Below are 72,089 nucleotides of genomic sequence, written 5' to 3'. Positions count from 1 at the left end.
CTTTTTATGCACAAGCTATGTTTTTTTTTTTTTTTTTTTATGTACAAACATGTGAGTTATATATATATTATTGAGATTTACTAATATTTTAAAATTTTTATCTTTTTTTTAGGATACTCTTGTTATTGGTAATCTCTTATTATGTTAATATATTGTGAATATATAATTAACATAGTTAAGATTCAATGAATTTAATTCCTCTTATATAATGTCTGTAACTCTTTAGTATTAATCAATGATTGAAACATCAAATTCTTCACCAACATAATATAGAGTCAATGTCTCAGTTTAAATCCTCCCATACAATTGGATAAAGAAAAAAAAAAAAATTCAAGTTTGATGTGAGGAGGCATATTGGTCTAATATAGGTTGAGCCCTACCTACGAACTTAAACTTTTAAGTGAGTACGACTTAGCATGTATTATTGTTATTTTCATATTTTACTGAAAATGAAAAGGTTCTGTATGTATATCTTTTACTTTTTTGATATACTTTTCAACCATTGCATGTGCATTGTTCTGTTTTCTTATACTGTTTCATATTTTAACATGCAAATTTGAAACGTGATTTTACTTTTTGAATAATCTTTAATTTTAACACGTATTGTTCTTACTAAACGTGGGATTTCTACAAAGGAAAACAATTAGAGGCCTGGAAAAGTTTGTGTTATTGAGTTCAAAAAAGACAAATAACACAAAGGACAAGTGCACGTAGATGGTTGCTTGAAATGAAATATTTTCATAATATAATAAATTCAGAAAGCTGAAAAAAGTGCTTGAACTTTCTTGTTTTCCGGATAATGTTAAGTTATATGGCGTATATTTGCTTTAGGCACAAGCTCAATACCTCCACGATTCAAGTAGTTAATACAGTTAAGAGAAGGTTGGAATTTTCATTAGGATCTTATCTTCATCTGATTTTCTCTGAGCTTCGAAGGATCTAATTAATGACACTTATGCATTTTTTTTTATTTATGGTTTAGATTTATTTCCAACTATCTTTCATTTCTGTAACTACCAAATAAAATATTTTTATAAAAGCTCATATTTAATTCATACGAAGAAGAATCCTGATCCTCATAACTATATTTCTTTTATTGGTTCGTTCAATAAATTGAAACGTAAGCTTGTCAATATTTAATTTTAAAAGGTTAGGGCTGTGGACAACAGAAGAATTTTTTTTCTTGGTAGATGACAATTTAACACTAAAGGATGAGCTTGATGGGTTGAATTGAGTTCAGTAAGAGACAAAAAATAATGAATAAAAAACCTACTCTCCTAAAGAAGCTCCATTCTTTCTTTTGAAATTTATTCCAATAGGTTTGAAGAAGACAAATATAAATTGTAGAATATTATCCAGATTTGAATATTATATTTGGAAAGTTTAAACGTGTACCACTCTGGTTCTATCAAAAACTCCTTTGCTAGATATATGATTTTTTATTTATTTTTTTATTTTTTGAAGTGCTAGTTGAATTTCAAGATACTTGAAGTACTATTTCTTCTTAAAATAATTTTTATTTTATTTTAATAATATTACAGTTAAAAAGTTTTTATATAAAGTCTTTGTATCTGTATCTGATATACGACATTAGTCGTGTTTGGTTGGGCTTATCTACCGGCCAAAATAGCTTATTTAAAGCTAGCTATAACAATTTTAATATTTTTTAGATTGTTTGATTGTATTTCAAAAGTGTTTATAGATTCTAAATAAGTTATTTTACTCCTTTTGAGCTTATCTAAAATGTTGAAAACTCAAAAATAACCTTATTCTAAAGTATAAGTTTGACTTGATTATTCTTGTATATTAAGCCCTTTTTGATAAATTAATATTAGAAAGTTCTTTTACTATTCTAAAAATTTATCTGTAAAAGTTTTACTCTTACAACCTCTACTCTAACAATCATGTTAAAACACATTCGCAATTTTGAAAATATTAACCAAACAAAATGAAGTCTTAAAACGGTGTGGGTTTGGCAGGTTTCATGGATTTTGTTTTGTCTATATTCGTGAGTCTTGATTTGCAGGCAGACAAGCTGCGACCTTTCTCTCTAGGACATGGCTTGATGGAGATAATTTTTATAATTACAACGATGTGGGCTACTGCATCTAAGCTAGTATAAATATTTTTGACAAGTATTTTATAATTTTTCTGTCTTGGGTGAGGGTATTATCAATAAAGATACACTACAAACCATTCTTACAAACTTTCTTTACAAATATGATGTGCAGTTTAATTAATCAACGGAATCCCTTATTGGACACGCAAACCTATTAAATTGATCAATTTGAACTGTCACATTTACGTGGATATTATAATTTATAATACAAATTTTATAACATAAATCCTATCTACTTATCCAATGTAATCAATGACAAACAGAGAAGTTTAAAGTGATTATTTCGTGCAACTCAATAACTTTAACTACTCCGTGGCATTGATTCATCAATCTAAAACTCTATATTATGAAAATGTATGTTTAATAGCTTCATCCAATAGCGTTACACATACCAATTATGTATACAAATTCTTCAATTTATTCAAACTGATGTAACATTAGTATTATTTTTTCTTTTTACACATAAAAAAGTGAAAAAGACATTGACATGTAGCATTCTTCTTTTTCACGTTATTACTACTATTATTGAGTATTTTATTCATTCTGTATCACCTCTATTTAAATATAGAAATTTGTAAAATCTAGTATAATTTGTAAGTCCATGAATAAGGAACGACAGTTTTATTGCATGGAACATGGACTGGAGCAAAAGTGGGGTACGTATCGGCGGCGGTCCTTCATAATTTAATTAAAGATTTTTTGATCGAAAATGACATATTATACATCAACCTATCGTCAAAATATAATTTTCTTTCCCCTAACACACTTTTCTGTCTCTCTAGATATTGCAGTATTCCGGATCAGATTTCGGCTACCCTTATTTATTTTAACTACAATGATTGCTTGCTCGATTTTCCAAGGTGAGATTTGATGAAATATTGCAGCTCCCGGATTGTTGCTAGGCTCAATTTTCTATACATAAAATATTATTATTTCATTCTCTTGTAGAAAAACAAACATAGATATACATATACTTGTTTAGACATATAAATGTTCGCTTGGGTCAATGTCTCAACGTGGTTGGATTGTGAATTAATTGCTACGGTCGTAAATACAGGTTGCCTTGTTTTGGGGCGCCATGTTTCAGGCAATTTTTGTTATTTGGAAATGTAGCTCGATTTATGACCATCACTTTCATTAAATCAGCCATGGAGTTTGGTTCAATACGTACATATACAATAGTCAATAGTAATAATGTATGAGGGCATTCATATCATAAAAAACAATATAACAAATATACATTCTATCCTGCGGATAAAAACACAGACTCATTACTGTAGTTTATACAATATAACCTTTACTGTAACAGCGCAAAGCCAGGGGTCCTTGGCTCCCTCGAGCTCTAACCCTGGTCAATTTTTTGAGTAAACAAAATATTTTTTTTTTATATAAAAATTATAATTTATTATATATTTTAGTTATATTAAATATCTCAAGTCAAAATAATTTATAATTTGTACAATTGTTTTTTTGTAAAAATTAACATCCATTAGCTTTTCTCTTATTTTTTCACTATTTTTCTTCCATTTGAAAAAACTTTCTAGTTTTGTCGTGGGCTACAATAAATTTTTCGTCAGTTATGGGTAGAGGTGAGCAAGGGTAGCAGGTAGAACCAGAACCAGAACCAACCTAGACTCGACACTCTGCAGGTAGGTTTTGGTTGCCTTTTATTAGAACTGACATTGTGCGGTTCTAGTTTCGGTTCCTACAGGTTTCTGAACGGAAATTGGAATCGGAACACGGTACCCTACTTGAAACCTGTTTGTGTTTTGGTTTTGAATGAGAAATTTTATATGAATTGTGATAAATTGATTGAATTCAAGTGTTGCCTAGAGATATGAGATTTATGATCACATTGGATACAAATGAATGAGTATCAAAAGTTGAAAACTACTAAATATAGGTTTTCTTAATTTGTTAGGGGTGTATTTGTAAACTTTTAAGATATTTTTGTCATTTTTTAAACTAACAGGGTAATTTTTTTTAGCGTACCCGGGTAAGGAACCGGAATTTGTATTTCAGGTTAGGTTCCGATTCTTATCCTTTTTTTGGGAACCTGCATTGTGCGGTTCTAATTCTGGTTTCAATTTCCCGAAAAATGAAGGGTACCCAAAACCGCTCGCCCCAAATCATGGGCGCCCCAAGTTATAATGAGTGGGGGTTGGTGACCCACTGAAAGTTTATTTTCATTTATTTATTATTTTTAACTTTAATCACTCGATATTTGTATTAATGTTTTTAGATTTGATCCCATTATTTACTTTTTTGTTGTTTTATATCACATTATTTTCAATTTGCCCCTCCTATAATAAATTCATAGGGTTTGTCTCTGTCGTTAGTTAATCTAACATAAAAAACTAAAATTCAGATAAAATCTTCTGTATTCAAAATCGTGAAAACTTGAAAAATGCAGGCAATCCTCTGAACTATGACTTCGCTAGTTATAAATTGCTAATATTTTATATATTGAAAAGAAATATTTTATAAAATTACTTTATCGCCCATATCAGTTTTTTGAATAATTATCATAAAATTATTTCAATTTAGGTGAAAACTAAGATAAAGAGAGAATTATATTGATTTGTAATGAAAAACTTCTCTAAACTCGATCTTGAAATCTATACAAGAACTAATAACCTGGGTCATTGCTTTGCTTGGGATTACGCACGCCGAAGGACTTTAAAATTAATCTATGTCAATTGCTTGTTTGGAAAATGCAAATAATTTTATCACACTTTAATTAATTAATACAGTTAACCGTTTCCTGTTAGAGAGATCCTTCATTACTGCAAGAGCTACAACATGTGAGATATAAATATTATCTTTGCATTAACATTCACATTAATGGGGATACATTTATCAAATCTCATTAATACTAACATCATGGCTATTAATTTAACACTAGCTTGAGAAGCATCTCTCCAGAAATAGCTTCTAATTAATTAACTTGTCACTGCTTACAATAAAACTTATTACTTTTGACTAATTAAGTTAAAGCATCCAATCTTTATTATTTTTCTTTGCCAATTATTCGGGATTCTATTAACATTGACCATGGCCATTTTTATTTTTTAATTGAATCTCCTTTTAATTAATGGAATAACTAATCGTTGTAATAAGCATTGAGCCACTGTATATAAGTTAATATTAAAGATAATTTAAAATTTTTAATTTTTTTTTTTGGGTAACCGAGGTATCCAGACTACTTGCGTATACCTCCATTAATCTTCTAAGTTTATTGAACACCATACAAGCTTAAAGGACAGTAGGCTACAATATTATTATAGTAAATAACCCCAATATTATTATAGTAAGTAACGTCAATGTTTGAACCTAAATATTTAAGGAATGGAGCAAACATCTTAACTCCGAGGCTAACTCTAAGGTTATTTCAATCAAATTTTATTTTATAATGTATTGCAAAATTTGACGTCTAATATTAACCCACGACGAATGTAATTCTGAATTTAAAAGAAGACTGACATTCGCACCTCAAATTGTTCCATATATCCATTCAAGAGCCATAATTTTAAATAAATCATGATATTACACAATTGTAACAAACGCCACCCAATAAAAGGGTTTTACAAATGCTAATTGCGAGGCCAGGCTCCAATTAAGCCCAAGGGCGGGCAAAAGCCACAGGCTCAAGCAATGACCTAGACTAATAATCTAGTTTTACAAGCACATAATCAATCCAATTATGTAGCTTTTGACCGCTACAAGCAACTGGTGGGTTGAACTAAACCAGAAGCTGTTCCATCAGCATTGCTACACGATGCTGATGCGGTTGATTCTTGTATGTAAGCTTCACGTTCTCCATTCTTATCCTGGAGCATGGATACTTTGAACTGCAATCAAACTTCACGGCTACTGCTGTTGCCGATGTTCCATGAACGTCTTGTATGTCACATCGCTTATTTTAACACCTGAACCTGTCACGCACAGACAAAAAATTGAAGTTGATTTTATTGTAAAATACTGTTACACTTCGAGATAAAAACCAGTTGGTCTAATACTGAAATATTATAGATTCATTGATTTTTCATAAAAACCCTTTTGACATGGTACCTTGCCAGGGCAATTTATGTTGTCAGGGCAGTAATTTTGATCGACAATTATGGGTTTTGGACATTTGTCCACTCACTGCATGTTGAAAGAGAATGTTCCTGGCAAATCACTGCTTTGTCTCCCCCAAGATTTGATTTCTGAGTCCATTTTGAGTACCAGTAAATGTTGCTGTTTAACTGTTACGTTTTGTACTCCAGGCTCTTTCAAATCCTTCCCCAAACTCCCAATGCTGCACCACAGACCACCAAAATATTATCTATATCTGTTCGTATTTTAGTCCTAGGTTTTAACTTTAAACATCACAAAATTGGATACGTTTCTTACCTAATTCCATGTCCAGGCCGCATTGAACATTTTCGATCCACAAGTTGTGGTTCCGGGCCAACTGAGACACAGTCATCGCCTGTCGCGATCCTGGTATTGTAATCGAGACCCGGTCGATAACTGGATATGAATACCGTCAGTGTTGGGCTTTTCCGGAGGCTGAGATCCTCACGCCTTGCATTTTCACGTTGTTGCAACCGTTGAAAACAATGTGATAAAGTTGGCTTTTAGCGATGTTAATCCATTGATCACAATGTTGTTGGAATTCGAAAAGCTTATTGACTGCCCAAATCATAGAATAAAAACTCCCATTAGCACGACTTTCCATGAAAAGAGAACAATAATTAACCTTAAAGAAATGGTTTATACATAACGTAAAGGACATGTGGTCATTTCAGTTCACTTACCGTGGCACCACCAGGCAACTTTTCCCAGAGTTTTTGCAAGCCCACGCCAGTCCCTTGCCCATCAAGAATGCCACCATTAATGGTTTATCCGTTGACATGCTGAAAGAAGGCCAATTCCCAGATTTCCAATGACATTATAATCAGACGGAGCAACAAGCGTCCCATCGATTCTTATCGTAATTACTGCTCTTGCATTTCCTGAAAACACCGCACTGCGCAGCAAGAACCGTCCTTCGGCACATAAACGGTTGCAGCCGCGGCCGATCACAGGCTTAGCCCAGCAGCAAGAACGCCTTGGTTGAGTCACTTTTGCCATCGGCTTTCGCCCCGAATGAGACGACATTGAAACACTAGAACTTGCTGAACATGAAGGGAAGAGAATACAGATTAAGTGAAACAAGAAGAAGAAGGAGAAGATTGTACTTGTTTTGTTTGCCATTTTTTTCAGAAGTGTTTTTTTCAGGAGTAGGAAGAAGAGAGAGCGGTGCTGATGGAGTTGAAACGGTTGTGAGGGGTATTTATAGGATTTAAAAAATGATTTTAGTTTTGGATAGTGGATTTGCATGAATTGGAAGCAAGCTGCGCCGAACTTTGAGGGGGATTTTGCTTTTTTCATTTTTTTTTTGGATTTCTGGACTAAACTATCCTTTTGTGATCCTTTGATAGCTTGAATTTATGGTTAGTTTTGTGGATGCATTTGGGTTACATATAGTTTTATTTAATGAATAGGTTAATTTAAAATATTTTCATTCTAAATACCTATGATAATATTAATTTTCTTATTTTTTTTTACGGATCTATAGAATATCGTGTAACTAACACTTAATCTAAAAGCTTAAATTATGGTATAAACTTGATGTCAATAATAACTATTTGTTCATATTCTTTCTCGATAATTAAGATTCTTTACAACACCAACAAATTAAGATAAATAAGAAAACAGATGTCAAAATTTCTTCTATCTCTATCAAGAATAAATGGTCCATTTGTTTTATTATTTTGGATAAGATTTTAGGAATAATATTGGGTAGTTGAATAGGAGAGTATTACGAGGTAAAATTTAAAAATTTATTAAAAAAATCCCTAGGTTTGCTAATTAACTAAACACCCCAATATGTAAAATTTTGTAAAATAACAAAAACACCCCCACCACCAGTTAGTGCCAGATTCTGACCACTATTGTTGGAATCTGGCCTAAAAATTACGTATACACAATCGGTCGGATCTGGTGGGTAGGCGTCGATATGGCATTTTCTCAGCCTATCCACCACGAATTTGGCTGGAAAAAGCTAGATCTACAACCAGATCTGCCATTGTGCCGCAAAAGTCTCTTTGGCCTCAACGACTGCTAAAATGTGGCCGTCGTTATAGGCACGATGGTCATTTCCTTGGCCATCGCTGACGGCCAGATCCACAGAAAATGCTAGATCAGTGAATTACCGGCCAGTTCTGGTCGTGCTGTAGGTCGTTGTGACAGATTTCGACTACCACCGACGTTGGTTTCTGGAATCTGGCAAGTATGGGTTTAGGGAGTGTTTTTGTTATTTTTAAACTTTTTTCTGGTATTTATGAAATTAATAAACTTAAGGAGTCTAAAAATAATTAAAAATATACTAATATTCTCAAATAATGTGCCAAACAATATTTGGGGAATAGGATTGAAATATGGGTAAAAATATTTACCCAACCACCCATAATTTCTTTCCTCAAACACCTTCTCTGTCTCTCTAGATATTGCAGTATTCCGACCAATTTCGGCTACCTTATTATTTTTAACTACAATGATTGCTTGCTCATTTCCAAGGTGAGATTTGATGAAATTGCAGCTCCCGGAATGTGTTGCTGGGCTTACATCTTGACTCTCAACTTATCATGCATAGTGAATCTAAAGTTTTTTGGAAATTATGTATGTGAGTTGTTTTAATATATGCTTCATCAGTCTATAATACATTAATATACTAATTTTTTTTTTTAGTGATCTCACGTGTGCACAACTCTGCACATATTTTAGTAAAGAAAAAGAGAAATTCAACAGTTATTTTGTTTTTTCTTTTCTCTTAAAGAAGTCGTGCATGATAAACTTATTGCATGTACAAGATAATATAGGATAATTTAGTAAATCAATACGCAATCAAAGTAATACAAAGGACAAATAATGCACGTACATTTAGCTTGAGAATCGGAGGAATAAATTATATACAACAAGGTTCAAATTAATTAGCTTAATTAATCCAAACAAAGCAAATGGCTTGACTCTTACGTGACAAACAATATGAATGGCCACATTATCCCACTGAACATAACGCAAATATCAATCTTTAATGTTAATCGGTTAAAATTTTTGGCCCACACTCTTTGTTTATCCACAATTTCAACGCCTCTTCATGTCCTCTCAGTCTTTCCTTTTTCTCTAATTTCTTCTTATTTTCCTTCATTTTGGTCGGTTTTATTGTCACTATTTTTGTGATTCGTATGAATAATTTTGTGTGCAATACGCATTCAAAAAAAAGAGTTTTTTTTTTTTTTTTTTTTTTTTCTTTAAATCACTACAAGTCCTCATTAAATGCTCAAAATGAATTATTAATATTACATAAGATTTATAATATAAAGTTTTATTAACTTTGTAATATGAATAATATGACATTGTGAAATGAATTTTGATTAAAGTTTTTTTTTTAATAATAAAAGACTTAAAAAAAAAAAAAAATTGAAGATGTGAGCATTTGATGTAACATGGGCTTAAACGTGACATGTGGAGTAGAATAGGAGAAGAAATCGGCGACTTTTCGCTATAAAAACTTGACCTCACTTTTTCAATACAGTTTTTTTTGGTTTAGCTTTTAATATTTATTAAATTTGGATTTTTTGTTGTTAGTTATTAAATCCTGACATCACTTTTTTTTTCTTTTTTTTTCACTTTTAAAACTATGTAACGGTCATCCTTTCTCCAAAATAAATAAATACATTATAAACTAAAATATTGTCTCACTTTCAATGTTTTGTCTCAAATTTTACATTTAAGGGCATAGACAATATTTAAGATCGTACTTAATCACATTGAATCCAAAAGTATCCAATAGTACTAAAACATGGTCTACTATAATTATATTAGGAAGATCTTAATTAGAGAGTTTATTTTATTTTACAAAACAATTCTTTGTACAATTCTTGAGATATAAATCCACAAGAGTAATACAAGTTTTTTTTTTTCTTTGTACTAAGTATCCAGATTCATATTGGAATATGTCAATCCGCAAAGCTATGAAACACGTTGCAAATCTAATAGACCAAGGAATGTACAAATTTATTAGATACCTCTCTGCAACTCAAATATAGACTCTTGTGTATAGTTATCCAATGGCTAAAGTGTAATACAACTTTATGTATAGATTTTCTATAATTTTTATTTTGGCTTATTTTTTTTAATTAATTTCTTAGGCCAAGCTTCCTTCCATTACTTTAGGGCATGAAATAGGGGGTTTCTCAAGCATCCACATGGCAGAAAATCACTGGCAATTAACTCCAAATTATCAATAAAGTAAGCCATGTGCCCCCTAAACTAAGTCACAAACCCCATGTTCCCATATCTTTAATTTATCAAAAGATTATCGTGATATCATGTGCTCCCATCACTTCCAACATGAAAAATGTTTAAATTATTGAATATATACCATTAAATCTAGTCAATAAGTCTTTTAATAATCAAGAATCCAAGTATTATAGTTAAATCGAATCACTATGTGAACATAGGGTTTCATCTTTAACTTAAATTCAGCCAAGTTCATGAACATTATAGCGTGATAATGTAGGAAAATATTTGTTTTCACTGTCAAAATAGTTGAATCTCGTGGCATGCTGCAGTTTACATGTTTAATAATTGACGATTTTATTAATTATAAAGTTTATTATAAAGGAGAATGGAAGAGTTCATGAAAAAATATTAGCTTGATCATGTGAAGAATCTTAATTAATAGGCTTTTAATTCTTCCTAATCATATATGAAAATCCAACACCATGTGACAATACATTGATTATAGTCGAAATTTTTCTTAATAATTTGATTTGTAAGATTCTTTCCATACCATTACTCGTACAATCGTACTTATATACTTTTTGTTAGTTATAGATGCTATAATTAAGTTCAATAATGCCTAAACTTTATAAAAAGAAACACTGATTGAGATTGAGGGTGGATTCTGAGTGTTTTCATTAATATAAAATTTCTTATACATGACAGAGCATTAGAATTTCATTTTCTCAAAGATCCTAATTTTGTGTCTTTGGTGGTCTCGAAAGTATTTTCGAGGACCCATAATGAAGGGATATCGATATAAACCAATTGATTGTAAAATCTACGTTAAAATGGAACGAGGGAAGTATATGTAAATATCAATGAAAGATAATTCATTTCATTAATTAATATTTCCTATTTTATTGTAATATATTTGTATAGTTTGTGATCTCAATCATCTGGTCATTTCTTCCATAATTAACTGCTGCCACTATTCTTATATTTTGTCTCTGATAATCGAAGAGAAAGGGGCTCGACTTAAAGAGATTTGTATTAAAAACCCAACACCATGAAACTTAAGCACATGTGCATCATCAAAAATGCAAAAATTATAATACAGACTTGAAATGTATGACTATAACAATACTCAGTTCAAATAATAATTGTTTAATCAGCTCGATAAAATTAGTCACCAATATAAACATATTTTACTGTTGCTATAGTGTCACTCTCACTGCACGATTGTTTGAAACGTAAACTTAAATTTCAGGGCATACGTGATTGACAACACAAAGTCTGAAACTTGTAAGTGTAATTTGCCTTGTTTATAAATGCAGTCGCCTTGTTTCAGGGCAAACTGCTTTATAAACACAGTTGTTCAGAACATACAAAGTTGTTCTGAGGTGTGAAAGCTCCGTTTATAAATGCAGTTTGCCTTGTTTCAGGCTTCCTTATTTCAGGCAATTGAAATACTACCGCATGTGATTTCTGTTGACCTTTTATTGCTTATAGTCATAAGTTAGGTCCTTCATATTAAGTTTATATCAAGTTCAACCATCTGGGACAAGACTTCAGAATAATATTTCATTAATTTTCAACTCTCTACAGCCTCTTGAAAATTAAAAAAATTTCCCAAGAATATTTTCAAACCTTTGAATATTTCGTCAGAATGACGTAGAGAAACTAGTTATTAATTATAGATCATTAAACATTAATTAATTATATTACGTGTTTGTTAACCATTTACTAAGTTATCAATTAAGTATAATCAGTCCTATCCATGGCAATTTCTGCACCGAAAGAAAAAAAAATATCAATATATATTACTCGGGACTCAAGACGTATACATTTATAATCTGATTTATTAAATTGCTTCTTCTAGTTAACAAATTCAGTAGAAAGTTAACTGTATTCACTACCTCACATGCCATTGAAAATGTAAAACGATCATTGACTAAAGTGAGATTTGTATCCACCATATTTTATGTTATATTGTTAAGTATTACTTTCACCAAATTTCTAAAGTTATGTTCACTTTTGAGGAATAATCTCGCAGCAATTTAAGCTTCTATCTACCATTAATAGATTCATAATTTAGATGAAATCCTGCTTTGTCAGCGTGATTTCAGAGGAAAGTAGATTAATACTTGTATGACCGTAGATTATGAAGAGCAAATTAAGTAGAGAGATTCATAAACAAAAGAAAAATATATTAATATTTCATAATAAAGAATAACACAGAAATTGACCATTTGGATGCCCGAGAAGCACTCCAATTCATGCCCTGAAGCAAGCCCCAATCAGAAGGAAATACAATTAATTTATTATGATCACTCAACCATTTTATTTATTTGTTCATTTATTTATTTAAAATTTTGTACTCTTAGGTGTCAAAACATAAATGGATGCCTAGTTTAAAGTTACATTAATATATATATATATATATATATATATATATATTATATATATATATATATATATATATATATATATATATATATATAATATATATAGAAGGTTGCATGCATTTTATACTATACTTACACTCGAGCAATCTATGTGGTTTATAGATTTATGTAAATGTAACATTAGTATTGAAATCTATAAATTAAGTGAAGGTAAAGGCCACTTCAGCAAGAGTGGAAAGTTATCATTATCGTTATCTTATTTTTAATTTTTAATTATTAATCTAATTTTATATACAAGTTATCGAGATCACGATGTATTCGATTAAGTTGCAATAGAATTTAGTTAAGAGCAAATAAAATTTATTATATAGATTTACATTTTAAGCAATTTAACTTGTCTATTATAGCTTGAACAACCCACTAATTTTATTTTGACTATCACCATTATATACAAATATTTCAAATGAGAGAAAGTCTCACATTGAATAATTAAAAGGAACCTCATGTTTCACAAGAAAGAGTAGTGATCACTCCACTTAGCAAGTTAACAAGTCTTGTTTTTGGATGCCAGAGCCCAAACCTCATAAAACATTCATTCCTTATTTAGAAACTAGTAAAAATGGTGCTTGAAAATTCAAGAAAACAAGAAGTTAAGGACAATATCGTTAGAAATGAAAGATTGGCGAAATCGAGGATTGGACTTTATTGCTTAAAGCAAACAGAAGACATAAATCCTGATGTCATGGCGGCTTAATTTATTAACCACCTTTGAAATATATCCAAGTTCCAAGTACATTTCTTAATAGTTCATGCAAAACTCCGGCGCTGATTGCTTTAAATTGATGCTATGTTCTTCTCTGTACTTCCATTCAAAAACCTATAAATACCGCTTAAATTCAACCATTTCAACCGACATTCTACACCTTGAACTCTCAAACTTTTCAATATCACCCATCTCTTTTTGTCTCAAGAGAAGAAATGGCAAAACCGATTAGTTCTTTTGTTCTTTCGTGCTTTTCTTGATCCTTTTCTTTGATTCATCTTTGGCAATTCCTGTGACTTACAATGTGCTCAGTTTAGGAGCCGAATCCGATGGCAAAACTGATTCTTCAAAGCATTCTTGATGCATGGAGTAAAGCCTGTGGCTCGATCGACGCCGCCACCGTTTATGTGCCACCAGGGAGGTTCCTGCTAGGCAAAGTTGAGTTTAAAGGCCAATGCATAACAATGATATGTTTACGTATATTGACACTCTTGTGGCTCCATCAATTATAAGTTATCGGAATGTTGGAAATTGGCTTATGTTTGAACATGTTACGAGTTTTCTATTAATGGTGCCACTCTTGATGGTCAGGGTGCTGGCTTGTGGCTTGCAAGAAGACTGGAAAGAGTTGCCCCAGTGGTGCCACGGTAGTCGAAAGATTCTTTAGATAATCAATTACTTGGAGAATATTTTTATAATTACACAGCGCTTTGTTATTTTTTCTTGTGTTTATGTGCAGACACTGGAGTTTCAACTCAACAATATTTTCATAAATGGATTAACATCGTTAGATAGCCAGAGTTTCACATTGTTATCAATGGCTGCAACAACGTGAAAGCGCAAGGAGTTAAGGTTTCAGCCTCCGGCATCAGCCCTAACACCGATGGAATTCATGTTCAATCGTCTAGCGATGTCACAATCATGAACTCTAGGATTGGGACCGGTGATGATTGTGTATCAATTGGCCCTGGTGCCTCTAATTTATGGATTGAAAATGTTGCTTGTGCCCTGCCCACGGCATCAGGTAAATTTTTATAAAGAGTAAATCCAATTTTTTTTTTTGTTTCTTTATACTTATACTAAAATTGTAATTCGTGATTTGGTGCAGCATTGGTAGTCTTGGCAAGGCTAAGAAGAGGCTGGAGTGCAGAATGTGACAGTAAAAACTGCACTTTTACGGGTACTCAAAATGGAGTGAGGATCAAGTCTTGGGGTAGACCTAGCAGTGGTTTTGCAAGGAACATTCTTTTTCAACATGCCATCATGAGCAATGTCCAAAATCCTATCGTCATTGATCAAAATTACTGCCCTGACAACAAAAATTGCCCTGGTCAAGTGATATACAAGTTATAATGACTTTCGTGAAATTCATATCATATGTACAGTCATTCTCAAAAGTGTATGTCTCCGTTTTATGATTTGTTTGCAGATAGATTGGTGCTTAATCATTTTTTTTGCAATTGTGTAAAAATATTTAACACGCCCTTAATCCTTTTGTTTATTCATCTTTTATAACAGGCTTCAGGGGTTAAAATTAGTGTGTGACATATCAGAATACGTGGAACTTCTGCATCGAAGTTGCTAAAGTTTGATTGCAGTTCACAATATCCTGCTCTGGGATAAGCTTGAGGATGTAAGCTCACATACAACAATCAACCGCTGAAGCATCATGTAGCCATGCTGATGGATCAGCTTCTGGCATAGTTCAACCTAACAGTTGCTTGCCCAGAAATTTCACGCAGTTGTTATGCTAAATTTACTATAGCTATTGCTAGCTTTTATAAAAATGTTGTAGAATGGAGTCCTAGGAGGCCCAAAAATATAGGCCACTATTGTATGTGGCTATATAATTAGTTAATTAGTAGCTATATTTTGCTTGCCTGTGGCGTTTGCCTATTCATTGGGTTGTTTTGACGCCTGGCCTTGCAATATTGTAAAGAGAAGTCCAAAACTTCTCGTTGAGTGTTTTTATGATGTTTACAATGAATGAAATATTGATTTCTTATGAGAGATTTTAGACTTGTTTATATTATTCTCATAGATTCTAAAGGAAACAATTTGTGAACATTAAACTTCATAACATAACAGTTAATAGATAGTAGCTCACCATTATTCTAAGTCCATAGACCACTTTATATGAAATTTGAATTTTATTTTTTTTATTCAGTTAAAATTGCCATTATTAAAGTTGTTATTCCAAAGATTATGCTAATAGGAAGGCTACGTTTTTTTCCATTTTAATATAGCCTCTCATTTAGAAATTTTAACACAAATTATATGAATTATGTTTGAAATCAACCTTGTCAACATTCCAATCACCATCTTTGTCCATATAGGTGGATCTAAGATTCTCAATATATATATTATTTGAGATTATTTTTAACTTAAAATCAGTTTGTCAGTTTTCATGACATATTGGGAGATCCTATCACAATTAAATGTTAAAAAAGTCATACCTTTTGTAATGTTAAAATTACTTTAATTTAGGCAAAACCGCTCATTTAAGAAGATATTTTCTCAAGATATGTATCAGGATTCGAATTATAACACCAATATTGAGCCATCAACCTCTTTGTTTTCTTAAATTTCTCGCTTAAGCCGCACACAACCTCTTCTAAAACGGAAAACCAGTCTTCAAAATCACAACCATTCTTCCCTTTCTCCTGGACACTTTACCTTTTAGTGCCACCGATATTTCTAGCAACCAGAATGCCCAGGCACTTGGTTGCATTCAGACTTAAATTAAAAACAAACAACCCTTATATTAGTATTCAAAACTAAATCTTACATAACCTAACATCATTTAATTTTAATCAAGTAATTATTCTAATGATGTCTGGGAGATCCAATCACAATTAAATGTTAAAAAAGTCATCCCTGTTGCAATGTTGAGAATGACTTTAATTTAAGCAAAACCGCTCATTTAGGAGGATAATTTTCTCAAGATAAGCAGTGACGGATCCTGGAATTTCACTCGATGGGGGCAAAAAATAAAATAAAAATAAAAAAATTTAATCAATCATAACCATACTTTTTTTTTTTCATTAGGATGACTTTAACAAAAAGTTACAAAATACAAATACATATATTCAAAAAACACAATTTTTCTAAAATTGTCCTCGACGAGTTTTCATATTGTGAAAACGTTGGATAATCATCTCATCGTCAATTGTATCAAATACATCTTTCTCAATATAGGTGACCAAACAATCATTCATCCATTGATCTCCCATTCGATTGAGTAATCAACTTTTCACAAGATTCATTACAAAAAAAGTCCTTTCAACGGTCGCAGTCATAACTGGTAAAACCAATGCAAGTTTTACAAGCTTATACACCAATGGATACAAAATGTCTTTTTTAAACCAAACTAAATTCTTAGCCAAATCACCAATTCCTTGTAACTTAGCAAATTCATCACAAGAACGCATGTCAATAACATAAGTCTCAGCCTAGTTCTCAAGTACCATCAACTCAAATACAGAAAAATCAGATGGATAAAACTGGGCAAAACAGATCAAATTATGTTTGTCAAAAGCAGAGAATGAATTACTTGGATCTAAACATGCCATACAAAGAAGCAACTCAGTACTAACCTCAGTGAAACGAGTGTTAAGTTCTTGAAGTTGCATATCTATCACAGTATAAAACAATTCAACTCGATAGTGATGCAAATTTTTCATGTGCTCAACTCTCTGTTGTGGCCACCCTCAAATTGCAAACATATCATCCATATTCAAAATGGCAATATCATGCTTTTGGCAAAATGAAGAAACTTCACTCAACAAAGATTGTCATCCTTCATCTCTCAACAATTGTAACCGTTGTTTGGAAACTTTGACTAGGGCCATAGCATTTACAATGTCTTGATCTTTTCTTTGCAATGCTTGTGACAACTCATTAGTAATTGCCAATATACTTTTCATCATATGTAAGTTAAATGCAAAATCAAAGGAATAAATTAAATCTAATAGATTACATGCTTCACCCCTTTGTTCAGGATTTAACCTATCTTCTTCAATAACCTCAAGCACATCGCCCACAGAGGATAACAAAAGGATTAAGTTGATCAATGTATAATAATACGAGCCCCAACGTGTATCACCAGCTCGTTTTAGACTTGTCTCTTGATTCAAACCTCGTCCCTTGCTAACTTCACCAATTTCTAGTGCTTCAACAAATTTATTAACTTGGCTCTCCCGAAGCATGTCTCGACGCTTACATGAACCTCCAACAACATTTATCAAATTAGTAACCAAGCTGAAAAACGAAGCAACAGAAATGTGATTTTTTGCAACAACTACTAGTGTCAACTGAAGTTTGTGAGCAAAACAGTGAACATAATAAGCATATTCATTCTCCCTCAAAATCAAACTTTTCAGACCATTAAATTCTCCTTGCATATTACTTGCCCCGTCATAACCTTGTCCACGTAATCTTGACAAACTCAATCCATGTTGACAAAATAATGACAAACTCAATCCACGTAATCTCACCAACTTCATCTTCAGATGGTATATCGAAGTGACTGCCTTGAAGTTTCTCAGCAGAGGTCGCCCTAAGATACCATTAAAAGCGGATGGGCAATCCACTACCAAGAATTCAGTTACTTTGGTCACTTTGTCAAAGTCACCCAGTGTGACTGGAAGCAGAATCATTCCTTTGGGGATCAGGTGGTCGCCTGTAAAACCATATAGGGGGAACGAGGCGGGCTTCATGTCGGTCCCTTCCCAGTTCATTCTTTCGAAAGTTTTCTGGAACAGGATGTTCACAGCATTCTGTTATCCACCAACATTCTGTGGGTGTTATGGCGCCCTATTAGGGGCATGATCACAAGAGTGTCATCGTAGGGATGATGCAATCGAACTGCATCCTTTTCGGAGAAGGTAATTTCCTCATCTCTGCGAACCTTTTGTGGTCGCCGCGTCCCCCTCATCACACTGATAGGGTCATGATGGGCTGTGCGAGCATTCCTTTCCTGGGCACCTTGCGAGTTCCCTGCGAAGTGCGGTCCTCCGAAGATCAAATTGAGGCTGCATACCCCTTTGCTATCACGACGCTTTGTTCCCGTTTCCCCTTCATTTTTCTCCTGTGAGGGAGTAGGGTCATCGATATATTTCTTGAAATGCCCTTGCTTGATGAGGTCTTCGATTGCCTTCTTGAGAGCTCGACACTCATCGGTGTGATGCCCATTATCCCGATGAAAGCAACAGTATTTTTTACTATTCCTGCCTGAAGGGGATTTTTCATGGGCTCAGGCTCTCTGAACAGGCTGGCTTCTTTTGACTTATCGAGAATAGCCGATACAGAAGCATTCAAAGGCGTATACTGATTTTTGTCGCGATCGTGATGAGGAACTAGAGCGTAAGACTTTTTAGGCTCATAGCGCGTTTTTTTTCCTGTTCCTTGATCGTTAGTAACCCATCTGCGATCAACTCTCCTACTCTCCCTTTGACCAGACGTACTGCCTGATGGGCTGGGGTTGCGGTGGTGGAGCGCCGCCATTGAATTTTTAATGCGGAGGTACTTCTCTACGAGCTTATAGAAGTGGGTGAGGGAAACATCATCCTCAGCTTGTAACTCTTTCCACAGGTCGGTTTGTGGGTGAACTCCCGCTATGATGAGAGTCCGAACAGACTCTTCGGGAGTGTGAACTACTTTATTGAGTTCTCTGTGGAATCGATCGATGTACGATTAAAGGGATTCATCAATTTCTTGCCTTATATTGCTGAGATAACTCAAAGGCATTGAGAACTTTCGGTCTGCTTGGAAGTGCCTTAGGAACGTCGTGCTCATCTGAGGCTACGAGCTGATCGATCCCACTGGGAGCGACCTGAACCATCATTTGGCATGAGCAGTTAGAGTTACTGCCAAACAATGGCACTTCGCCAAGTTTGAAATCTGGTAAAGCTCCATCAGATTGTTGAATTCATATAACTGATCCTGCAGATCAAAATTTCCATCGAACGCTCGCATGTCAGGCATTCTAAATCTTGATGGGAGTGGGGCAGCTAACACTGCCGGAGAAAAGAGAGACGCTACTGCCACCTGCCTTTGCTCATTTTACTGAGCTTTTAGTTGATCAAGAGCTCGCTGTAGCTCTTCGATTTGAGGTAGCAGCGCTACCTAGGGATTACTTTCCGCAACATAGGTTCGACCCTCACGGTTACGGTTGAGGAATGATTGTAGGTCAGATTCCTCTTCGTCTTTGCTGGCAGTCCTGACCAATCTTGACACACGCTAGCTAGAGCCATGTGATGGCGTTGGATGGTGTAGGGAACTTTCACGACCTCTGCGATGGTACGAACCACCCCGCAAAGTGTGGGAACTTCCCGCACGATGACAACCAGGGTCGTTTTTCTGGCGGTGATAAGAATTACCCCGCCCAACACTTTTATGGGGGTGTGCATGCGACGTGGCATGGGACGGCTCTGGCTGTGACTTTTTGTCGAGTCTTAGCACCACGGGTATTCTACCTAGGGTGTGGTCGGTGTTCGCTAGCCCTTTGGAGCCATTAGGCCCACTTTTTGCCACTTGCTTACCCTTTCTTTGGTGGCTACAATGCTCGCGGCACGGGCTGTGACCCTCTGCTGCGCTTTCGCGCGATCTGCAAACGTTTTTGGCGATTGCACTGCTTCATTTGATTTGGGTGGCATGCCCTAGTCCAAACGGTTCAATCTTCAGTTGACCATTTGGAGAGTATTTTCGAACCTCTCTAGGTAGTTTCTGATGACAGGGTCAAGTTGTGAACTTGAGGAGATGTCCCCCACGACATTTTGCAGGGTCGAAGGGACCCTGGGGGAGATGCCCTCCTGCACTTGGGGGATCTCCTCATCACCTTGATTGGTCCGTTCAGGTTCAAGTCGGCGAGCCATTTGCTATTGTAGGACCCATAAGTTAGAGATTCTCCTGATAAAGGACGAATGGTAAGTCAAGCCCTCCTTCTAGTGCCAAACTGTTGATGCGTGATTTTTACACCAACCAAACGCACGTGTGAGACATTGAACTGGCCTAGGAGACACACATGAAAGGGAAAAAAGGGAGTAAAAGTAAAGAACGGTGTTTAAAGTGGTTCGGATGCTAAGGAAGCAAGTACTACGTTCACTGATTTTTGTATTGATAATAGTGGTTAGGTCGCATTCAGCGGACTGACTTACAAATGATTACAAGAGAGTGAATGCTATTTTTCTAGGAAAAGGTTAGCTAAATCCTCAAATGAGAGAGGAACCCTTAATTTATAGTGGGATGGATTAAGGTTATGGTTACTAAATTTGTGAATTGGTGAGATTATCCGTGCAAATCCTTCTTTATATCCCATTACCCACCTTCCAAAGTGATTTACGCGATTTGGTGCAGGGATTAGAGACGTGGAGTCGCTATAGCTCTTGGCTGGACCGATGCGTACCCACGCTCTTGACAAGAGCATGTTGTCTCTGTCATTGTATGACGTGGCCACCTCTGACTAGCCGCGAGTGTTCCCATGTTCTAACTTTTGCATGCTGACTGGGCCTTACGTCAGCCCTGCCTTCTTTGGGCATAACAATTACCAATAAGTCCTTTACAATTGTAATATAGAATTGTATCCAGAAGTTGAACCATTCTGTTTTATTGTGAGATCAAAGATGTAGCTCTATTTAGATTAAACTATATCATTATAGGGATTTTATTGGATATATTATANCAATTCAATTTGATTTCCTTTCTTCTTAATCTTAAAGCCAAAGAGGATCTAGCAAATCCCTCTTTGGTTCTTTTGTGATTGTCTTCGTGTGGACTACGTGGGTTCGATCTTATGCTTAGGTCGGCAGCAAAACGTTCAAAGACAAACGTGGTGGAGCCTCCAAACGTGCGTATGGTTCTAAACTCATGAATAACCTTTTTGTGCAGATTTTACTTTAATATAAATTGTAAAATTATACCCTTGATCTTGGCTCATGTAAACGATCATTATATTATATTTTTGTTTCCGCTGCGTATATGGGACCGTTTACTAACAGGAGCAGGATTCAGGTTTAGTTATACTTCAAATCTCAAATTCTAAACATATAATACTCAATTTTATTGGAAGAATGCAATAACAAAAGTTCTAAAATTGTAAAACATCGATTGAATAGAGAAAATTAGGGATTCAGGATTAGGGACATTACCTTTTGATAAATTGATAAAAAGTAGTGTTGGTTGAGACTTGGAAGGAGAGTTTGGTGAGAGAGACATGAGAATTTAGTCTTTAGAGCACCTGCACCATGAGAGAAAGAGGGAAGAGAGGTTCTTGGCGTGCGTTGTTGTTCTGGTAACTGGTAAGAGTTCAAAAATCAAAATCAAAATCTATTCTTTTCCCAAAATGTCAAAGTTCTACAGGGGGCAAAATGTAAATAAATATAAAATCTGAAATTTTTTAAAGTTTGAGTGGGGGTCGTGGTCCCCACTCGTTAATAATAAAATCCGCCATTATTGATCCGTTTTGCCTAGTTTTATCCATCTGATTTTTCTGCATTTGAGTTGATGGTACTTGAGAACCAGGTTGAGACTTATGTTATTGACATGCGTTCTTGTGATGAATTTGCTAAGTTACAAGGAATTGGTGATTTGACTAAGAATTTAGTTTTGTTTAAAAAAGATATTTTGTATCCATTAGTGTATAAGCTTGTGAAACTTGCATTGGTTTTACCAGTTGCGATTGCATTGGTGTATAAGTTACAAGGAAAGGGTTTTTTCTGCAATGAATCTTGTGAAAAGTCAGTTACGTAATCAAATGAGAGATCAATGGATGAATGATTATTTGGTCATATATATTGAGAAAGATGTATTTGATACAATTGATGATGAGATAATTATCCAACGTTTTGAGAATATGAAAACTCGTCGAGGACAATTATAGAAAAATTTTGTTTTTGAAGATATGTATTTGTATTTTGTAACTTTCTATTGAATCTCATCCTAATGAAAAAAAGTATAGTTATGATTCGTTAATTTTTTTTTTTTTTTTTTTTTGTTTATTTTTTTTTTTTTTTTTGTTTATTTTTTGCCCCCTTCGAGTGAAATTCTTGGATCCGCCACTGTTAGTTGTCGAGTGTTGCAGGTTGGGTGGGAGTAGTGGCCTCCTTCTAGGTGCAAAGGGCAAGCTAGTAGGGGTAGGCTGTGTGGGTGGTGGCTAGTAGGGGCAACGTGTTAGGTTGGTGTGTGATGCGGTTTTGGTCGATCTGGATTTGGATTCTAAGAGAGTATTTTTGTTTTTACAATGATTATCAATGTCAATTAATATATTTTACTAACAGTTATTAACGGAAAGTGGGTAATTCTCGTTTTGAAACTTTTCAATAGTAAATTTCGTTAGGGCAAACTTCTGGTGGGAACATGTTGTACGCCCTTTTGGTATCAAAATTTAAAATAAAAAAGTTAATTAAGCAAATAAGAATGAGAAAAAAATCCTGATCCCTCGTAAAATGTAGTATTCTGACTAGTCCCGCTCCCAAATATTTAGCGAAGCCAAAAGTAGTCGACAAAACAAAAACCAAATTGACTCATTGTCACTCTTCACACTTCTATACTTCGCGAGAGTTTTTCAGGCGCCATGGAGGGCTCCTCGTCGCATCCGTCTGATTCAAATCAAACGGCCTCTCGTGCATCTGGTTTTCTTGCTAATCTTCCTTCTCGTGGCCTCTTCTCCTCCACCGTCATCTCTTCAAATCCGGTGATCTCTTCTTCTCTTTACTTTAATTCATTTATTAATCCTCACTTTTGTCCCTTAATTTTCTTATTTTTTCTTTTTTTGTTGCTGAGAAAATGTGCGAAAAGAAAAGTTAGATTGAGTTTACAATGTTGAAGTTTATACTTAACAGAGCAGAAAACAAGTGTTGGGTCTAGTTTAAGTGTTCTTTCAATAAAATTGAGTCATTGGAAAATAAATTGTGTAGATGAGTAGATAGTAACAAGAAAAAAAAATTTTGAATCGATTTCTTGGAAGCCAAAATTTAGGTTTAGGTTTGCGATTTGATGTATACAAAAGCACTTGTACTTGCTTGTATGTTTGTAAATTTTCTGTTAGTTGATTTACTACAGGTTCATAGATTATGGTGGTTGTAAATTGAATCTAAATTCTTATCTTTTGGTTTTCAGTTTGTTTGTATGTATGTGTTATGTTTATTAATGTTAGTTGTTCATATTTTTTTATGCTATGCAATAGTTATGTTGTCTTGCAAATACGAAGATTGATTTTGCTTGAGCGTATGGGTGGTTTAATGTGAAGTAGAGTTATCAGAGACTATAAATTTTTAAATCTAACATGGATACCTGTTGGTGTGTGGCTTTGTGCGAGTGCCAGCTAGAAAGCTGTACCAGAAAATCTAGTGACAGAAGATCTCAAAATATTTACTTAGATAGAAAGAAGTAGGTGAATGGTGATGATTTGACTCAAACATTGAGGCGCTATTTATATAGATTGAGGCTCTGTGGTTCCAATGTGAGTTGTCTTGAGGTAGTGCATGTTATTGTGGTGTTATAGATGTCGTAAGATCGGCTTTTTTGGGTGATAAGGAAGGTTTGCTTTAGGCGATGACCAAATGGGTGATAAGGATGAATTCCTTCCGGAAATAAGTCCTTCTTGCTCTTAGATGATGAGCCTTAGTCATCTCTTCATGTTGATCCCAATCCTTTTTTGTGCCATGGGTGATGAGGTTTTTCTTAGAAAACTACTAACTCTTTTATATTGAGCGAGGGTTACCTTAACAAGAGGCCTTGATTTTGGGAATGTGGCAGCCTTTCAACTAGCTACACTTGTTGCACAAATTTACCATAACAATGACAATGTTTGATGGTTACAGTCACTTGTGTTTCTCTGTGTATCTTTTGTGTAAGGATACTATTATGGCTAATTTTATCAATCTCCCACTCCCTTATAGCCTTTTTGGTATGTTGTTGTTGTTGAGAAGTGGGCATAGCTGGTTAGATAGTGATCGCTGGCCTGTTCTGCTCCTTCACGACTAATTTTCTCCAGTTTTTGAATTGTGAGAAGGGATTTTTTTTCTTTGTAATATGCCTGATTGATAGTGAATCTCTTCATATGATTTGCATTATTAGAAGTTTACTATTTCTAATTCCTTAGTTTAATAACTTTTCTTGCTATAGCTGGTTGACTGATCATTGGGTTTAGAGCTTTTGTGGTTTCATGTTGCTTTAGTTTGTTTAACTACCTATCAGATTCCAGATCCCTGTTCCGGGAGCATTTTCAGTGACATGGAACTTAAATATAAATATTTAAAATTTGTGCAGGGTAGTATGCGAGTTTATGTTTGTGAGCATGACACATCACCCCCAGGTATTCTTTTCTTTTAAACATTGTATAAATTTTCCAATTCTTTTGATAGCATGCAGAGCATTAATCTTGTATTGTAATTGGTCCAAGCAGCGGACCAACTGGTAAAAACAAACCAACAAAACATATTGATTAGGTCACTCACTCTTAAGAAACCAAAGGGTGATGCCAGTTCAAAGGATGTGAAAGGTGTAGCTGGAGCTGATAAAAAGAGGTAGGGTATCTCTTTTTCTTGAAAGAATTAGGTTTGACATGTCTTTGTGGTTTTTGTTCTGGTGTGTTTCGGCTAATTGTTGTAAATTTTGTTTGCACTCATTAATAGACCTGCTGTTTGTAGCAAATCATGTAAATGTACTCTTGTGAATTCTCTTCTTGTAAACATCTTTGGTGACCCAGTCCTAGTTACTTGTGGATTCTCTAATACCTGCATTCTTCAAATTTTCAGGGCTGCTGAAAGAGTTTTGGATAGTAGGAATCCAGCAAAGAGAGCCAACATGCAAGCTTGCTCTCGTCAAGGTAACTTTTGGAGTTCCTGTTGCTGTTGTTTGTGTGTTTGACGTTGTTAACATTTCTGGAAAAAAAGTTTTGGTTAATGGCAGAATTTTTTTCTCTACTAAAATTTTCCTCTGGCCCAGTCTTTTCTGGGTTCAGTTGGTCTTTTGCCTTTATCTCATACTTAATATTGATCGAGAGAATTGCAAGGGAGCTGCTTTTGTAATGGTTCATGATGGTTAATTACATGCTTGATGGGCTTCAGGAGTTTTAAGATGGTTAATAATCAATATTGTTGTCTCTGAGATGCCTATATAATTTGGATGCAATTTTGATTTAACTGTAAATAGTTTTCTATGTTTTATTGATTGGTCCTTGGGATTGGTTGATCACTTGTTTTTAGTTTTTGAGGATGCTTTTGGATTGAAGTAGAAATAACACTAGCCATTGCACTTTGCACAGAACATAGTGCGATTGTTCCTCACTGTAAAGTGGAGTATTTCGGGAAATGGCAGTCACTAGCTGAAATTATAGTAAATTGAGAGACAAGTCTTTGAAAGTTTATAATTAATCTTGAGTTCTGGTTACAGATTTTTTAGTTCTTATTTTTTGTTGCCCCGTTTTAAATGGACTTGAATATTGGTCGCTATGTGGTATAAATAGAGCTGTTGAAATATTATGATGAAACTTAATATGCTTTAGCTTTACCCACTATATTTATCTGTACAGATGTTATTAATTATCTGATGGATTTTGAACATGCAGAGGGATCGAACAGTCGTACAGCTGAGAAGGACTACCACAGTTTGACTGTAGAGAGGCTTCGGGCACTTCTCAAGGAAAGAGGTCTTTCACCCAAGGGAAAGAAGGTATCAGATAATTTTATCTTAAACTAGTCCCAGTGTCTTTCTTATCAGGTCAAGCCTGTTCGGTTGTTATCATTAATTTGTCCAAAAATGGGTATGTATGAACTGTAGATTGTATGTGTTCAAGGTAAAAGGGAACCATGTTTTGTTTTTTGTTTGGTTGGTTGATGAAGTATATTGAGTGGATAGGAACTCACTATAATAACTCAACAATTTGGGCTAGACCATGGGTCTTTCATGGGCTTGGGTAGAATTCTCCTTGGAAAACCGGCTTGCCAAGGGAGGGTGCCCAAGCTTTTATAACTCACATGCCCACCCTTTTCTCTTTCAATGTGGGATTCTAACATTCCATCACACTTCCGCAATTGACATCCATGTCAGGCTCTTTACCCCCATCAGCCTCTTTACCCCTTGGGTGATTATGCGGATCCTCTTTCCCTCGGGCCTTCATGCCCTTTCTCGGGGTAGCAGCCCGAGCCCAAGGTTAGCCTGCCACGGGTGCACTGCCACATAGGCGTAAGATCATGCTTTGATACCAATTGGTAGGAACCCACTCCAATAACTCAACAATTTGGGTTAGGTCATGGGTCTTTCATGGGTTTGGGTAGAACTCTCCTTGGAAAACCGGCTTGTCAAGGGAGGGTGCCCAAGCCTTTATAACCCACATGCCCACCCATTTCTCTTTCAATGTGGGATCCTAACATGTGCTAAATTAAATATCAACTGTCAAACAATAATATTTTCTTCTGCATCTGCCTTGCTAATGCATGGAACCATGTGCAGGATGAGCTGATTGCACGCCTTAAAGGTGCAAATAGTTAAGTGTAGCTCAGAAGGTGGAAAGGTTCTCAGCTTGTTTTGCATTTGGGTTATGGAAGGTGATTATGTTGTTTTTTGTGTGACCTAGGATAGAGAAAAGAATTGTAACTTAGGAATAGTGTTTTGAAGAGGATGAGAACATGCCGATTCTGTAACCAGCATTGTTAAGTTGTAAGTTAATTTTTTCTTTTCCAACGTAGTAATGTATATCTATCATTCTCTCTTTTTTCTTCTCCATTTTGTTATAAATACAGTATATCACATATAAATTTTAACTTAGTAAAGATCAAGAAGATGATTGGACAATGACTGTTATTTTCCAAAGCGGAAGCTTCATTTGAATAGCAGCATTATTAGGCCTTTACATTTGAACCTTGAACATGGTGTGCTGCTTTTAGGATGTCTCCATGATAGAGTATGTTACTGGATGGCTACAGTGAAAAGGGATGGGCAGTGATTGTTTCGTTCCTGGATGTCCGTTTAATTCAGGGTATAGTTAACAGAGCTCGAACCTCACACTTAAAAGTTTGATTCATGCCTAACTTGACCAAATCTTACCATCACCAAAATTGCTTGTCACATAACAGAGAATCAAAATCTATGCACAACGCCAATGAAGTATTTTATAAAGAGTGAAGAATAATGAAGACTTGAAGAGCTTGTGATGGAATTGTATTTCTCTCCTCTCCACTCCACTCCAAGTTCTGCGCCGTAATTCATAGATTGCGTCGACTTTTTTTCTCTTTTAAGCAGAATGAGGAAAGTTGTGGCCAGAATTGATTGTAGGCTAACCTTCAAATTGCAAGTGATACAAGAAGTCCATCTCAACTGCAGCTGCAAAAGTGCCCTTAAACATGAAAAGTTACTTATATTTTTCCTTCTATAATCTTTTAACAATGAAAAATGTCAATTCAATGTTACCAAATGTTAGGGGATGTGAAGAGGAGTTAATTTATAAAAAAAAAATGTATATAATGATTAAATTTGAAGATTTTTTGCATCAAGACGAGAGTTAGTGACACGCAATCCAGAACTGTAGTCCCCAGTAGATTAATTATTCTCAAGTTTCTGCCCCTCAATAAGTTACAAACTGAGCTGAAACTGATGGCAATGGTAGGCCACTGCACGTGCTAAATACAACTCTCTTATCACATTTAAAATTCTGCTTGTCCTTTCTTCTCTGTTTTTCATGCACAATAATAAAATTTACAGATTCCATGGCAGAAATAGATAAACGGCACAACCAGTGGCGGATCCAAGAGTTTCACTCGATGGGGGTAAAAAATAAACAAAAAAAAAAAATTTAAATCAATCATAACCATATTTTTTTTTCATTAGGATGAGCTTCAACAAAAAGTTACAAAATATAAATACATATCTTCAAAAAACATAATTTTTCTACAATTGTCCTCGACGAGTTTTCATATTCTGAAAACGTTGAATAATCATCTCATCGTCAATTGTTTCCAATACACTTTCTCAATATATGTGACCAAACAATTATTCATTCATTGATCTCCCATTCGATTGCGTAACCGACTTTTCACAAGATTCATTGCAGAAAAAGCCCTTTCAACAGTCGCAGTCGCAACTGGTAAAACCAATGCAAGTTTCACAAGCTTATACACCAATGGATACAAAATATCTTTTTTAAACTAAACTAAATTCTTAACTAATCACAAATTCCTTGTAATTTAGCAAATTCATCACAAGAACACACGTCAATAACATAAGTCTCAGTTTGGTTCTCAAGTACCATCAACTCAAATGGATAAAAATGGGCAAAACGGATCAACTTATGCTTGTCAAAAGTAGAGAATGAATTACTTGGATCTAAACATGTCATACAAAGAAGCAGCTCAGTACTAACCTCAGTGAAACGAGAGTTAAGTTCTTGAAGTTGCATATCTATCACAGTATAAAACAATTCAACTCGATAGTGATGCAAATTTGTCATGTGCTCAACTCTCCGTCGTGGCCGCCCTCGAATTGCAAACATATCATCCATATTCAAAATGGCAATATCATGCTTTTGGCAAAATGAAGAAACTTCACTCAACAAAGATTCTCATCCTTCATCTCTCAACAATTGTAACCGTTGTTTGGAAACTTTGACTAGAGCCATAGCATTTACAATGTCTTGATCATTTCTCTGCAATGCTTGTGACAACTCATTAGTAATTGCCAATATACTTTTCATCATATGTAAGTTAAATGCAAAATCAAAGGAATAGATTAAATCTAATAGATTACATGCTTCACCCCTTTGTTCAGAATTTAAATCATCTTCTTCAATAACCTTAAGCACATCGCCCATAGAGGATAACAAAAGGATTAAGTTGATCAATGTATAATAATACAAGCCCTAACATGTATCACTAGCTCGTTTTAGACTTTGTCTCTTGATTCAAACCTCGTCCCTTGCTAACTTCACCAATTTCTAGCGCTTCAACAAGTTTATTAACTTGGCTCTCCTGAATCATATCTCCACGCTTGCATGAACCTCCAACAACATTTATCAAATTAGTAACCAAGCTGAAAAACGAAGCAACAGAAATGTGATTTTTTGCAACGGCTACTAGTGTTCACTGAAGTTGGTGAGCAAAACAGTGAACATAATAAGCATATTCATTCTCCCTCAAAATCAAACTTTTCAGACCATTAAATTCTCCTTACATATTACTTGCCCCTCGTAACCTTGTCCACGTAATCTTGACAAACTCAATCCATAGTTACAAAATAATGACTCAAGAGCCATCTGAAGTGATACTGCAGTTGTGTCACTAACATGTACAATGCCAAGAAATCGCTCAAGTACATGACCCTTTTTATCTACATAATGTATGGCAATAGCCATTTGTTCTTTAATTGACACATCACGAGACTCATCAATCAAAACTAAAAATATGTCATCTCCAAGATCACTAATGTAGCTTTTGTGGTTTCATTTGCCGCAGTATTCACAATATCTTTCTGAATCACTGGTGCTATCAATTTAAGATTCATAGGTGCATTCTTCAAAACAACACTCTTAAAATGTTCATTATGCTAAGCTAGAAAATGAAGAAGTTCGAGAAAGTTACCTTGGTTCTTCGAGTCTTCAGTTTCAGCATGACCCTGAAATGCCAACCCTTGACGCAAAATAAATCTAATGCAAACAATGGATGCAGTCAAGCGAGTTCGGTATTCAATCCTAACTTGATCTGATTGCTTAGATAAAGCCCACTTCGATATGTTGCTTTTGATTCATTAAATTCACACAACTCTGTCGTGCTTGGTTATGAGCACTATTTGACTGGCCAACATGAATTTGAAAGCGTTTTGGTTTCTTCCAATTACAAAATCCCTCACTAACGAAAGCGTCACTACCAACTTGGCTTATAATGGCAGGTCTAAAAAGATAACAATACAAACAGAATGCAACATCTTTGGTCACACTATACTCAAGCCAATTGCCATACACATCAAACCAAGCAGGATTAAATCGACGATATCCTTTTCCAAATTTTGTCAGTGGAAATGCATGATTTTGAGGCTGGCAAGAACTCTTTTGCAAGTAAAATCTTCGAATTGCATCGCTATAATTAGGATGATAATAATTGATTTTAGGCCGTAGAGCTGGATCAGATGGAAGACCTTTCAAGATGGCTTCTAGTTCTACATGACTTTCTTTTAATGGATCACTTTCTTTATCATTGGCTTTACTTTCTTGGACTGGTGATGATGATTGGTCTATTGATGATTTTCTTTTGAGAAATTCATTCATATTGCATACCTAATAAGAAGTTATAAACAAATAAAACAATAAGAAATTGTAAAAGAATAATAACCTATAGTGATTTACATACATAGTAATGGAAAGACAATAAGAATATGATATTTTGTGGGTTTGAATTCCTTTTAGACTCATTTAACATGAATTATAGTGATTTACATCCATAGTAATGGAAAGACAATAAGAATATGATATTTTGTGGGTTTGAATTCCTTTTAGACTCATTTAACATGAATCATGCATATTTATAGAAAAAAAGAAGTCAACTCTTTTTATAAAATTTGATTTATTCAAGTAATTTAATGAGGATGAAAGAAAAGATACATAAACAATGATTTCTTAAGCTAATCTTTAGAAACAATAAATAATTAGTTGTTTATATTTATAAAGTTTAAAAAGTTTTTGATATTGTCAACAAAGAACTAATATTTTTTTGTGCTTGATTAAAAATCTTAAATATGCATCTTTTAAGTTTTTGTAACAAGTTTTTTTTTTTTTTTTTTTTTTTTTGTTGTTGGTAATAAGTTCTAGAAATAATTAGTTGTTTATGTTAATAATAAGTTTTAGTAAGCTTTTGCAATAAGTTTTTGTTGTTTATCTTGATAATAAGTTTTTGTAACATAAGCCTGTTATCATTATTGCATCTTTTGGTATAACTTGCAATTGCACATTTGCATTGAGTTCAAGGAGAAGGCAAAAGATAGCATTGAGGTTTTGAAAAAATCTTATGTATTTTATTTAATGCAAGTCAATAGCCTTTTGCCATTTTTGTGCTTTATGGTCCCTGGATCATGTTTGTATTTATTTGTGCCAATGTTTTGATATATGTATCAAGTATTCTCACAGCTGTGGATTGTTTTAATGCTCATTTTCTTTTCAAGAATAGACAAAGATCTCCATGCAACAAGAAAAAATATTTGAAACTGGTTTGTACTTTGTTTAACAATAAACATGTGATGGCCTTACAAACATTAGACAAGCAATAAAGAAAACATCAAGGCACCACAAACCACAAACAAACATCAGGGGACCACAAACAAACATAAGGGACCACAAACCATATAACTTATAATTTATTTGATACAGCAAAAGGATAGGGTTTTTTTTTTTTTTTTTTTTTTAATATTTTGTGCAGTTTTTTTACTAAACATAAACAATAATCAACAACAAACAACCTAATTATAAACAGCCACATAATTCACTATCATCTCATGAACATAAAGATATCATCACTAAATCATTCAATTTGATTTATGGATAACATTATCTCTTAAAATTATTCTATTAAGAATATTATACTATATGGGAAATTCAGGCTTGGATTCTTTGACATTACTTTTAGTCTCTTACTGGGACATATTGCTTCTTAGGAATATTTTACTATAAGGGAGAAACAACAGGGGAAAGGTACTGCAGTTTGCAGAGAGACTTCTTATGGCTGGTGTGAGCTAATGTGGGTTGCCAATAGGTTTACAGGAACACCTTTGTCTCTCAAAATTCACAAGTAGGCATGGGGACGTCTAGGCATTGCCGCATTGGCTAAATGATAAGGGCCCCTTCAACGACTCTGGTTGGCCATTAGGAGCAGGATTCAGGTTTAGTTATACTTCAAATCTTAAATTCTAAATATATAATACTCAATTTTATTGGAAGAATGCAATAACAAAAGTTCTAAAATTGTAAAACATCAATTAAATAGAGAAAATTAGGGATTTAGGATTAGAGATGTTACCTTTTGATAAATTGATGAAAAATAGTGTTGGTTGAGACTTGGAAGGAGAGTTCGCTGAGAGCAACTTGAGAGTTTAGTCTTTGGAGCACCTGCACCATGAGAGAAAGAGGGAAGAGAGGTTCTTGGCATGCGTTTTTGTTCTGGTAACTGGTAAGAGTTCAAAAATCTCTTAATTAATATAAATATTAATTAGCGATTTGGAAGGCTTATATTAGTCTTAAAATTAAAGGGCCCAGGCCTAAGGTCAAAGAGTGAAGACATGTCCAAACCAAAAGACTCAAATCCAATTGAGTAAAGAAGCCTAAAAGCCATAAAAGGGCATGTTGCAATCCACTTCCCTCAAATTGTGGTAGAGATTAAAAAAAAAAAAAAAAAAATTCATGTGAATATGCCCCATGACCTAAAAAGCGATAAACCATGACTCCTAAGTTTAGTGTGTAAGGTAACCACCCATGATCAAGCACCTTGTATACAAGATGGAATTCAAGGAATAGAGGGAAGACAATTTGACTGTTCAACACCTTATGCTTACATTCTATGTGTAGTTTCATTGATCATCTTTGTAAATTCCATCTTGTATCAATTTCTAGTACCAATCGGTGATTAGAGGGCAATAAAGAACCATTAGATTTTGGGCATTACAATTTTAAGGTCAAACAAAAGTAATATAAGTATATTCTAATAACAAAATTATCAAAATTCAGAATCCTATGAACTACTTGTGTCTACACATAAATTTGTTCAATATAAACAAAATAATTAATTAAAAGATAGACTCTTCCTAAAATAAACTAATTTACATTTTACTTCTATGGATTACTTGACTAGTCATGTTAAATGGTATCAATATAACAATAATAAACGCATTGTTTGAAATTGTATCAAATTTATGAAAACTATACATATGCATAGTTAAATATACAACTTGGAAAGTGCATTTGATAGTGTTTTTAAAATCAATAAACAATATGATCAAATAAATGTATTTGAACTTGTAATGATAATTATACTAATTATTTTTAACATTGATTAAATTAGAAAAATATCTAATAAAGAATAATTTTACTTAGAAGCATTATACATTTTATTTTTTTATTTTTTTTCTTATTCTCCAATGCATTTTACAGTATTTTTGCAAAATATGCATAACACATCAGGAACTTTTTGAATTAAAAAGAATACTCTTACCATGTTTTTATAAATAAATAAATAAATTTTAATATATAAACACCCTAAAATCGTAAACCCTCAAACAGAAAGATGTAGATAAGAGTATGATCAAATTAAAGTAAACTCGGTGGGCTGTAATCAGGCAGTGGTTTGTGTTTGGGCCATGGACGGCTAGAGCCCGTTCTCTTACAAACATGGTAGCCCACCTCCAGTTCAGGTTGAATCAATTTTATATCATTTTAGGCCTGATCCTCTGATTTGCTAAATAGACAAGGGACCTCTTCATATACCATTAAAAATGTCCAACCAAACATTTTAGAAATTATCAATGACCTGCAAAAGTGTTTAAATTTTTAGAAATTATGAAAATACTCTCCTTATAAAAAAATAAAAACAAATTTATTAAACCATAAGATCAATTAACATTAAACGCATTTACGATTATTAGAAAGTATTATATACCCTATAAATTATTAAAATCCCTTGATAAATATTTTATCGAAAGAGGTAAACATAAAAGACACACTTGAACATAACGGATGTTATCTATTTTTGGGTAGATGATTGTTAGTTTGTGAGAGATACTTGGTTGGAAGGTGTCGTCTGTTAATTATCAAACCTGAGGTAGGTTTATGTAATTTTTTCCAATAATAAAACAGCCATACCCTAGTAACCCTACAGATGGAGAACAAGACAAAACCGGAAAACAAGGGGCAGCCGCCATGTCATGAATCCGAATCAGCATTTTTGTCGTAAAGAAAGGACCAGTGCACGTTGGAGTGACACGCCACTGGCCTTCATTAAAGATCGGGATAAGAACCTTCATTCTCTCTGACAATTATAAACTAATAGCCAAACGGATAAGCATCAGCGATTTGCACGTCAACTCAATTATATCCATTTTACTTTGACCATGCTACTCCATCACCAATCATGCAATTCCCTCATCACATCTCTCCACGTGGCATTTTCCCTCCTTTCTCGTGCCTTCAACGGACAGATTAAACGGTGCATAAAATAAACGGTTATCTAATTAATACACCATAGTTAAAGTTAAAGGGCTTGAGATTGATTATTAAGCCTGCCAATTTTGGAGTTATATAGAAGAAGAAAAGGAAGAGAAAGGGAGAGAGAGAAAGTAGTGGCGATGGCGAGTTTGCGTTTGCGGAGACAAGAGAGTAGTACAGGGCAGCAGGATAGTCCGAGGAGTCCAGAGGCGGAGGTGGGGATGAAAGTGGAGGATCTGTGGGACGTGCTGGAGCCACAGTTGAGTCCTACTGAGAAGCTTAATGCTTGTTTTGAGAGCATCCCCCTCTCTGCCTTTCCTCCTGCACCTTCCTCTCAAGGTATATATATATATATATATATATTTTTTTTTTTTTTTTCCCTCATATGGGTTTGCTTGTTGACCTTTGTTGAATTCGGTATTGATTATTGAATGTAAAATATGATTAATTTGAATACACTTCCTTGATCATAGATGGATGCATACTCTTGTTGACTTTTGTTTAAGTAGCCCTCTTTTTGGTGGCTCCGTCCTCATGATTGGATTGGATTGGTTTTGTTGAGATGATATTCACGAGAATAAATGAGAGGCTCTGTTTCTTGAAATAAAAAGATCTTCCCTCTCCTGTTGCCACAACATGATTGGATTTAGACGGCCTTTGGTGATAGTTGGATATAAGCCCTTATTGAATTAGATGATGTTCATTAGTTGGAAAAAAAAAAAAAAAACAGAGTTTGGTAAGCGTTTCTGTTTCTTGAAATCACAATTCTTCCCTGCCCTTTTGCGGAAGAGATGATTAGATTATTTAGATTCATGTCTACGTGTACATTTGCGCAGCTTTTAAATATGATCTGAGTAATGGAAGTAATGATATTGTTACTTGTTTATCATTTTTTTTTCTTTTGTATTTTGTTTTTATTGGTCTAATATTCATAGATTTTTTGTATGCAGTGATTGAGATAAAATCAGACACCAGTCTAGCTGAGGCTGTTGATATACTGGCCCAGAACAAAATTCTCAGTGCACCTGTTGTAGATGTTAATGCATCGGAGGATGCGAGTTGGATGGATAGATACATTGGAATTGTTGAGTTTGCTGGAATTGTTGTATGGATTTTGCATCAGGTTAGTATTGTTGTCTATCTTTTTCACTGAAAATGGAGTGGTTTGGAGTTCAGTTATCTTGCAAGCTATATGATTGTTGAGTATTGTTACTGTTTTAATAATATCAAACATTGAATACCCTAAAAAGTAATGGAACAAAAATATTTCCATAATTTAGGGAATGCCGCCTAATCTTGAGTTTCAAAGAGATGGTGATTCTTTGGCTTTGTATTTATCTGACTTGGTCAGGGAACTGAAAATAAAATGTTGTCTCTTTTTGACAGACAGAACCTCCTTCTCCAAGGAGTCCAAATAGGCGTACAGCTTTTTCTGCTGCAGTTAATGGCATGAAGAAGACTGTTGAACTTGAGAGTTTAGGCCCTGAATCTGCTGCAATGACTTCTGGAAACTTTTTTGAAGCTTTGACTACTTCCGACTTATATAAGAACACAAAGGTCACAATTCCAACGTCAATTTGATAACTTTCATAGTTTTACTTTTGCTTCAAAAATCTGTGGCAAATATTAACTTCTCAATTTATAGGTCGGGGATATCTCAGGGTCATTCCGCTGGGCCCCATTCCTTGCCTTGCAAAGCTCGAACTCCTTCTTGACCATGCTCTTGTTGCTTTCAAAGTACAAAATGAAGAGTGTTCCTGTGGTAGATTTTGGTGAGGGAAAGATTGATAACATAATCACCCAATCTTCAGTTATTCACATGTTAGCAGAATGTGCTGGCCTTCAATGGTTTGAAAGCTGGGGAATGAAAAAACTTTCAGAAATTGGTCTTCCCATGATGTCACTTAAACAAATTATCAAGGTGTGTGGATAAGCCCAGTTAATTCAAGCAAAGTGGATTTCCCTTCACCTCTGTTAACTTTTCAACGGTCTTTCTTAAATACTTGCATTCTTTGTTTTAGGTGTATGAGGATGAACCTGTGCTCCAGGCATTTAAGCTGATGCGGAGATACAGAATTGGAGGCATACCTGTTGTTGAAAGTGGTGGTAACAAGGCAATTGGGAATATAAGCCTGAGAGATGCTCAGTTCCTTTTAACTGCACCGGAAATCTACCATGATTATAGGTCTGTAGCCAGCATTGTGCAAAGTTTTTGGTTGAGATAATTAAATTACTGATACAAATTTTTGTGATTGCACAGATCTATCACAGCAAAGAACTTCCTAACTGCAGTGAAAAACTATTTGGAAAATCATCACGACGACTCACCACTAGTAAGTGGCATGATTACGTGCAAAAGCGACAACACAATCAAAGAACTGATTCAGCTCCTTGATTCCAAAAAGATCCACCGAATTTATGTTGTTGATGATGATGGGAATTTGGAAGGGGTGATTACACTAAGAGACATTATCTCAAGGCTAGTACATGAGCCCCGTGGCTACTTTGGGGATTTTTTCGATGGCGTTTTGCCATTGCCTGCTAACAGCAGGGTTTAGAAGTAATAAGAATTTTCCTTATAACTCGTCCGATAGCTAACACGCTTTTTTCTTCAAGTGGTCTTTGCTTTTTCTGTTGGTGGTGTGTTGGAGAGATGGTTGGATAATAATGATTGTAATATAGGTGATGCTCATGTAATTAAAATTTTATCTGATTTGATAGAGTTAAAACTTTCTGTATATGTTGCTGTATCCACTCCATGTCAGCCTCTATATAGAATATTCTAATAATACCAACCCTCTTTTAGTTTGCCTTTTGATGAGAATGTTTAGTTTGACGTGAGAGCAAATAAAATTTGTTATTAGTCTTTTGTCTATTTCTTAAATGTTTTGTGTAATTTCGTTGGTAAAAGCTGAATGAAAATTTATCTGATCTTGTACTATTCTTTACCTCAAAAATTCTGATAATTAAATTATTTATGATTGATATTCAAATATACTGTAGTGTTTTGATGATAAGACCTTTTGAGCCACTTTACAACCTTAAAATTTTGGAGGATGAAAGCTGGGGCGGCTTTGAGTTAGTTGGTCTACAGTAAAAAAATATACTTAAGAGTGCAGGACTCCAATGCAGGCTGGTAATTGGGTATACAAAAAAGAAAAGTTTTTCATGTCTTTTCAATATATTACCTATCCTAAGTTGATGCGTTTTTGCCTTAAAACACAGCCAGAGTAGGGGTATTTGAGGCATTCAACATAAAAGAGATGGGGGCAACTATGAGTCTAATGGGGATTTATGCTGCGTCCAAGCTATTTTGTTAATGCAATATGTGCATTTCCTCAAATATTGTGTGCAAACAAAAGATATACACTGTCAAGAACAAAGGCCTCATTTTCTTGAAATCATATTTGGATGGTTCTCTTTTAAGTCTTGGCATTAAAATACAAGTTCGTTCCCTAATAGAGACACAAAGCCAGCCTTTCGCAATATCTATTTTATTTATAGACAATTTCCTTTCATTACTGACGACAATAACTCGTTCGTTTCAATGTTTCCATAAGCTTTTGCAGTTTGATAACTATTCAGCCACTGGTCCGGCCAGCAAAGCCCACAGTTGCGACTTGGTCGAAGATTTGAGGGCTGGAAAATGAACATTAGCCAATAGTGGGACCAAATGGTTAGATGATCCATACCATCAACATACTGGTTGTGTAGAATCTGCAAGATTGTGTAAATGCAGGCATCACCATGTGCCTCTGCCAACGAGTTTGTCCAAATTGACCAACCAATAAATGAGCTTTGCTTGTCGTGAGATTCCAGTGCTAAATTGGCCACGGTTAAACGTCTGTAGGAACTGGTATTGACACGAATTTAATTTGAACCACCTAGCCCCATATGCAAACAGGTGGCGTTCTGGGTCATGCTGTATAGGGCCATTGAACAGAAAACGCGTCTGAATGAACCACTTAACCAGTGAAGCTGCAAATCAAATCACGATGTTTTAGACTAATCTAGAATTAAGATACGATTGTACTTGGATTTTGATTTTGAAATTTGAACGACCACACATGGCACAATTTTGGTCAAACTCGAGTTTATCATTATGTAGTTCGTGCTCCGGTTGCTCGGGAACACCATGCCCCTCTGGCACACTTGAGACAAGATTAGATAGATTGTGACATCATTATTTGTGGATAGAATTACAATAAATATATATAACCAAATGGATTTCCACATTTCTATGCCAGTGCCATGATTTATGAACATTTTAAGCATCTTTTAACATGTTGAATTTTGTGAATGACAAATCCACCATGCCACTTCTCTAGCCCATTTCTCAGTTATTTGACTTAAATCTTTACATCAAATTTCGCCAAACCCAAAATGAAATGCCTAGGCATGTATTTTAACATATGCTTGTGTCTGCCTGGAAGTTGTACACATTTAAGATTGAAAGAAAAAATGCGTTTTTCCACCCAGACACCAAAGCAAACCACTATTGTACCATCCAAGAAACTAATTTCCAACTGTAAACTGTTTACCCCTTCACAAAATTTAAACAAAATATCAAGTAGAAGATTTCCTAGTTCAATTCAGTAGGATTTCCAGAACAAATCTAAGTTCAACAAAAATGTTGATAAAGATAAAACCTTCAAATGTCCAGGTGATCAACAACCTATTCTTGTATCCCTTACAGTATTAGGTGATACCAAGATAATTTTACTTCAAATTTCCAAATCTTTATACTTGCCCCCACTTAACTTCTACAACATGAAAATTCATTCCAAGTATTCCCAAGCAGCAAAACTAAAAGAAAATATAAAGTTTGTAGAACTTTAAAAAGTTCTCATAGCAGCTAAAGCTTTTGAAGATCAATAGCATAGATAAATATTAGCGCACAAGATATCACAAGAGATGGATAATACAAGTAGCCTAAAAAGTAACATTCTTCATATAGTCCTAACAAATTTGTGACTATCAACTGCTGCAAAAGTATAAATTTCCAGCACTAGTACTCATTGCGGCGCCCAATTAAGTTTTTGAAATTCCTTGTGGTTTGAAATGAGTCCAATCAATAGTAGGGCTGTGAAGTCTGACTTTTCCTAGTTAATCAGCCTCTAAACAATATTCTCATATCAACCTCTGCACAATATTATCATACTTGGAGAAAATTTCAGTGCATTTTATAATAATTGCTGGCCACACAAAAAACAATGACTTAGCCTTTGCCATTAGTAGTAATGAATAAGATTTAAACGTATAGAAACACTAAAGTACTCAATTTGAAATCCATAAACCTCCACAATTATTCCACATCTGAGTAATTAGAACCTAATATCCGTAAACAAAAGTCTCAAATTCAACTGTGCAGGGGTGGTGGATGCAGTATCTCCTTAAAATCATAACACATCTAAAAAATCAGCTCTGCAAGGAGTGATGGATGTGATAACTCCCTAAAATCAGGACACATGGATTCAACACCATATGCATTCATCTCTAACTAGTATGTCTATACGTATGATGAACAAAAGTTAACATGGTAACAAAGTAATTATTCAAATTATTCAAGAAATGGTTTATCCACTAAACTGTGTAAAGGCTACACAATTGCCCATTTGCAAAAAAATTGAACTAAATAGAGGTTAATTCTATGCAGGGAATGAAGCATTGCTAAACACACTTAAATACAAATCCATGCTGCTACGGTGCAGCATGCCAAACATTGATAAAGAAAAATGTCCAACATGATACGGTTATAGAGTTTCTGACACGTGATCTACACACCTAACAAGCTAAACTAATTTTTAACATGTTGAATTCTGTGAATTATGAAATCAACCTTGAGTCTAAGCACAGTATCCAGCTGAAGACTACCAATTTGATTCAACCATTCTAATTAATTTTATAAGTTAAATTCAAATAGCAGAAAATGAACTTCCTATCATGGTCAGCCTTTAAAGGAATGATGCAGAAGCAGACCTACATAATTGAGCAACTTCTCTAAATTTCAGTACCACAACAGCCCGTTTGATTTTAAGGAAAGAAACTAAAAGTTTTTCCAGGAAGTTTTCATACAACAAGAAATTTTGAAAGAAAGAACAATTTCTTACTTACAATAGAATAACATACAGAGAATACTCCATTCAATGTGTGAAGAGACAAAAACTCCGTCACAGCACATTATTACAACTTGTAGGGTGTTCCATTTTGCAGACTAACCTTAGACATCATCCTACAACCCCTCTCCCAAACACACATGTGCACACAAACACACACTCATATCCTAAGAATCTAGAAAATTACAAAGAGATAAAGATTAAGGTGTGGCCAATATTAAATACTGATGGTGATTCCTGAAAGTAAAATACATGAACCATTACAGGATCCACGAATACATAAACTACAGTCTATATAACATGTACAGAACTTAATACAGTATATAGAGTTCGCAAGGTTAACCAAAAAAGGAGGAAAAAAAAAAAAAAAACCTGTGTTTATAACATTAACACCAACAACAAAAGCATATCATCAAGATACATTTAACAGGTACACTCTACAGCTCCTAGTCCTTGACAAGCATGAGGCTTACCTGTTACAAGAGCTCTGAATCCTATGTACTCTTTCTTCTCAGGTGATGAAGAACACCTGGTGATCCTTCAAACAAATCCAACAAATAAGTCTCTAAATCCTCTGGTGTGTACTTTATGTATTTCCCAGCATGCCTTCCACTCTCTAGCTGTCCCCTAAACCTTCCCATAAATGAGCGGTAAGCTGGAATCACTTTCTCTGATATTGAAATCCTAAGTTCTTCACGAAGTTGAGGATCTGGGACCCTCCAAGCAGTCTGAACCCTGTATATTTCTTCAAAACACAAATTGAAGCTCTTGAATCTCTCCTTCAAGGCCACCTTAGAGGCATTACTGGAGCCCCCACCAATTCCTTCATCCTTCAAACAAGACAAGGCCCTGCTCCAAGAAGCCCTTAGATAACTTGTAGCATACTGGCGTACCTGACCACGCCTTTTGCGAACCCAATTATCTCCCAAATGCTTCCTGAGCTCAGAATCCTTCACTTTCTGCACTATGTACAGAATATTATTCATCAAAAATATATACTGCATCGCACTGTCATCATAAAGTTTGGATTTCTCCTCAATATTTGATTCCAAAGACGTCAACAATAACAACAATCTGCATGCAATTGGAGACATATTCTCCAAATTATCTCCATCAGTCTGCAAACCATCTGCTTCAATTTCATCATTTTGCAACAGATGATTGAGAGTCTCACTATAATCCACAAGCAGTTTCACATAATTCATTACATAACGAGTAAGTGGATGAATCTCTCCACCCTGCATAGGCTTCTTGGAAGTTTCACTTTTCACAGCATTCTCAAACTCTGCAAAAGTCCCTTTGGCAGCCTCCCCCAATCCATTTAAAACCCCATTAACCTCACTGCAAACAAACTCATCAGTAACCATTGCCTGCAAGTCTGGAAAAACATCAGCCAAAGCATCATACATATCCAAAATCCTAAACAACTTCTCAGACGACCTTTTTCCTATGGCCACAGCCTCGGCAAAAATCAACAACTGCATCACACACCCTTTGACAGTTTCATTAAAACAAACCTCCTTTGTGGATTCATAACCATTAAAAATATAATCACAATGCCTCTTTTCACCACACAAAAGAACCCTGACCGCGATTTTAATGGCTTGTATCCACTTCTTCATCTTCTCATCCAAAGAACTCCACTCAATCTTCTGCACTTCTTCAATACTCAATTTCTCAACACCAAGAATAACCAAACATTCATCCAATGCGTCACGCCTAACATTACTATAAGCCTGCACACACTCTTTCTCATAACCCGACCTTAACATTCTATCAGCAATCTCTTTCAATTCACCAAGTGCATCAGCATTAATCAAATCCACACACACGTCATCACCTAAACTCGCTCCCCTCTCGTGAAACCTCACGCTCCCATCACCAACTTCTCCAAAACTCTCAAACTCCTCATCGATATCCCCATCATTTGCAGCAAAAGACAGCGAAACCCTCCTAATAGATCCGTACAAATGATCAGCATCAAGCGGAATCGTGTTCCGGATCAACATATGACGAAACTCGTCCTCCAAACGCGACATAGCTATCTGGATCGCGCTCTCCGCCCGGTCCATCATCTCGTTCTCGTTTCGAACAGACAATTCATCCATCATTTGCAAAATCTCATCAACGGCTCCGAGATACTCGGCGGCATCGTCAGGAGAATCCTCCCAGTTGAAGTTACAGTCCCAACGGAGAATAAACTTCTCCACCGATTCAAACCGGTGGGGACCACTAGACTCGCTTCGGACCAAATCCCCGATGTTCGAAAGACGATTATCGAAGCTCGAGAAGATTAAAAGCATGTCTTCGCGAACTTCTTTAGGAGTGTTGAGGCTCTTGACGATCTGCTGAGCCGTCGCCAGGACCCGGTCCTCCCCGCCGGTGTTTATGCTGGTCGTGGTAGTTGTCGCCATACTATTTCTAGGGTTTGCAAAACGATAACAAGCTAAGCCTTGCCAACAAAAGAAAAAGAAAAAGAAACAGGGTTTGATATCCTAATCGAAACTGAAATGGAAGAATTAGGGATTTAATTCGGGAAACATAATAATACTAATAAAATTTTTATTTTGGGAAATTTTTGCGAAGTGAAATGGAAAAAGGAAAAAATCCCAATAAATGTTTTGGCCGGCTTCGCTTGATGTAAAAATGAGAAAGGCAAAGAGAATGAGAGAGATAGAGAGAGGGGATAGTAATAACGTAAGGGAAGAATTTGTTGTTGTCTTTATTATCTTGGTACTGTTGTTTGTGTAAGGGTTTTGGGATAGATGCTGTACAGTGAGGTTCTTTCTGGTATTTTAACATTTTTTTATTTTTCGGACATTCGTGACTTGACTTCTTGTCTTGTAATGAATCAAATTTTAGGACATTGTTATCTTTTGTTCGATTAGATTAAATCTCATTTTAATCCATATCCATTAATTTTAACTACATTAAAGTTACATAAGCAATTGGATTCGGTTTTTTTTTTTTTTTTTTTTTAAAAAAAATCCTTTACTAAATAAATATTTAACAAAATTATAGTTAAATCATTTGAATTGAATTAAACCTTAGTTTAATAAACATTAGATTAGATTAATTATCTCTAGATGACTGAACAGTTCGATAAGAACTTTTGGATATACTATTTTAGAGATCTTTAGAGTTTTTACTCGATCAATAGTTCTAGGGTCTTGAAAAAGATTAATTGATGTGACTGAACAGTTCGATAAGAACTTTTGGGTGTACTATTTTAGAGATCCTTAGAGTTTTTACTCGATCAATAATTCTAAGGTATTGAAAAAGATTAGTTAATGTGCGCATAAATTGGTTCACAATTAAATTGTACAAGTAATAAACACCCACTTGTTATTGCATTGTGATTTAAATAATGTCATGTTGTTTAGAATTTACAAGTATGAATGTGAATGTCAACTTGAGCCAAGGTGAGCGATGACTGATCCAACAACTCCTCGAGCCATAGAAAATACAAATAGCTGTTAGTCGTGATGCATTTGATTTCCCCAAAGCCATTGGTCTCACCTAACTTTGTAGACCATCAATTGGGATGCTTAAAAAAAAAAAAAAAAAAAACTTGGTGTGAAACTTTGATTTATTTATCTATTTATTGTCAAACTTCAATCAGTCATAATGTGAAAGTGTTGTAATTTGAAATTAGATTTGTGGATTCAAGAGTCATGACATACTGATACAGTCAGTAAAAAGCTCTTATAAATTATAATGTCCTTTCTGTAAGGAACGTTCTCAATGAGTCCACAATTGACGGAACCATCAACTTCTTGATTGTCTCTGAAATACACAAGAAGCCGCCTTTTGTGCTTCTAAATTCCAAAAAATTTCAACCAACTTGATTTCATATCAACATTCTTTTGCAAAAGATTCGGCAAAGGGCGATTGTCTCTTCATGTCAAAATGAATAGTCGCTACTCAAAAACTATGTGCCCCATGCGAAATGGTATTTGGTAATCTACAGAAGCCATTAGAAAAATTTCCAGTTTGGGAAGGGTATGACTTTTCCTAGCAACAGGGATTATAGGAAGAAACGAGGGGGCAGCCCTAACCCAAAATATCTCATGACTTAAAAAAGGGTGAATGACAACTTCCCACCCAAGGTTTGGCCTAGTGAGAAGTTCCCACCCGAAAAGTTTCAGAATGACAGTATCCCACCCATCCATCTAATTTTTCCGTTTTTTTAACTGCAGAAGGATAGAATAGTAATTTCAAAAAACAATTAAAGGATAATCATGTCATTTTATGACCTGTATATAAACTTAAAAAAACAAAATCCCTAATTTTTCTCCTTCTCTTCTTCTCTTTCCTCTCTCAATCGCACCAGGCCACTTTCCCTATTTTTTCTCTCTTCCCCTTCTCTTTTGTTGTCTTCCTTCTTTTTCTCTTTTCCCTTTCCTTTTCTTCTCTTCTTTTCTTTCCCCTCTCTCTATCGGTGGCTGTTGCTGGCCAAATCTAGTCGGCACCTGAGGCCCTTGTGTTGGCTAAAGGCACGGCGCAAGAGCCACATGCCTACTTGATCTGTCCGGCTGAGAAGCTTCATTTTTTGGCCAAACTGAGTTAAAACAGAGTTGACTGAGAGAAGACTTGATTGTTTGATAGCTTTTTTTATACAATTTTTCTTGATTGATGATTGTTGTGTGTTACGGTGATTGTGTTGAGAAGGAATTGAAGTTTGGTGGTGTGTTTGGGTCGGGTTTTGCTCACGCGAAGAGGAGTATTAATGCTAGCCAATGAGGGCGTTATGAGTATTATTGTTTGGGGGATTATTGTGAAGCACTTTGTGATTTGGCTTGCTTGTAGAATAGGCGTTGCACATTTGTTTTTGTGTTGCTTTATTTGCAAAGTTATTATGTACAAGTTTTTTCTTGTCCAGGCAGTAGTGAATTTGAAGGTGCAGCTTGTCTTTTGTAATTTGAGGTGGCAGTGGGATAACTGGACGATTGTGTTGGTAGTAGCTTTAGTTTACGGCATTTGGCATCTTAATAGTGGCAGGGGAGCTTTTTCTTGTAATGGTGGTTATGGCTGGCCTTTTGATTTTTTTCATGTGTTGTGCCATGCGGATTTTGAGCTGCTATTTTTTCCAGCAAAGCCAGCACATGTTTGTTACGGTTGATGCAATCGGGTTTTGGAATCATACTCAACTTTATTTTGGGCTGTTCTTTGCCTCCTTTCGATGGGTTATGGTTGTTCTTGTCTAGCCAAGGCAGCAACTGGTTTACTCCATGATTGTTACATCCTAGCTTATTCCTTGGTCATGGCCAAGGATGTTGGCACTTAAGGTTCTCTCCCTTTTGCTGTAATTCTTTATTATTTTCATAATTAACTTTTACCTAAAAAAAGATGCTTCGGAATCGCATGGGGCCCCATCAGGTGGTGGTTATGAAGGTTATGGAAGAGGAAGGGGCAGTAGCTGGCAGCAGTTTATCAAAACTTATAAAAGAAAATAAAAAATTTAAATAAACTTAATTTACCATTCTATCCTTTAGAAGTTTAAAATAACGGAAAAATTGGATGGATGGGTAGGAAACTGTCGTTTTGAAACTTTTAGGGTGGGAACTTGTCATTAGGCCAAACCTTGGGTGGGAACTTGTCGTTCGCCCCTAAAAAAAATCTTTCTCATGCTTGAAGATTGTTTAAATAAGTTTGAACAGGTCAAATTTGCCTAACATTTCAATTTATTCTTATGCTAGCAAGCAGAAATATGTAGAAAAATCAAGGGTTCTCTGATAAATACTTTTGACATGTCATTATGAAAGACGTAATTACCTTCCTCATGATAGAAATATAAATCTATAAGCAAAAAAGTTGCTTTCATACTTAATTTTCTTTTATAGATAAGAAAGACTAATTTACATGGAATAAAATTCTCCATACGCGTTCTCTGGAGTCAATCATAATTCATTGTTCATGATCAGCCATGAGTATTGAATAGATCAAAGTCCTCCGGTTATCTGTCAACTTCAGTTGAACCCAGCTTTGCAGCTCAAATGAAGCCTCTTGAACAAGGTAACACCAAATCTTTTTCTTTCTGATATGAAGGCCGCACCATTGAATCTGCAATATGACAGTGTTGTATGACCATAGGCTAAATAAAAGAAAATTAAAACTTTGCTTGCACGTTCATGGTGCTGCTGCTATGGATGTGTTTCCATATGGCATTCTAGACAATATCTAATCAGTTACATTGAGCAAACATGACACGTGCTTGAGTGATACCTACCAAGGTGTTAATATGTCATGTAAATTTTCATTTCATTCCATTCTTAAGTGAATAAGAAAATAATAAATTCATGAATTATGAGCAACATATACATCAACAGAAAAGAAAAAGTAGCATTCATTTCGGTCTGAACACTCAATCATTACTTCCAGAAACAAAAATCCTTTTTATTGCAAATACTTCACAGTTTCAGCAGCTGTGTTATATCTAATCTTCCTCAAGAAAAAACTGGTGATCGTAAACCATCATATGCCCAAAAATTATACCCATTTCTAATATCTACTTCCACAAGTATTCATGACCGACACTTTAAAGCTGACCCTTATCGTCAGCTCAGAATATTCCCTCTATAAACATATTTGTAAGCAAAACCGTGAATCTAACACATTGAAGAATAATAATGCAATACAAATGTGAACTTTCTTTCTCTCCATCTGTCCGTCATTCATATTCCCACTTCCATAAAAGAAAAAATGGCAAAAATTATGCACGATTCCTTATGGGTTGGACCAGTGAGGTAACAAATTGGATCCTGGTTGGGAGATAAAACCCCCAACAACCAATAGATTAAATAAAAAATAGTTAATGACTTCAATAATTCTGGGGAGCTTCTTCTACAGAGCAGGAGTAACCACCAAATGGACTCAACAGGTGAAATAGATTCAGGATCCAAACCATACCTTCCAATGTGAATTATGCTGGTAAACTACACTGTATTGGTTTCTTGTGGTGAATGCAGGTTTGATGTTTCATCCTGACAATAATAATAAACTGGTTAGATAAAGCAAGAGGGTAGAGAAACAATATCTGCAGTTAGTAACACATATAGGGAATAATAGCAAAATACCATGTTAGACAACTGATCTCTTATACAGTACATGGATCTCAGCATTGTATCTAAAGTATCTTTGGCCAATCGGAACTTCACGTCTGATTCTCCTGGCTGAGATTTGGCGTCATTTTGGAGCTGCACAGGCACATGATTACATTGTGATCTTTTAGGAAAATTTTCAAACTATTCTTCCAAAACCTTCCCTATAGAATTTATTTACTTCGACAATTTACAGCTTTGGTATAATATTGATCTAAAAATTGCCTTTCGCCATGCCTACTAAAAGTGAAATGTTTAGTTCCATACCTTCAAATTGATAACAGCCACAGGGTCTGCCACTTCTGTGGACTCATGGTTCCCCATGTCCCATGTCATTGCTTTTAACCGAGGCAAAACAACCTGAACATAATTCATCCAAATATGTCACATTACAATCCTTGCACTCTACCCAGCCAGCCAGAAGAGATCATATAGCATAAATGAACTCTGACCTGGTCCTTGAGAACCTCTTCACGCCATTCTTTTTGAAATTTCTGCAACAAAAGCGTCAATAGTCTTTGCAATTCAGGAAGTACCTCACTGGGAAAAAGCTTCTGAATCTCATCCTTGCTAATATTCTCATAAACACACCTTCGAATCAAAGTCCTGAGGCATACCAAAAGCTGCCCAACCCAATAAAAAGTAAGTTTAATGCAACCAATTATCGGACAATAGTTGAGTAATCAACAGAACTAAGAAATTTATAGAAAATTTAATACTAATGATTCAAAAAATTTACATCATAATCATTTATAATTTGAACGAGTGAATTGAAACAGTATACATACTGGGTCGAGGTCGGAGTCGTTTTGAAGCTGAAGGATGTCGCGGATGACGTGGCGGTCGGCGGCGTCGAGGCCAGTCTTACGGGTCCTCCAGAGGGCTTGAAGAATGTACTCAACTGATTCTTTAGAGTTGGACCTAACCAGTAAGGGCAAATGACCCCATAGTGTTTGCTCCATATCCCCCCTTTCTTGCGCTCTGGCTTTGCTCTTTCTTATACAACCCCAAATGACCGCCCTTTCCTCCCTACAATAAAAATACATAAATAAATATATAATACGATTTGATGTAAGGGCCAATTGATTCTTTTGTAATTATAGTTAATAAAATAACAAGCATAGTTTTGTAATTATCTTTAAATTGGGAGGTTTAACAACCATATTTTTAGCGGAAAAAAAAAAAATAGAGAGAAAGGGGTTATTAATTTTCCCCTCAATATAACCATGAACTCTTAACTCCCCATTAAGAGCAGGAGGTTCAAATCCACATTACTTGAATCATTAATGTAACTATTAATTTATTAGTAATGTTAATGAGAAAAAAATGTATATTATATTTGTATGATTTCCTTTTCTATATTACAAGTTCTATTAATTCCTGTACTAATAAAATTTGTATGTGTATTGCAATTTCTTTCGCCTATTACTAACAGACATGACCCAACAACTAGCTTCTTTGCTTTGGCTCAAGTCGAGTAAATGACAGTGGGCATGGGACATGGGCCTCATGGCGAATAAGGAATCCAGACCAACCGAATGGCTATTGGCTAGAAAGCCCTTTGACAAATGAATTTTCAAGCTCTTTTATTCATCAAATTGAAGGATGGCAAACTAGATCATATTCTTACATTATTTTTATGGTCTATCCGAGGAGGATAATAAATCAATACAAACAACAAGAAGGAAGAAGATCGTAAGTCTCTTGAGTTAAATAACTAATTTACCATCACCAGTAATCACCACATGAACATATCCCATTTTTAAAATGGTGGAACCTGCTCGAATCCCTNTAATTCCTGTACTAATAAAATTTGTATGTGTATTGCAATTTCTGTCGCCTATTACTAACTGACATGACCCAACAACTAGCTTCTTTGCGTTGGCTCAAGTCGAGTAAATGACAGTGGGCATGGGACATGGGCCTCATGGCGAATAAGGAATCCAGACCAACCGAATGGCTATTGGCTAGAAAGCCCTTTGACAAATGAATTTTCAAGCTCTTTTATTCATCAAATTGAAGGATGGCAAACTAGATCATATTCTTACATTATTTTTATGGTCTATCCGAGGAGGATAATAAATCAATACAAACAACAAGAAGGAAGAAGATCGTAAGTCTCTTGAGTTAAATAACTAATTTACCATCACCAGTAATCACCACATGAACATATCCCATTTTTAAAATGGTGGAACCTGCTCGAATCCCTCACGACAATTTCCCGTCCTGTAACCATAGCTATCAACTTCACTGCATTATGGCAGTCACAACAAATTCGATGGCTCTGCACAATTTGCAGCGGCGTCCAATCTGTAGTGTTTATCAGCCCAAAAGCTATAGCCAGTTTCTCACTGTGGTACAGCAATACATGCTGTTCCTGTTCATCCACATCAGGAAGCAAAGTTTTCTCCTCTGGAACATACCCATGTTTTGAAATTTCTCGCATCAAGCTATCAACTTTCTGGTAAATCTCCTTTTTTTGGACGTGGGATTTATCTCCGGAATAGAAAACATGCGATTGTTTCTTGACTTCAATCCAACTGCATGCAGGAAGCATTCTTAAACCCTTTCTTCTTAACGTCTGCACAACATTGGCTGCTTCCTTTAACTTACCACTACTGTTATATATATTTAGAAGCACAACATAATTACAAAGCTTTTCAGGTTCCATTCCATAAAGCTTCTCTGCTGCAAACTTCCCCAGCTCTAAATTCCCATGTACTCGACAAGCTGTTAGCAAGGCAGCCCACATATTTGCTGTAGGTTTAAAGGGAGCACCTCTGATTAAGGCAAAGGCTTCATCTAAAAGCCCCTCTCGACCCAATAACTCGATCATACAAGCATAATGCATTGCACGTGGCTTGATCTTGTGATCCCTACCCATTGATTGAAAAATTTCCCATCCACGTTCTGACAAGCCTGAATGGCTACAAGCGGATAACACAGCAAGAAATGTCACATGGTTCGGTCTCATTCCTTCAAGAAGCATTTGTTCAAACAGCTCAACGGCCTCTTCTCCACGACCATGATTACCATAACCACCAATCAAGGCATTCCAGGAAATGACATTCTTGCAGGGCATCTTGTTGAAAACATGACGAGCATCTTCTATTCTTCCCCATTTACTATAGAAGTCCACAAGCGCCGTGTTTGCTACTATATCTAAACCAAAACCGTGACGAACTAGACCTGCATGAGCTTGCTTAGCATGTTCCACAGAAGCCAACCTCGCACAAATTCTTATAATCATAGAAAATGTAAATTGATCCATTTTAACCCCAGAATCACGCATCTCATAATACAAATCCAGAGCTTCTTCACTGTAGCCATGAAGTGCATAACCTGCTATAATTGTGTTCCATGCTACTGTAATCTTCTCTGGCATCTCATCAAAAACAAATTGAGCATCTGCAATGCTCCCACATTTACTATACATATCAATCAAAGCACAACACACAAAAGTATCATCACCAACACCCATTTTAACAGCACAGGAATGCAACTGTTTTCCCACAGAAATGTCTCCTAATCCAGAAGATGCCCGAATCATTGTGGCAAAAGTTCTTGAACCACCATCGGAAAACTCCTCCCACATAATTAAAAACAACTCAAATGCCTCTATATAATCTCCAGAGTCAATAAGCCCCACAATTAGCATGTTCCATGTAACCAAGTTCCTCTCAGGCATCTCATCGAACAATTTACGCGCATCAATCATCATCCCGCATTTCACATGCATAAGAAGTAACCTGTTTCTCAAATACAGATCAGGTTCAAATCTGTTACTTAGCATGTAATTACATACCCTCTTCACACCTCTAATAGACTTTAAACCTATACAAGCACTCACTAAAGCATCATAGGTGCTACTGCCCACATCAAAACCAACTTCTAACTCCAAAATCTCAAATAGTTCTAGTGCTTCTCTATCCTTTTTGTTCAACACTAACTTCTCTATCTGACTACAAAGCCCTGCACAGGGTTTCTTGACCTCGTTCTCATGCACTTTACTCTCTTTTAATTCCTCAATATCGACTTTATTTGGCTTGGGTCGTGGCTTTAACCCTTGCTCCATTAAAGAGCATCTAATTCTACGAAACGGAATCTTCCACTTTCTTCTATCCAACGAAAAACTATATCCAGAAAACAAGGATTTATGTTTGAAAACCTTTTTATCATCCGTAAACGAGAAAGGGAATCTACAACTACTTTGAATCTGATCCAATGATATACTCTGGTAACGCAAGGGCGGAACCTCCATATTCATAATCTATAACAATTACTGTTAACTCTAAAGGGAGTTGAGAAACCGTACCTGTAAAGAGTAGTGACGGTAGCTTCAAAAAGAGACGTTGAATTTCAAAATTTATAAGAAGTGAATGATACAATGTTGCTGCTGATGAAAGTTGGTGCTCTTTTTTTGGCTTCGGAGAGAAAGTGTATGTGTTGAAGAGGGTCAGCATTGAGAGATCCGTCTGAGAGTAGTTGTGGTAGTTCAACGATATTTTCGAGGATTTGAAGAGAGAGAGACGGACACAAACTGTGCATGTCGACACATTTTTTTTTTTTTTTTAAAGATCTCCAGGATCTGGAGTACGATTAAATAATAAAAATAACTTTATCGTTAAATTTTAAATAATATATATAGTAAACTCTTTTTATAGTGGGATTAATTAATTTTATTATTATAAGGGAGTTATAATTTAATAGAGGTGTAATTACAAATATTTTTTATTTTATAATTCATATTTTAATAGTACAGTATTATGATTTCAATTCATGTTTTAATAGTATTATGATTTCAATTCAGCACTTCAATTGCCTACTTTTTAAACGAATAAAAAATCGTATCTTAGAACCAGCAAAGATAAGTGTCATCAATGAAATTGTAAATACAATTGCTGCATAGTTAAACTGATGTGAAGTCATAAACAATTGCTAATTGTTTTAAGTATTACAAAATTAGGATCCCTGATGTCGATGAATTGCAAGTTATAAATGAAGTGAATGAGAATAATCAAAGAGTCATCGTAGAATTTGAGTGATCAGATTTGATAACTTTACTACACTAATCGAATGAATATTAATATCTTCCTTAATAATTCAAATAAGCAACAAATTATGTATATTTTAACTAAAGAATAAATCATTGCTACAATTACACAAGAAAAAAATAATAATAATCATGAGGATGATAGTATAGAAATACAAAAAATTTCGTGTCAAGAAGCTTCAAACATGCTTGAGAAGCTATAAATATTTTGGTTTTAACAAGAACATGTCTATGCTAGCGAGTAATGTACTCGCAAGTTAAAAGATGTGACAACAACTCTAAAGCATAAATCATTCTCCCAAACAATTTTAAATAAATATTTTATTTCATTTTAAACTTTTAATGTAACAAATAATATATTTTTTTGCAATATACACATAATTATTACTATGTGGAGGGACTTTCCTTAAGACAGGAATTAGAAAAATTATAACTTATTACAATGTGAAATTTATTCTTATTTATAACTATCCCAAGTTGAGAATATAATTTTTTATGACTATGTAGAGTTTATTCTTATATAGAGTATCACTATAAAGAGGTTTTACTATATATATAATCCTGAGACATAAAGGTATATGATTGCCATTTTGAAGGATTGGAATTATTTCATTTTGACATGTCTACAGATTGTCCGACACATGGCTGGATTTGATTAGTGATGATGCGACATAAATTGATGAGTTGTATTTTATAGTATATGTGGCTTAATGTAATTGGTGTTTGATATTGTTTGTTATTAATGACAGATTTTAATAACCTTATTGATTATTGTTTATTTTACATTGACAATAAATATTGTCATTTACATTTACATAACCTAATACACAGAACATTATTGATTGTTGTTTGTTTATAAATTTTGTGAATGTAAGGGGTCTTATAGTTGCATGTTATTCACAATGCATTTAGATATGAATGGTTTGATAAGTTTTTATTTTGTTATATGGTATCTGTTATGTGTTGCTCTTTAATATAAACGGTTATTGATATTTATGAGAATGTGAAGAGTTGTATACATTAATTGGATGTACATAGTATATATATGTAATTATTTGTATAATTTGGTACATTATTACCAGCAAGAAACTAAACAAGAAATAGAGGTATAGTTATTTGTTTTTATATATTCATAGATCATGTTATTGCGAGTTTTTTTTTTTTTTTTTTTTTTTTTTTTTTTTTTTTGTTTTTTTTTTTGCTTATGTTCATGCCAGTTACTTTTTCCTGAAATTTTATGTAGGTATATACAATTTGTGGAAGGAACAAAGCTGCTGCTGTTTATATATCTTGGTGAAGGTAAAGTTATTCGATATTATAATTTTTATATGTTTATATGTGATGTACTTGCCAGTTGCAGTTTATTTTTAATATTTTTTTTTTCATTTATAATGATTTATATTATAAGTTATGGTTCGACAGGCGAATCATGAGCAGCCAAAGTTTAATGATTTATGTTATAATTTATGGTTCGACAGCCGAACCATAATGGACCATTGTATGTTTATAGTGGCATCGCATAGGCGAATTATGTTTGTTATTATTGATATAACAACTACTTTTTTCTCAAATTTGATTTAGGTATATATGATTTTTGGAAGAAACAAAGGTGCTACTTATATATCCCTGTGAAGGTAATGACTCTTTTTATTTGTTTATTTTCATTAACAATCCAATTGATAGAATTATAATTACATATATAACAAGTTAATGTTTATATGCCGAACCATAGCGATATAATGATATATATTCTAAGTTATGGTTCGGCAGGCGAACCATGATGAACCGTTAGTGTGTTTGTCATTATGTCACAGGAACTCCACACAGCAAATCATTTAGAGCATCATGAGTGGCTGAAGTATAATGATTTATGTTATAATTTGGTTCCATAGGCGAACCATAATGGACCATTAGTATGTTTACAGTGGCGTCGCACAGGCAAATTATGTTGGTTTATTACTGATATAGCAACTATTTTTCCAATTATAATTATGATTTATGTTATAATTTATGGTTCCACAGGTGAACCATAATGGACCATTAGTATGTTTACAGTGGCGTCTCACAATCGAATTATGTTGGTTTATTACTGATATAACACATATTTTTCCAATTATAATTACATATATAACAAGTTAATGCTTATATGGCGAACCATAGCGATGTTGTTGGACAAAATTTGCAAGAGCGAACTATAATAATTTATATTATAGTTATGGTTCGGTAGTCGAACCATAATGTATCATTGGTATGTTTGCTTTTATGTCACAGGAACTCAACACATCGAAACATGCAGTTTTTGATTATATTGTAAAAATTCAGCTACCGAACGATGTTGCACCATTACTATACGTTATTGATATTTGTCTTTTTTTCCCTTGCAGGAATTCATTGCAATGCCTTATTGTTCGTTGGAAGATCTTAACCAATGATCACGTGATGATTGGATAATTGTTGCCCAAGTTATAAGATTTTGGGAATGTATTAATTTTAAAATGAATAATGATGTGTTTAGCATTGATATGGTTTTGATGGATGAACAGGTGCAAAATATAAATATTTATGTTAGTTAAAAGTTTTATTATTTATAAATTACACATATTTGTTAACGCTTTTCATTTACATTGGTTTTACAGAGCAATGTGATGCATGGAACTATACCAAAAAATAGGGCTCCTAAGTTTAGAAGCCAGATCCATGAAGGTTGTATATATCTCATCAGAAATGTAAGGGTAATAGAATGTGCTGCTTCTTACAAACCCGTGGAAGGCACATATCGTATACAATTTTTGATGACCACATCTTTGAAGGAGATCAAGGAACCAAGAATAGTCATTCTAAAGTCTTATTTTAAACTTTCCAGTATTCATGATCTTGAAAATAGATCACATGATACTACTTTGTTGTCAGGTATATTTAGTTTTACTTATAGATATTTCAAGTCTATGAAAAATGAAATTATATATTATATTTAACATAAATAATGATATGCAGATGTCATTGGTATTCTAAATGGAATGGGAGAAACTCAAGAAATTGTATCAACAAAGAATAATAAAAGAGACATTAGATTGCATATTGAACAGTAAGTTTTTTGTTTCAATATTGGTACATCCTGTTATCAATTGATATAACTAACATCGTTATTAATTTCAGAGAAACAATTACTATATCTTTGTGGGGAAAATTTGTGATGAAATCAATGATGTTGTGCAAATGGAAATTGGCAAGGCTATTGTTATGATTCTTATATCAACAAAAGTGAAGGAGTTTCAAGGTAATTTAAACATATAATAGAAAATTATTATATTGTGAATAATGAACTTTTGTGTGTGTGTGTGTGTAAAATGCAGGGCGATTATTTCTCAATACAACTTCGGCATCAAGAATTTATGTAAATCTCGATATTGAGGAGGTGCATTCCCTTCAAGAAATGTAAGATATCAAGAAATTGTATATTATAATATTAAATGTTGTATAACATTGATATCTTATTTATTGTTATTATTATAGAAACCAGAACATGTCAGTTGTTCAATTGCAAAAGATAATTTTCAATGAAGTACCGGTAGAAAAGGAGATGTTTCAAAATAGAATAACATTGAAGTATATTACCGATTTGGTGTGGTATAACAATGATGATCAAGTACAATATTTACTATGTAATTAAATTGATTATTACAACTTTATTTTTTATATAAGAAATTCATTTGAATAGGTCATTAAACCTTTATTTTTTATATAAAAAATTCATTTGAATAGGTCACTGATTTCACAATAAAGGCTACGCTAAGTGATGTTGATTCTAGATTTGGTTGGTGTTATTTGTCTTGCAATTTTTGTAAGAAAAAGATCCCAGAGAATTTGTATTGTCAGAAATGCAGAAAATAATCAAAATTCCCACAGATGAGGTATGTATATTTTTTTTCCCCTCGATAAATTGTTGTTAATGTTACAATAGATACATAGAAATGAAAGTGACAGATGAAAGTGCAGAAGCAACTTTTTTATTGTTTGATTCAATAGTCTAGAAATTGATTGGACTATGCTGCTCTCAATTGTTGAACAAACAAGAGAATGATGCAAGAACAATCCCGAAACGTTTGTATGAATTGTGTGGCCAGACATTTGTTTTCAAAATCAAGTTGAGAGATTCAAACCTCAAGGAAGGATATCAATCTTATACTGTAGTGAAAGTATTTCCAGTCAATCATAAACTGGAGAATGAATACAAACTATAGGAATTGGACAAGGTTAGTATAAGCTTTGATATGAATTTGTTAATTTGTCTAAATTATTCAAGTAATATATACAGATTGTATTAAACAGCAGGCAACAGGTGGAGAAAATGGCATAGACCAAAAAGCTGAAGAAGAAGATGAATTATAGGTACTAGTGGCATATGTTACTAAACCTGGTATTGAACACCGTGACCATGACACGACAACAAACAAATCAACTTTCGAGAAGATAGATGTAGCAGTTCGAAAAGAAGAACGGAGTGAATTGAAAAAAGATAGGACTGAACAAAGTACATTTGCTAGGCAAAGTTTTCATGGGAATGAAAAGAAAAAGCAAAAGCTGTAATAAAATGTGTAAACATTAGTTTGCATGAACGTTATTAATTACCACATTCAATAATAATTTTTTAACATTCTTATATAATTATTTTTATATTGAAACGAAACAAAGTTTTAAAAAAATTATTTTAACAGTACTTTTGGTTAGAAGTAATATATATTTTAAAACATATTATAAACATTGTTGCAAAAACACATTAAATATTTACATATATTTATAAACATTGTTCCAAAAACAGAGAAAATATTTACAAATGGTCAGTATTTGAATTCAATACATCAAGTATCAACAACATCTGGAGTAGTGTCAGAAACAACCTAATTTGTCTGTTTTGCTTGCAATTGTAATTGCTTCAAGAAAGTAGAATTTTCATTTGGAAACCACAACTTAAATTCGTTAACACAGGCTGCTCGAGTTTCGAAGAACATCTGAGTTAGTAAACCACAAGCTTCATTCCTATCTGCTTCAGCTTGAGCAATAGTAGATTCTATTTTAGTATTGGAGTCAATTAATTCTTTTTCTTGTCTTTTAAGAAGACAAACTTCTTCATGAATTTTTTCACAATTTTTTCCTGCAACTTTAACTATTTCCTCATGATCCTTTAATTCAATTATGACTTTTGCATATTTGTTCTATAGATAGTTGTTTAGCTGTAAGTTTTTCTTTTTGAATGTCTAGATTTTTTTTTCTTTTTATGCAGTTTAACAATGATATTGTCAGACCCTCGCCAACGTCGCTTCATTTCGAGCAAACAATACAAATTTTGTTAATAAAACAAGACAAAAACAATTAAAAAATTATATGACAATCAAAAAATTGAAGTGAACAATGATATATTTTATATTAGCAAAGTTACCTCATCTAGTGTAAGTCTATCCAGATCTGTTGCATATATGTTCTTCAAATTCTTTCCACAATTAGGAACTATATTTACTTCCTTGCTGTTGTTATCACGCTTCCTTCTCTTTAACAATTGACTCTCTTCTATATCTTCATCATTCGGTTCAATTGGTGAATATATTTTTCAGATGTAGATGGTGTAGGATGTGCAGAAACAATCAATCTGGTTGGAGAAATTGTTATTGCAGCTGTTGCAATTAGACCTATTTTCACAAATATAATTTTCATTAACAAAATCAAAAACAATAAATTTCTAACAAAAATAAGATGCAATTATACTAAAATTCATAATACCGCTTTTTGAATTAAAATCCGAGTATTTGCTCAGTATATCGTAGATGTCAAAAGTCTACTGTTGCTGAATAAGAAGTTCCAATCTTTTGATTGCAATTTCATTTCCCTTACTACGGCCGCTTTCATTGTCCCTCTTTTTGAAATCTAACCACTCAGTAGGTAATCCACCCTAGCCTTTCTTACAACCCAATAAAAAGTGCCTATCATTCCACCCTCACAACTTATTGCTCAAACCTGTTAACAACACTTTACCCTTCCTAATTTCGATAAAGTAAAAGGGACTATTGGGTCTCTTTTTAATTGGATAAAAATAGTTAAAAATAAAAAACATTGGTTCAATTGTATTCATCAAGCAAACAACTTCAAAAGCCATAACAATTTTCCAACCATTTGGATGGAGTTGGCTGTGCTATGTTATAAGCCATCATTACTTCTTCTACAAATGGAGAGAATGGAGGAACTAAGCCATATTGCAAAAATATTTCAAAAAAGGTAAAAAAACCCAGAAGGAGGAATAGTGAATATATAAAACCTAGGCAAATCACAAGACAATAAATCATAATCGTTAGAGATATTGTAATCTTTTCGGAAGTTTAGAACTTCTTCATCAAAAAGGGTGCTGCTAATTTCTAAAAGAGACATTGTCAAGAAGAAAAATGATATTAAGAACTAGTGGAACAGGAAATAACTTCACTTACCTACGAATTGGTTTTAAAGATGTTGAATGAGTCCACAATACGTAGAACAAGAACAAATACCCTAAATCCCCAAAATTATTTTAACTACATAGCAAGAAACTAAACGGCAACGTTTTATTGAATTGTAGATTTTACAAATTTCCGAACATTATTATCCTTAATAAACTGTGTTCTTTTATTTGTGTTCACAAACAAATTGAAATTTAATTTATTGATCTATATGTTTTACTTTTTAAAACTTTGACAAGTGTTTTCTTAAATCCTCATTGATGATTACAATGTTCTTCTCTTAAACCCAGATTAATGATCATACAAAATCCTTCATATTGCATATGATTAAGCCTAGGTATTGTAAACATTATGAAAATTTTAACTATATCGTTTGATAATTGTTGTATTGACGGTTATTAATTACATATTTGATACTTTAATGTTTTATTTATGTAATGAATTTAATTATGTCATTAATGAAGTATTGTTAGCACGATATTTTTTAAATTAATTGATATATAAATATTTATTTGAATGTCAAACAATTTATACATTGTTCCTATTATTGTAATGTTTTTTTATAAATTATTGGATATTAATTGGTTGGTATATTGTATATGGTCTCTTTGATTTGCTTTTAGTTAATGCTTCTTAATGTGAACGTATACGTTGTATGTGTTAATTATTTTTGTTATGTGAAGTTAATAGAAAACATTCAAGGTATTTATGTGAATATGAAGTGGTTGATACGTTGTACTATTGCAAAAATTGTTCGTTTTTATTGTTATGTGAAATTAATAGAAAAAATTCAAAGTATTTATGTTAATATGAAATGATTGATACGTTGTACTATTGCAAAAATTAAATGTTTAGTGATTCATACATTGAATTGTTGTAATTAATGTACTTCGTATACATATAAATATATTTATGTAATCAATATTAGATTGATAGATAATGGTTTTTTTCTTTTCCTGATTGTTTGGTCTTATTATTTTTGTAGAACAAGATAAAAATTGTTCTTCGTAGCTATAATATTTTTGCTGGTAAAGGTAATGTAATGGTCTTTATTCTTTTAACAATTTAATACTTAAATGTTGTATGTATTACTTTTTAAATTTGCAATATATATAAAAATTTGTAGATGATTGTTATGTGCTTTCCATTAGTGTCCATGTGTTGTAAATATCTTTTGTTATTATTTGATGTACGTATATACAATCAACGAAGATAATTTGAAATTTATTATAGCAATATTTTACTTTTTACAGGTGATGAAGCTTTTTTTTTTTTTTTTTTCAAATTTTTGTATATCATTGTATTATGCAATTTTCTATACTGGTCATAGAATTATGTTGGTTAGGTTATGGGATTATAATATGTTCACCAATATGTAGAAATATTAAAAAAACTTGACTACAATTCTTCTATAGAGTTGTAGTGAACCATTTAACGAATTATAATTTTGGTTTTGATTGTAATAGATTTGTTAATTAACATTTTCAATGTCCATCCATTTATTTGGTGTATTATTACTTTTTGATATGTTGCATGCTGAACAATGTATTAGATCCTTAGAATTGTGTTAAGGTAATACTGACCTATGATTTAAATATAACTGGTGTATATTATTATATCTGTATTATTTGCCGAACAATAATTTATTTGTTGATGTGGAAAAGCATAGTATGGAGACTACTGATGGAGTTTCAACAAACGTACAATTATATTTGGAAATGATAGAAAGTTATAAATTGGAATTTGATTCTAGAAATATAATTGCCGTTGAATTGAGAAGAAGAGTGTGCAAGGAAAATAGGAAAATGAGAATGATTGTATTGAAACAACAAAGAGCTGCAAAAGCTGCTAGAACTAAAATTAGTGATAGTACGAATGACAAAATGTCTGGATTGAAGAGAAAAAGAGGTAACTAATAAATCAATTATTATTTTCCTATCCCTTCTATAATAGTATGACAATTATACTATTGTTATTTTTAATTTCAGAAAACTCATCGAATAATGAAACAGAGTCTATGTTGGAAACAAATGTAGATGTATCAAATAATGAAACAGAATCTGTGTTGGAAACAAATGCAGGTTCGCAAATTTGCTTAGGCCGTTCTGAAAATAATGATCTCATATACAAAGAAAACAGAAGATACATAATGTTTGTATTAAAAAGAAATAGAGGTAAGGAAAATTATGTTGTTATATAATTATGTTCTTTTCATTTTCTTGAGATATCTGACTGACTATATATAAAATTTTGCAGGTGCTGATTATTATGTAAGAAAAAAAATCTAAATTAAAGCTCACTCCTTTAGAAATATGTAACAGTAAGTTATAAACTTTACACATATATTTACATAACAAATTATTACAGTTTGTTCATTTGTGTAACAATATCATTATCTTTGATATTTGTTTAAAATTAGTGTTATTTCTATTGTTAGTGGATTTGGAACCATTGAACTTTGGTGTACCATCTTACCATTGCAAGCATTGTGAGGCAATCATGTGGTATGAAGAGCGTACAATTAAGAGCAGAAAGATAACTTTTCCTGTATCTTTGTTATGCTGTATGGATGGGAAAATTGAGCTACCACTATTGAAAGAACCACCTGAACTGTTGAAAGAATTATTGGATGTAAATAGTGGTTCTAAAGGAAAAATATTTAGAAACAAGATAAGAATATACAACTCGATATTCTCATTTACATCAATGAGAGGGGACATTGATATTGATATCAATAGAAATACTGGTACTTATGTCTTTAGACTTTGTGGGCAAAATTATCACTGTATAGGGACATTGCTTCCACCTGCTGGAAATAAACCTACTTGTGCACAACTTTACATCTATGATACACAATGTGAAATCAGTCATAGATTGAATTGTATGGGAAGGCAAGCAACTTATAATAGTGTTGACAATAAATTGATCGAAGAAGTGAAATTGATGCTTGATAGGAACAATGAGTTGGTTAAAATTTTTCGGTTTGCCAGGGATTATATTGAATCAAATAATGTTCCTGAACTCCACTTGCAGTTAAAAATCCATAGAGAAAAAGATGGAAGACAGTATAATCTGCCAACTACATCTGAAATTATAGGAATAATTGTTGGTGATGTTGGACTGTTGGATGTTGGAAAGGATGTTATTGTTTATCATTCAAAGAATGGTTTACAAAGAATTACTGACTTACATCCCAGTTTTATGGCATTAAGTTTTCCAATTTTGTTTCCATATGGAGAGGATGGATACAGGGTTGGCATTAAGCATAGAGAATCGGGCGACAGAGAAACTTCTTTAAGGCATAAATTGACTATGAGACAATTTTATGTCTTTCGATTGCAGTATAGATTGACTGAAGGGCACACTTTGATGAAATCTGACAGACTATTGCAACAATACATGCTAGATGCATATATGGCTATTGAAGAGGAAAGGTTTTGTTGGATAATAAAATAAAATAAAATTAAGAAGTGATTTGTATAGCGGATTGATGGATGCTATTTCAAAAGGGGATGTTAATGCAGAGAATATAGGCAAGTGTACATTGCTACCATCCTCTCACACTGGCAGCCCATGATATCGTATTCAAAATTATCAAGATGCTATGGCAATTTGCAGATATCATGGATATCCTAATATTTTTTTGACATTCACATGCAATCCAAAGTGGCCGGAGTAACAATATATACATAATGTTGTTGGTTAATGTGATAAACAAGGAAGAGTAACTGCTGTTTGTAGAGTGTTTGAGATGAAATTGCTTGAACTGATGAAAGAGATAAAGAATGATAAATATTTTGGTGAAACTGTGGCAAGTAAGTTCTGTTATAAGTAATATGTATATTTTCTTTTAAATTATTTGTTCATTTATGATTTATAATATGAAATTTACAATATATCAACAATTATTGACAATATTCCATTATATTTCCTAGTTATTTATACTATTGAATTCCAGAAAAGAGGTCTCCCACATGCACATGTATTGATTTTCCTCTACGATGAATATAAGAATCCTTCACCATCAAAGATTGAGAGGATGATATCTGCTGAATTACCAGATAAAGAAAAGGATCCTCTTGCTTATGCAGCTGTTGGGAACTAAAATATCCATGGTTCGTGTGGAAATTTAAATACAAGTTCACCCTGCATGGAGAATGGGAAATGCAAAAAACATTTTCCAAAGAAATTTGTGAATGCAACAACTGTAGATGATGAAGGGTACCCAGTATATAGAAGGCGAGATACTGAAGCATTTATTGAGAAAAAAAGTGTCAAAATTGACAACCGTTTTGTTGTTCCCTATAATAGAAACATGTCGGTTAAGTATGATGGTCACATAAACATTGAGATCTGTAACCAGCATAGATCAATCAAGTATCTATTCAAGTATGTCAACAAAGGACCCGACAAAATCAAAGTTTCTATGGAGGTTGCAAAAAATAATGAAGGGAGTTCTGGATGCACGAATATTACAGAGGAGGATGAAATTAAAGCTTATGTTGATTGCAGGTATATATATAGAGGAATAAAATATAATATATTTGTTTTTATTAGTTATAAATATAATATTAAAAAAGGCAATTACTACATTTACAGATATATTTCTGCCATGGAGGCTTGCTGGAGAATATATCAATTTGATATAGAGAACCAGTTGTTGAAAGACTTCCTTTCCACTTGGAGAATGAACAAACAGTCGTCTTCAATCCAAATTAGAATTTAGTCAAATATTTGGAGAGCAATGTTGTTACTCAAACAAAATTAACAGAGTGGATGAAATGTAATCAACAATATGAATAGGCAAGATCTTTGACTTATTCTGACTTCCCAACAGAATGGGTTTAGAGTGACAAAGAAAGGAAATGGAGTCGACGGGAAGGTGGAAGATGCATTGGCAGAATTTACTTTGCATTTCCAGGCAGCGGTGACAAATATTATTTGCGGATGTTGTTAAATTTAGTTAGAGGAGCAACATCATTTGAAAATATCAGAACTATTAATGGAATGATATATCCTACATTCAAAGATGCATGTTATGCATTAGGCTTGTTGGATGATGACAGAGAATGGAATGATTGCCTGGCTGAATCATCAATATGGGCTACTAGAACACAGTTACGACATCTATTTGTAACAATTATTTTATTTAATGAAGTCGTAAACCTAGCAGAATTGTGGTGAGCAAATGCAGATTGACTATCTGAAGACATTGCATATAATCTTAGAAAAAAAAAAAAAAGGAATAAGAACGATGAGATACAGTACAGACAAGTTACACAATCATGCATTGACTGAGATTGAAGACTTCATTAAAAAAGAGGAAAAACAATGGCTGATTTTCATGGATTGCTAATTCCAAATCATGTTGAATTTGAAAATATGCAGAATAAGTTGATTGCTGAGGAGTTGAATTACGATATTGACAGCAATAAAATCCTGCACAATGATTTATACAGTGGTCTAAACAATGGACAGAGAGACATTTACAATTCAATTATTGATTCAGTTTATAATGAAAGAGGAACGCCGTTTTTTGTTCACAGGCTTGGTGGAACAGGCAAAACATTCCTATGGTCAACAATAATAGCAAAATTTCCGTTTGAAGGTAAAATTGTTCTTGCTGTTGCTACGTTAGGTATTGCTGCCTTGCTATTAGTAGGAGGAAGAACAACCCATTCAAGTTTCAAGATACCTTTGGATGTAACTAAAGAAAGTACATGTAATATTAAGAAACGAACGCAATTGACAAAACTGATTTTGACAACATCTTTGATAATTTGGGATGAAGCACCTATGGCAAATAGGTATTGCTTTGAAGCACTTGACAGATCTTTGAAGGACATTTTGTTTGATAAAGATCCGTTAAATGCTAATAGAATATTTGGAGGCATAACTGTTGCACTAGGTGGAGACTTCAGATAGATTTTACCAGTTATACCAAAGGGGAAAAAATATGATGTGATACAAGCATGTTTATCTTCATCCCCCCTTTGGGAACATGTCATCGTGTTGAAGTTAACTGAAAATATGAGATTGAAAAAGAATTTCCAAAGCGATGCAGAATTGGATTAGTTAACTACTTTTGATGGATGGTTACTGCAAATTGGTGAAGGAATAAGAGTATCAGAAGATGAAAGCTTTATATAAATTCTTGAAGATTTGAAACTTTCTTAACATAGAAATCTAGAAGAAAGAATTGTGAATGTTGTTTTCTTGAATCTATCTGCTGAGACAGGCAATTTTGATTATATCAGAGAGAGGCAATATTGATAGCCAGAAATGATATAGCACATGAATTGAATGACTACATTATTCAAAAATTGCAATCAGGATTGAAGACCTCTTATAGTTTAGACAGCACTTGCAAAGCAGCAAGGACTTCAAATGATGATGACATTCTATATCCAATAGAGTTCATTTACTCTTTGATGTGCTCTGGTATGCCAAAACATGAATTGCAATTAAAAATTGGAGTTCTAATTATGGTTCTACGAAATCTGAATCAATCAGATGGCTTTTGCAATGGGACGAGATTGATTGTGACTCATCTAGGGAAGTGGTGCATACAAGCAACAATTATTACAGGATCAAATTTGGTGATAATATTGTGATTCTTAGAATAACAGTGTCCAATGCAGATATGAAATGGCCTTTCAGACTGAGGAGAAGGCAATTACCAATTACAGTTAGCTTCTGCATCACTATAAACAAAAGTTAGGGTCAATCGCTCAAAACAGTGGGATTGTACGTAAAACACCAAGTATTTACCCATGGACAATTATATGTTGCCATATCAAGAGTAACTGCGAGAAAAGGTATCAAGATCTTATTAGTCTAACAACAAGATGAACCAGAAGAAAAGTTGCAAAATATTGTTTTCAAAGAAGTGTTTCACAGGATAGAAAATTAGATATGATACTAATTCTGTAACAATGCAAAGTTTCAAACACAGAATATTTGTCAAATATTTCACAACACCATTATATTGTTTCATTATTTGTACAAGTAATATTGCATGGTGTAGATACATTTTCAGTAGCATTATCATTAGTACAAACTTCATTAGAAAGATTATGCCCTTTCTTCCACACAATTTTTTCCAAAAATTCAGAGTCTTCATTTGGAAATTTTGACTTGAAAGCATCTACACAAGCTTTTCTGGCGGCCATAAACATGTCTACCACCAAATCTTCAACTTCATTCTTCTCTTTCTCGGCTTTGACAACCAAAGATTTGATTTTTCTATTCTGATTAGAAAATTCGTTCAATCTTTTTATCACAACTTCCTTTTCTTTTTGTTGATTTTCAATATATTGTTCAACAGATTTAAATGCTTCGTGGAGATGTTTCAAGTCATCTTCAACTTTATCTACCCTCTCCTTCAAAACCTTTCTCACTTCTTCTAATTTTTGTTTGTGAAAATTTAGAACTTTGATCTCTTTTTGCAATTTTGAAATAACATTCTCCGTTGCCAGCCAACGCTCCCGAGCTTCTTGCCAAAGTTCAAAACCCTATTGCAGAAATACAAGGGAAGAAGATAAAATCTCAATGAGACACATTTAAAAAAAGTACAAAATTAACTGACCATTAAATTGTTCCAAAAAAATAATACCTAACTACCAACAAAAGATATCTTATTATCTAATTCTTTCATCGATAGTGATCTATATTTCCTCTCATTCTTTTTATTCTCACTCTCTAGCTGAGATGTTTTTTGTTGCTTTATGAACCTACATAATGGAACCTCTTCTGTTGCATCATCTTTCTCTTCAATAACTTCAATATGACATGAACCAAAAGGGGATACAATAGGATTAGGCACCGATACAGATGAAACAAGACTCTGTAATTGATTTATCAACTTCATTGTCATGGTAATGCTTGGTCCTGTATTAGATGCTGATTTGGCTTCGACTCTATCCATAAACTTCAACAATTTTTTAGAAGCCATATCTAAAATTTAAAAAGTACACTTCATGACTTATAAAAAAAAGAACAATAGAATCATCAGTCAACCTAAAAAAACAATATTTCCAAACTACCTAAAATCGTTAGGAAAGAAAAATGATAGTATAAAAATTTATTTGTACCTTCTTAAAAAATTGCATTAACAAATACTACGGCAAACCAACAAGACAAATTATAAACAAAATTTTAGACAATCATGAGTTCAAAGCGATTACAAACCATTCAAATCTGGAAATTCATCACTAATTTTGATTTGGATATTCTATTATACAGATTGTGTAAATACATATCCAAATCAACAAAGAAATAAATTTTACCGTTGTAAAGTTATACAAACTGATAGGATTTTGGATGAAACTGTTCAACGTTATCAATTTGCTTGAAATTATAGCAACAAATTCGGTGCAATGGAAATAGAAATAGATACGTTAGGGTTAGAGAGGCTAAAAAATACTCTTAAGCAATAAAATGCCTTAAAAGTAATAAACATATTGAACGACAACGTTTAAACAACATATAAATTTTATCAATCTAAATGACGTCGCACATCAAAATAATAATGGCCGTGTTTTTATCATTAAATAATAATTCCTTTAAAACGGAATAGCAATAACTGCGTATTTTATTTTAAACTTAATGAATATACGTGGTATAATAATAATTGCATATTACTCTTATTTAAAAAAATATTTTCACTGAATAATTTATCATACGAACAATTATAAATTCTTGAAATCCAATTGCCACAGAAAAATATAAAATAAAATAAACATGATTACCACTAATCAAAAATAATAATTAGTGAAAAAATATAATATCTTATGAAAATGTTGTCAGATTTTCTTTTCATCTTTCATTACAATAACATTAGATTCAAATTCAAATAAAAACTTAGTGATTTTAAACAAACATTATTTTTATAATAAATAAAAATACTGATTATAATTTAAATATAAATTGTTAACATTTATTTGGTTTTAAATTTGATATAATATCAATGACCGTTGTCTTTCACAATTTCCAAACAATATTTGCACATTCCTCAATCGACTAGTTTATTTATTATGATATGTTTGTTCGTTTTCTCACTGTTCGGTTTCCAAATACATTAAAATGATACTTTCATGCTTATATATATATAGAACGATTACTAAAACTGCATCTGTATCATTATATAAATTTTTATTATAGTCTAATTATCTGCTCAAGCTTTGTTCATGTTTTTTAAAATGGCGGATAAAGGCAAGAAGAAAGCAGGATGAAATATTTCAAGTTTTTCAAAAAAAAAAAAAAAAAAAACAAAAAGGTAAGAAACAATCTGTTTGCATTGATAATGTTTCTCATAATTAAAGTACAAAAGAATTTTTTATTTGCAATATTTTGTAAATAAATACAATTCCATGAATCTTTTTTTGTCAGTTGGTTCGCCAGTGAATTAAAAGGACGAACCGAAAAACTTGTAGCAACTTCTACAGAAAGTCCAGAAAAATCTGGATGATTTAAATGCGGCAAGACCCGATCTGAAAGATGTTACCAGTGAAATGGGTAAATCATGGATTCTTGCATGGGCATTGTCTCTGATCTAAATAAACGGGAGAGTTTGGTTGCTGAAGAGGAATTGAAAATTCTTAAACAGAAAGTTCAAGATCTTTCCTCTACATCATCCAAACATACCTTATAGTAAAAAATGATGATGTAATCATGTTTACAATATAGATATAATAAATAATTTTTTTTTTCAATTGTCACATTGTCAAATTTTTAACTAATTAAAAAGTTTGTTAAAACATGTTCTAAATAATTTTTGTTAGATACAATATCAAACGTTAAAATACTATAATAAAAACAATTGATATTGTTCATCAATGATAGTATCTAATAAAAATAGAATGAGCAATGTTTAATTATATCAAACAATTAATCAAGCAATACCATGAAAAGATGAATGACAAGAAGGGACAATAGACAAATCAATTTTATAAAAGAGAGACATAAAATTTGCTCATAAAACATTATAAAATATCTAATAGTATTTTTTTTTCTGTAAAAATTGATTGTCAAACTGGAATTCATTTTCGAATACCAACTATTAAATTTTAAGTGTTGTAAACTTTATTGTTCAAAAAATATATATAACTCATTCGTAGTAATATTCAATTGTTGGCGAAGAGTTTTGAATTAATAATTGTACTTGCAGACCCATTGACAACAATTATTAATCAGTTTTCTAAACGTTTTCGAATTTATACATTTAATATATAATTATATACCCGTTTTATTGCATATTGTTTGAACATTTGCTTTCATCTACTTCCATAACTGTGGTTTGGCGAACCATTGTATTGTTCTCAAATATTTTAGGTGTTTAATTCCACAACATACACAAAAATACAAATCATTTAAATTTAAAGTAAATATATCTATACATATTTAAAAACATAACAATATCAATATGTATTTGTATTGTTTTAAAATTTTACTGTGCCTTTGTTTATTTTTTAACAGAAATCTATTAATGTTCTGACTTTTACACTCCACATTATATGAAGAGTCGTTTAAATCGTTTTTAATAACTAATGCCTTTATTTATGAGCGGACACCTGTTGGGTTCCCAATTGTTTATATTCTATTCTCATTTAAAACGTCTTCTTATGTTAATATCTATATAAGGATAAGTAAATTTGTATTTGTTTTGCCTTTACAAAATACTTAATTTATTTTCTCTGCTTATCTCAATATGGCTGACAGATCATCAAATCCAAAGAACTCTGCAGACAGTAACAAACATCTAAACTAATCTAATATTTTCATTTCTATACAGAAACTCTGTATCTCTATATATATTTTTTAAATTAACAAGATTTGATTGTTATACTTAATAGATGAACCCACTTCAATCGACAAACGAGTAGACTTGAAAGATATTCTTCACAATATTGAAACCAACATGGAGAAACTAAATGCTGCAAGATAGAAATTGAAGGAAACAATTGATGGACTGTTGGAAATCATGCAGTCAACCATCAGTGTTATTTCTGATCTAACCAAGAGGGAGTTCAGGATTGCTGCAAAGGAAAGATAACTCGGAATTCATCAGCAGCAGAAATGAAAAAATCCCATGTACACAATCTTTTGATGTTTACAATACAATTAATAAAAATAAAAATATATTCTATTAAAAAATACAATAGCAACAGTCCAAATTTGCAAAAATACTTAAAACAACAAACTAACTAAAATAACTCATTATTTGTAAATATTATAAATATAAGTTTAACAATTTTATTGTATAATAACCTACATGCTGAACAATAATTTAACAACAACGTTTATACTAAAAAAAAATCTTTAACTTTGAATAATTACACCTCTCGTATGATAAACATTGTTTTATTATGCAGATTATCAAATTGAAAAATAATCAAACAATTCCAATAAAATATTATACATTGACATTACAATTATGTATTCAACAAACAAGTCAAACAAACTGAACAATTTATTAAATAAAATTAAAACTTGCCATTATCAATGGTATACGTCAAACAATTTTAATAAACAATACTCCTGCCATTTCAATTACAGAACAACATATACCAACGTTTTGCCGAACAATTGTATCATGTATTTTGAATATTTACAACGAATCTTCCAATGACCAATACTTATTACATACTGTTTTGGTAACATACCTATATCAAGATATGTTGCTAATGTAGAATTTGCCTTTGCGAACCATGGCAAATAATTATTATAAAACCGTTAGCCTAACAATAATTAATATTAAAAATCAGCTAATACTGATTACAATGTTTCCAGGATACATTTATGTTGACACATAGAAAGATTGACTTTGGCGAACCATTTTCACATGATAAATCGTTTGACATATGATGTACAATTACCCAAATACAATTCAATGCTCAATAACAAAATCAACGTTCAGAAATACTAAAAGCCAGATGCAAATAACAATTTTATTTAAAACAATAACATATAATAACTATTCACTATCAACCAAAAAATTATATAAACTACGATGCAAATATCCAAAATCTAAAGTTTTCATACACTCAAAAATCTTATAATGGCTGACGAAGATTCAACAACACAAATCCGTAATATTTTACAACTATCAGCAGATATACTACAACAAATCATTTTTAAAGCAACTCGAAGAAGCATCCAGACTCTATGCACAATTCGGTTGACGTAAGTACTACTAACACCAGTGGTATTGATTACTATATCAAAATATTATCACAAGATATAAATTACACTTTATTTATCTAACATTTTGCAGATGCAAATATCTTAACAAACAAGCAAATACAAAAAAAAATACTGTGTAAAAGAAATATCTACAAGCAAAGATCTAAGCTACCAGCAATCACGCCGCAAGGACTTTCAATTCTTAAAACGTTTTCAAACGCAGAAAATATACATGCTTTATTACTGCTTGGAACGCACTTAGTCTTCATCGAAGATGATGTACACACAGGTTTACTGATGCTGAATGTAGCTTGCAAAACAAATACAATGCAAGCACTATATCACTTCGCAATTGCTCTGTTAACCGTATATGAACGGAA

General features: G+C 33.5%; 6 protein-coding genes and 3 pseudogenes across 7 annotated transcripts; 3 read left to right on the top strand and 6 right to left on the bottom strand.

The window, feature by feature from the left end:
* Positions 1 to 3,199, bottom strand: part of LOC116115942 — a 4,988-nt pseudogene extending 1,789 nt beyond the window's left edge.
* A 2,639-nt stretch (positions 3,200 to 5,838) lies between these two features.
* Positions 5,839 to 7,360, bottom strand: LOC116115941 (annotated as a pseudogene).
* Positions 7,361 to 13,459: 6,099 nt separating this feature from the next.
* On the top strand, positions 13,460 to 15,357 carry LOC116115939 (annotated as a pseudogene).
* A 1,698-nt stretch (positions 15,358 to 17,055) lies between these two features.
* On the bottom strand, positions 17,056 to 30,857 carry LOC116115938 (zinc finger MYM-type protein 1-like). Its single transcript, XM_031402074.1, is given in 6 exon segments — positions 17,056 to 17,237; positions 17,583 to 18,026; positions 29,789 to 30,016; positions 30,019 to 30,098; positions 30,162 to 30,284; positions 30,331 to 30,857. Coding segments are annotated over 6 exon segments (1,584 nt in total).
* On the top strand, positions 23,105 to 27,157 carry LOC116115932. Its single transcript, XM_031402070.1, has 6 exons — positions 23,105 to 23,294; positions 24,872 to 24,917; positions 25,008 to 25,128; positions 25,360 to 25,430; positions 26,172 to 26,275; positions 27,056 to 27,157. The coding sequence occupies exons 1-6, from the start codon at positions 23,175 to 23,177 to the stop codon at positions 27,092 to 27,094; spliced, it is 501 nt and encodes a 166-aa protein (XP_031257930.1). The 5' UTR covers positions 23,105 to 23,174; the 3' UTR covers positions 27,095 to 27,157.
* A 4,005-nt stretch (positions 30,858 to 34,862) lies between the features above and the next one.
* On the top strand, positions 34,863 to 37,593 carry LOC116115931 (SNF1-related protein kinase regulatory subunit gamma-1). The gene is made up of 6 exons (XM_031402069.1): positions 34,863 to 35,114; positions 35,726 to 35,898; positions 36,162 to 36,332; positions 36,421 to 36,696; positions 36,797 to 36,960; positions 37,036 to 37,593. Exons 1-6 carry the CDS (start codon positions 34,916 to 34,918, stop codon positions 37,331 to 37,333), a joined length of 1,281 nt encoding a protein of 426 aa, XP_031257929.1. The 5' UTR covers positions 34,863 to 34,915; the 3' UTR covers positions 37,334 to 37,593.
* A 654-nt stretch (positions 37,594 to 38,247) lies between these two features.
* Positions 38,248 to 43,620, bottom strand: LOC116115909 (exocyst complex component EXO70B1). 2 transcript variants are annotated; one of them, XM_031402036.1, is made up of 2 exons: positions 41,365 to 43,620; positions 38,248 to 38,753 (listed from the first exon to the last, which is right to left on the bottom strand). In XM_031402036.1, the coding sequence occupies exon 1, from the start codon at positions 43,303 to 43,305 to the stop codon at positions 41,386 to 41,388; it is 1,920 nt and encodes a 639-aa protein (XP_031257896.1). In that variant the 5' UTR covers positions 43,306 to 43,620; the 3' UTR covers positions 38,248 to 38,753; positions 41,365 to 41,385. The 2 variants fall into 2 exon arrangements, with proteins under 2 accessions (XP_031257896.1, XP_031257897.1); XM_031402037.1 differs by lacking the exon at positions 38,248 to 38,753 and adding an exon at positions 39,846 to 39,970.
* Positions 43,621 to 46,746: 3,126 nt separating this feature from the next.
* LOC116115897 (COMM domain-containing protein 9-like) lies at positions 46,747 to 49,028 on the bottom strand. The gene is made up of 6 exons (XM_031402029.1): positions 48,780 to 49,028; positions 48,444 to 48,614; positions 48,259 to 48,351; positions 47,968 to 48,087; positions 47,801 to 47,874; positions 46,747 to 46,954 (listed from the first exon to the last, which is right to left on the bottom strand). Exons 1-5 carry the CDS (start codon positions 48,951 to 48,953, stop codon positions 47,827 to 47,829), a joined length of 606 nt encoding a protein of 201 aa, XP_031257889.1. The 5' UTR covers positions 48,954 to 49,028; the 3' UTR covers positions 46,747 to 46,954; positions 47,801 to 47,826.
* A 1,109-nt stretch (positions 49,029 to 50,137) lies between these two features.
* Positions 50,138 to 52,252, bottom strand: LOC116115896 (pentatricopeptide repeat-containing protein At5g50390, chloroplastic-like). The gene has a single exon (XM_031402026.1). The coding sequence runs from the start codon at positions 52,250 to 52,252 to the stop codon at positions 50,138 to 50,140; it is 2,115 nt and encodes a 704-aa protein (XP_031257886.1).
* Positions 52,253 to 72,089: the final 19,837 nt, after the last annotated feature.

This window comes from Pistacia vera, unplaced genomic scaffold (assembly GCF_008641045.1).
Source record: "Pistacia vera cultivar Batoury unplaced genomic scaffold, PisVer_v2 Contig757, whole genome shotgun sequence".
Taxonomy (NCBI): Eukaryota; Viridiplantae; Streptophyta; class Magnoliopsida; order Sapindales; family Anacardiaceae; genus Pistacia; species Pistacia vera.
This window is presented reverse-complemented; position numbering and strand designations above follow the sequence as displayed.

Coding starts and splice junctions, on each gene's coding strand:
- LOC116115932 (XM_031402070.1), top strand. CDS start 23,175: ATGGAGGGCTCCTCGTCGCATCCGTCTGATTCAAATCAAACGGCCTCT. Junction 23,295..24,871: donor CCGTCATCTCTTCAAATCCG/GTGATCTCTTCT, acceptor AAATTTGTGCAG/GGTAGTATGCGAGTTTATGT. Junction 24,918..25,007: donor GCATGACACATCACCCCCAG/GTATTCTTTTCT, acceptor TGGTCCAAGCAG/CGGACCAACTGGTAAAAACA.
- LOC116115931 (XM_031402069.1), top strand. CDS start 34,916: ATGGCGAGTTTGCGTTTGCGGAGACAAGAGAGTAGTACAGGGCAGCAG. Junction 36,697..36,796: donor CACTTAAACAAATTATCAAG/GTGTGTGGATAA, acceptor TCTTTGTTTTAG/GTGTATGAGGATGAACCTGT. Junction 36,961..37,035: donor GAAATCTACCATGATTATAG/GTCTGTAGCCAG, acceptor GTGATTGCACAG/ATCTATCACAGCAAAGAACT.
- LOC116115909 (XM_031402036.1), bottom strand. CDS start 43,305: ATGGCGACAACTACCACGACCAGCATAAACACCGGCGGGGAGGACCGG.
- LOC116115897 (XM_031402029.1), bottom strand. CDS start 48,953: ATGGAGCAAACACTATGGGGTCATTTGCCCTTACTGGTTAGGTCCAAC. Junction 48,352..48,443: donor AAGAGGTTCTCAAGGACCAG/GTCAGAGTTCAT, acceptor AATTATGTTCAG/GTTGTTTTGCCTCGGTTAAA. Junction 47,875..47,967: donor GAGATCAGTTGTCTAACATG/GTATTTTGCTAT, acceptor TATTATTGTCAG/GATGAAACATCAAACCTGCA.
- LOC116115896 (XM_031402026.1), bottom strand. CDS start 52,252: ATGGAGGTTCCGCCCTTGCGTTACCAGAGTATATCATTGGATCAGATT.